Below are 65,005 nucleotides of genomic sequence, written 5' to 3'. Positions count from 1 at the left end.
CAATGTTCGTAGGCAATATTCAAATTTGTACGTTTCCCGTATTTTATCAAAACAAATTTCTGTTTAATTTACGTGAGCATAAGGTGCCAAGCACACTTTTTTCGTTCTGGAAAATATAAAAAATTTCCGAAAATATAATTTGCAATACATTTTTTCGATATCTTGTGCGTAAAATAATTTGCCATTTCCTTGGACCCCACATGCATATATTTTTTTTTTAGTTTGTAAGTTAGCTGTTTAAGTTACTGATAAACATGCACTACATAACTTTTGTTATTTGGTTGGCCTAAATATATCAGGGCAAAGCTAAGATTATAACATATTAACTATACGTTCAAGGTGGGCCAAATTTTAAAATTTAAAACACAAATGAGAATTTGTATGTCCGCATAAAAAGCCCTATTTTTAGCTTCACCATTTTTATAACCAGGTCTGTTCTATGAATCATCGAAGTGAAAAGGAAGTCATTCTACTCGAATGTTTTATACAATGACGAGAGATCAAAGAAACCACAACAACATTTTTATTTTACTGACTTAGTTTGTTGGGAATTGTAATTGAGTGTGAATATGAAATTTCTTACGTGAAACAAGTAGAACAGTTCTGAGAAAAAACAAAAATACACCTACAACAAATTTATGTATTACAATTATATATCAATTTTATAATCTTGTAAATGTCAAAGAAAAAACTCACTCTTAGGCAAAAGAGTTTTTTAGTCATGTGTTGTATTAAGGAATACATATGAAAATCTAAATTCAAATTATTGCTTTTTGGAAATGTTTTAAAAATTACTATATATTTTAAAATTATAATTGTAAAAGTAATGAATTAATTGTAGATCTTATAATAAACAAATATATAAACACAAATATACTACACATAGAGTCACACACACACACAACAGTAAATCACACGACATCAATTTTTTATTATATTAATTGGTTTTTAAAAATATGTTAGTTTTTCTTTTATTATAATTTTTGGTATGTAAAATAGTTTTTAATATTTCCATCATCGTCTAGATTGCTGTAGACATCCCAACATCAATACTTTATGCAACCTTTTGTTTGTTCTAAAACTTTTAAATTCAAAAGAAGAAAAATACAAATATTTTTTTTTTTTTTTTTTAAATAAAACATTTGTGAATATGGTGTATTAACAATTAAATACATTGCATACACATATTTATATATATACATGCAAAAATATGGCGATATAAATATACTGAAAACATTGTAAAATAATGCATAAACTAAAAACATGTGTGAAATAAATGAAAAGAAATTTTTTCTGAAATTATTATTTATTTTTTACAAAACTATTCCGAATTTAGTGATATTCACATTGACTTTACTTTGGAAGTTAAGTTCGTCTTTGTGTTTGAAGTTACTAGCGTGAGTCACGCAAATATTCTGTGGATGAATACTAGTATTAATTCACACTCATATATGTATATTAACCCTCTAATGCCCATTTAATAAGGAAGCTTTTAGTAAAACACACCTTAAGACAACAAAAATGGGCAAAATAAATATTTGAAACTATTCAAGAGTCTTTGCAGCATATGCTGAATTTTACCGTATACATTTTTCTTGCTTAGTTCTCTTGTTTTGTGTCATTAACACTGACAATTTAATCAGCTGGCAAAAAAAAATTGGGGCATTAGAGGGTTAAGAGTGTTCTGGAATACACAGTTTAAATTACATACCTGAAAATGTACACTAACATTTTTTCTGTGTACTTGGATCACACAGCAAAAATGTTAGTGTACAGCTATCGTATGCAAAGTTACAGTTCTAAAAGAGATAAATGACAGATCCTGAATCTTAAATGTGTTATTTACAATTTTTTTCAGTATTTGTTGCAAAACCCAAAATAGTTTTTTTTTATTGTTGACCACTATGTTGATCAGGCAAATCGGGTTTGCTAAAGACATACCCTTCATGTGTGAAAAATAATGCTAGGTCATAATTTTATCCAATAAACAAAAAGAAAGAAATATCTGCCCCAATTTAGGAAAATCGTTATCAAATTTCGAGATAGCAGAGGCCTTAAAGATATCAAAGGAACGTTTTGGTCATATCATTCATCAATATTTGGATATGCGGAAACTTTGAGCAAAATGGGTGCCGCGCGAGCTCACCTTTGACCAAAAACAACAACGTGTTGATGATTCTGAGCGGTGTTTGCAGCTGTTAACTCGTAATACACCCGAGTTTTTCCGTCGATATGTGACAATGAATGAAACATGGCTCCATCACTACACTCTTGAGTCCAATCGACAGTCGGCAGAGTGGACAGCGACCGGTGAACCGTCTCCGAAGCGTGGAAAGACTCAAAAGTCCGTTGGCAAAGTAATAGCCTCTGTTTTTTGGGACGCGCATGGAATAATTTTTATCGATTATCTTGAGAAGGGAAAACCCATCAATAATGACTATTATATGGCGTTATTGGAGCGTTTGAAGGTCGAAATCGCGGCAAAACGGCCCCATATGAAGAAGAAAAAAGTGTTGTTCCACCAAGACAACACACCGTGCCACAAGTCATTGACAACGATGGCAAAAATTCATGAATTGGGCTTCGAATTGCTTCCCCACCCACCGTATTCTCCAGGGGGCTAATCACGGCATTCGATACCGAGAACTTTTGATCGAAATCTAAATTTTTCGGATCACGGGAGTCGATATCGAGTTTTTTTGATCGACAATTTTTTCGATTGGTAAATTGCAATCGTAAAACATTTTTCACTTGGTTTTTACATTGTTTTCGCCATATAGGAATAGTAAATATATTAGTTTTAGTTCGAATTGTTGATAGTTTGTAGTAAATTTACATATAATGAACATATTTTTAATATTTAGGACCAATGCAACTCCAATAAAAGTTAAACCAAAATTGGTCATAGTCGAGTTCGCAGCGAGCATTCTAGCTTGGCAAAGAACCATATATAAAGCGCACATGCTAGATCGATATACAAGAGATTGTGATCGACCAAATACTGTACCATTCCGTGACAACATAACGCTTCTGGACCACCTTGTAAGAATAGTGAATTATGAAGGCTTCCACTCGCAAAAAGTTTTAAGACGGCAGACAATTGTAAAGTGATAAAATTGACGTTCACATCCCACCAAAAATTATTTTCCATTTGAACGCCTCCTTCGTCAGCCGAAATCGCCCATTGAGCCTGCAAAAGGTGACTTTCTAACAGTGCACACCATTTCAAACCCATGTACTTAGACCAATAACAATGTGCACTTTTATTCCTTATTTGTCGCCGAATTATTTTATATTCATCTCATCCTCCAATTAGGAAGGAATTCGGAGGAATGTAAAAAGAGATATGGGCCCATAAGATATAATGCAATAAAATTTACTTTTTACTTTGAAACCTCCAAAAACATGTTTTTTTCTACATTCTATTTTGCCAACTTAATTTTGTCATTTCATTTTGCTCTGCTTCGTTTTTTGCTGTTGGCAACGCTTGAGAAATTGCCTCAAATTTCGATCGAATGCCGTGATCCAAACTTTTAATCGTATCGACAATTTTTTCGATACGATTATGAATTCGATATCGAATGCCGTGATTAGCCCCCAGATCTGGCCCCAGCGACTTTTTCTTGTTCTCAGACCTCAAAAGGATGCTCGCAGGGGAAAAAATTGGCTGCAATGAAGAGGTGATCGCCGAAACTGAGGCCTATTTTGAGGCAAAACCGAAGGAGTACTACCAAAATGGTATCAAAAAATTGGAAGGTCGTTATAATCGTTGTATCGCTCTTGAAGGGAACTATGTTGAACAATAGCAAAGAACTTTGACAAAAAATGGGTTTTTCTTTGTTAGACCGGGGACTTATCAGCCAACCTCTTATATGTTTCATAAGAATTGGGCGATAAAATAGTATGTGAGCCCTCTAAAAACAAGATTAAAATATATATCAAAATTTGACCAAGATTTCCCTTTCACTTGTTGGTAAAAATTGGGAGTTGTTTAAAAAAGTTGATTTGAAGTAAGTTCGAAACGACATTGTTGTAAGATTTAAATCTTTTGTAATTAAAAAAAAATATGTTATTGCTTGTTAATTATCAACGACTTTTATGTGAATAAGATTATGCTTATATTTTAAATAAAAACAAACAAGCAGGCATTTTGTATTTTTTTTTTCCAAAAACTTTGAAAAATAGTGAGTTTGTGACACCAATGTAAACAACTTGTTTACTTTTTCTTCTGCAAACCATATGATTTCCTGATTTTCATTTTTCGGCATGCGAATACGAAAAATTTTGATTCACCGGAAACTAAGAACAACCAAAAATTTTTGGTGGGAAATCAAAGTGAAAGGTGAAATCTATTTGAAGGGGAAATCAGAACATACCCGTCTATATAAACATTACAATCGCTTCTCTCAACCTTACAAAGTTTGCGCTCTATTTTTTTAGTGAATATAATTGTAGATATAGTTTTGTTACTTATCATAATCAGGATAAACGTTAAACACTTTTAGCTCCACATTGATACTGCACAAGCATTGGAATTTAACAATTCCTAAACTGAAATGTCTTCTTAATGTTCTTCTTGCGATTCCTCCAAAAAAAATCGAAGCAGTAAAATGTTTCAAGAAATTTTCAATTTTACGAACATTCTTATTAAAAATATCAATTGTGGACTATTGAGAATTTTTGAATAACTTGAAATTTTTGATAAATACCAAGAATTTATCGTTCTCATAATGAACAAATCGTAGACTCGTAGTTAAATCAAATTTTAATTTGAACTTTTCTTTAATGAGAACTATATTAGCCCTGTTTTCTTTTAGTACTCGATGCTACTAGCTATCCAGAACATCTCGTCAATGCAAATCGCATCGGTTCTGCCAGATTGTATTTTGATAAAGTGATGTTTTATTGTGATTAATTTGTCAAATAACAATTAAAATTGGTAATGTGTCATAAATTATCACAGCAGTAAATATTTATTATTATTTTAGCACTTCGTACATTAAAAATGTAAGCTTTCACTTTTTTCTGTTATTGTTTTTAAAAAGCTTATGCCATTGTTGAACATTTTTCCATATATCCAGAGTAATGAGTACTCTGTTTCCATTTAGTGGATCACGGCAAATTTTAAATATGTGTATTAAGAAAAAATCGACATACGAAAATTTTGAGATTTGCGATTCCGAATATCGTAATATAATTAATGATTCAAAACAGAGTTGTATTTTAATACCATGTTTATTTTATGTATACATATGCATTTTGAGAAAAAAATGTACATTATCATTTTCGTATATGGTTTAGCAACAACTCTAAGATAATTTATTTACTAACGATATTTATTTTGTAATATTTTATAAGCACAGGTGAAACGTGTTGGTATTGTATGTATTCATAACCTATACCATTATCATTTAAACACTACCATTCAGCATCCCCATTTGATTTTTGAAAAACATAGTCTTTTCCACCTATATTCATGATGCCATCTTTAAGATAAAACTTCCACTTGTTCCGGGAACGTGTAATCTAAAATTAAGAAAGGAGATCCATAAAATACATTGACATGGCTTATTAATGTTTAGCTTAAAATACGTGAAAAAATATTATATTATTTTATTTTTTTTCACGATTCTTATTTATTTATTATAGGATTTAATCAAATTGTTATTTTGTTTAATATTTATTGTTTTTTGCTTTATGTATTTTTTTATTTATTTTTTTTCTTTTCATTTTTATTTATAATTTAGTTTTAAGAGCATTTTATTATTTTTTTTATTAGAGTAGTAATGCTATTGCTCTCATTGTTGTAACGTTTTTAGGGTCTTATGGACTTTGTTACATATATGTTGAAATAAAAATTAAATTAATAATTTGTATTATGACATAATGTACATTATCATAATAAAACTGTTCCACGTGGTTGATATTTTATAACATTGCACATCACTTATTTTCATAATAAAAAAAACACAATTGACTAATATTCAGTATTATAATACCGTGCTGCATATATCTACAGGTGTTTGAAATTCTTAGTAATGCTAGTGACAGAGTATTTTCTTCCATTTTTCTGTGATTGGAATATTCTTTATCATTAAGATGCAAAGAGAATTGATGTGGACTCCTTGATAGGAGAGATGATGAGCTTGTCCATCATGGAATATTTATGTGGGCAATATATATTTGTAGAATAATAATAAGTAACTAGCCGATTGGGCTGATAGTTCAACATTGGCGTTTTATGAGAATGTGCGTTTACACGATAGGAAATCAGCAGCATATTAATGAATTTGAAATAAATTTGGTTTAGTTTTATTCAGAGATCCACCGTAGTGCTTGCTAGCCTTGCATTAAAGTGTCGTGGGTTCCCAAATTCGTCCAAAAATTCAAAATCTGCGGTGGTCTGTCACCTCTAGCTTATAGGTTACAAAAAGGAGGTCCAGTGTCATTGAGCTTAACATGAAATCGGGCAGCACTCATTGAATATTTTACCACATGTGGTACGATAGTGGACTGAATAGTCTAACTGCCTGTTCATGAAACACAAAATCGACACGACACGAATCGTTCGTCTAGATTGAAACAAAAATAACTTTTGATATATTTGATCGAAAATCCTGAAATTTATCATGAACTCATTATTTATGATTTACTATTTACTGAAACAATTGCGATTCCACAGACTCTGATTTTCTAAATATCAATATGGGATTTTTGACGAATCGTTAGTCTCGAGGCGAACGAAAATTCCACAGGCAGTGAGTGAGCCAGTATATAAAGGAATGCTTGTGATTCCTATATTTTGGACTCTGCGATTCCAACTATTACACGATGGTTATAATTTTTTCCTCAATTGCACCGATTATATATAATATATTAAGTGGAATGCCATCATGCCATAAATATGCTCTACATCAAGTGACATGGACCGAATTTAAATAAAGGAATCTTAAAATTGCGTTAAATAAAATTACCTTGTCATATTGGCACACTATAACGTTATCTGTGTCAAAAAGATCAGTAGCGTCCTCATCGGTAACATCGTCTTCACTATTCAAGGGCTCTTCCTCTGCTCCACCTTCATTGTCTATATCTGATTCATCGTCTTTGTCCAGATCATCGTTGTCGTCATCGTCCATATTTCCATCACTTTCTTCACTTTCATCTTCGTCTGATGTATCCAAGGCACCATCCAGTTGTTTGGATGTATTGAAATTTTCTATTTAACAAAGTAAATTAGTAGAAATATTTATTAATCTCAACAACAACAAAATATCATTTTAATATATTGTACTTTGCATATTGGCATTAACCAGGGCTGCATTAACATGTTGCTGTAACACCGATGAAGCCAATGTTGTAGGTAACGACATAATAGACGATATTAGATGAGCTGTTAATATTTGGGTTAATTGGTTTTCTTGAAGGGCTGAAGCTGGTACGTGTATGGTTAGAACGCGTGATTCCGAATTCATAGTACCAGGTTGAGCAGGCAAAGTAATCTGCACGAAAATGAATGAAGGAATAAGGTGGACAAAATTAAGAAAATTTCTTACTGTATTCTCGGCATATCACTTACGTTTACAGGCATAATACGGTTTGGATCCAAAGCTGCCACTATGGGAATAGTAGATGATTGTGGTTGATTGCCCCCACCACCGCTATTGCCAGGTGGATGAGACTGTTGATTGTTGCCACCACCTCCACCGCTGGCTTGTTGTTGCTGTTTTTGTTGTTGCAGCAGTAATGCTGAACTTGACGAGGTAGGATGCAATGGTGGTGGATGGCTTTGAGGCTGTGGTTGTTGTGAAGATGATGTTTGATGTTGCGGTTCTTGTTTTATTGTGCCATTAATAATTGTGCTGTTCATGGTATTTGCTGATGTACCAACAGCCGTTGACGTGGGACCATTTACCGCTTGTTGCAATTGAGCTAAGTTTGGCTTAACATCTACTGAATTAGTGGAATTTGAAGCTGCGCCATTAGTGTTGCTGTTTAACTGTGAAGCCGCTGCTGCAGCTGCGGCAGCTTTTTTAGCCTTAGCCACTTGTGCCTTTTGTCGTTAAATTATGAAAATGAAAAAGTGCTGAAAATATTGTATGGCAAAAATTTAAATGTACTGAAACATACCTTAGTTGGCTGTTATTTGAGACCAAGATTCCATGCAGAGTTGGGAATATATCCATAAAGATTGTATGAAATTAGATTATAAGATTATTAGATAATTGGACATTAATTTTTTTTATACTGGGTGTAAAAATAGGTAAAGTCAAATTAAAAAAAAAAATAAAAATTAAAGATTCATACATGGTACAAGTAATTATAATATTATTACATTTGCTCCTAAAAATTGAATATAATGTCATATATAATTACTATGAAATTGATTAAATCTTGAATATGCATGTTGATTGCAAATATATACACATTTATAAAATGAATGCAATTGAATGTGATCTCGGCGTTAAATATTTTATAGGTTTGAATGATCTATTTTATATTTTATTGGAACTACACATGTGGTCAAAATAATAAGTACACGTTGGCATTTTTTCTTTTTTGTCCTAACTCTAACATATTTTTTAATTTGGTGTTGTAACTACGTCATGTAACTAAAGTTCAATATTGGCAGCACTGATTCAATAAGAAAATATCATTACTTTTGTTTCCTGTGTTATCTTTGTGATGAAGCGCTTTATTTGGTTGGGCAAAAAAATAAGTACATTATGCGTTTTTATATGAAAATTTTTAAATTTTGCAAAAAGTTTGTTATTGTGTTTTTAGTGGCGATGAATTGAATGCAAATAATAAAAAAATAATAAAAATTAGTTACTAGATAAACCGAAAAAGTCATTGTAGTAGAAAAGAAAAGACTGGTTTTAGCTCTATGAATTGAGGGAATATCTCTTTGAACGACCGTCAAATCTTTTAAGAGATCGTTACTTTGTGTTCAAAAAGCCCTACAGAAAAGAAACTCTGCGAAAACACATGGAAAACCAAGCAAGACACTTCGAAAAACAGATAATCTCTTTGTCACTCTTCCGAAAAAATACCCTTTCAAATCATCCAGACAATTTTCTGCTGAAATAGGCAATGTGATATCTGCGCGATCTATTTGGCTACGATTAGTGCATGCCAAATTACCCGGCCGAATAGTCAGAAAAGAGTCCTATACTACGGAAAAAAATTTGTAAGATGAGACTATGCCTCATCAGAAAACATTATAGGTGGTCAGGAATGGTAGGTGATAGAAAACGGCGCAAAAAAAAAAAAATATTCCGAAATGGTAGTAGTCGTAGTGTTCGTCGACCCCAAGGAAAAGAATTTCATATGCGCTTCACAAAAATGACGGTCAAGCATGGGAGCGGTAACATAGTTTGCTGTTTTTCTGGTTGGCATAGGTCGAATTGATCGCAATACTTATAAAATGACCCTGTTCGAATATAGAAATATATTGGAGAACACAATGCACAATGCCGTACGCAGAAGAAAACATACCTTTAAGGCGGGTGTTTCAACCAGACAACGATCCTAAACTCACTTCTCGCTTTATTAAAAATTGGTTCCAAGACAATGACATAACCCTTCACAATGGTCTACTTAGTAACCAGACCCTAAACCCATTTAAAACCTTTGGGGAGAGTTAAAACACAGAATTGGGAATGAAACATTTACAAATAAACAACAACTTTGGAATTTTGTGAAGATTACATGGTAATGAAAACTTAGATGAAACCAGTCGGAAGCTTGTAAGCAGTATGTCAAAGCGAGTATAAAATGTTATCAAAATAAAGTTGGATACACTGGTTATTGATAATGTAACAAAATTATGTTAAATTTAAACCAAAAAAAATCAAGTAGACCTGTATATTTCACGATTTTGGAAAATGTACTTATTATTTTGTCCATTCATTTTTGACTCTTACTTTGCTTTATTTGGATTAGCTTTTCATTTCTCTTGTCTTTCAATTTAAATGTATGTCATTAATATGAATTATAGACTTTATTTTGCTTTTCAATAAATATATTTCTTAAATTTACCATGGAACATGAAAAAAACTCTACTGTACTTATTATTTTGGCCACATGTGTATATGGTCTTAAGCTCCCAAACCATAAAGATCAGTATGGTTAGTATTAAAAATGAATATAAGCCTAACATTGACATATTATTACCTTTGGATTGTTTGCAACTATTTGTGGCGGCTGTTCAGGTGGATCGGGATTTATTTCTACAGCTTTACTAGCCATTAGTTTGGATCGCCATATCTGTTTCATTTCTTGCAGAACTTGTTCATCGACGCCATCATCAAGAAAGGCATCGCGAACACTGGATATCACATCCTCGATGACGGCATGATATACTTTAAGCTGAAACATACAAAAATAAAGAATCTGTAAATACTAATTGCACCATAAAATCTAACTATAGATTTTAATGAATGACAATTTGAACATCTGAAAAATAAATGAATTACAAAACACATTACACTAGAAATTAACATTTTTTTTAATTTGAAATCTCTTTTTAAATCGCAAATAACTGTTGAAATCTCGTTAAAGAGGATTTTGAAAGTGAAATGTGAATACTATATTAAATTATGTGAATAACTTAACCTAGTGTTTTTTAAATAAATGTCATAAAAACAAAAACAAACACATCTTGTGTACTTCTCACAATATCATCGGGCACTGACATATTCTCATTGTTTTGCTCATTGATAAGGGACCTCCCTTTTAAATCGGGTCCGAAGAGAGTGTCGCACGCTTTGTATGTTAAGGCCAGTATTAAGCGCGACTAATAATTCATTTTAAAGGAAGTAAACTTTTTTTGCTTTCGATCATTCTCCATCAAGTTAAAATAAATTTTTCCAAAAAAGTTATTGTTCTATTTTGCTTTTCAGATTTATTGTCGATTTTAGTGGCTAAACTCGAAGTTAATATCCACCTTTAGTTATATTTGTCAGTGCCATCTAGGGACCATCGTAATGCGAAACTAACTGTGCTGAAGGTAAACCACAACTGAAAAACTGTTTGGTTTTCAGTTAAAACTAAGATTGCACACACGAACCTGTTTTTTACAAGACTCATATGCTAACCGTGGGTCTCTAGGTACAAGCATTTTACCATGCGATGAGAGCTGGCTAATCCTTTCGTTAAAAAAATTGAAAATGTCTACTATCATTTTTTAAAAAATTTACTTTATTTTGACTTCTCGCGCGACTTTCAGCTTTTTAACCTACCACATAAAAGTCCATGAGTTTGGTCACTATCAGTTGTGGCCAACGTCAAAAGGAGGTATATTAGTCGATTCGCCACGATTTGAACTTCGTGTTTCCAGGTCAGAGCAGTGATTTGTCTCTATCTCTAATAACTAGATGTGTTGTCTTCAGTTATTGTAACTGATATCAATACTTCCTGAAGGATCATTCCATTTATTTTAAATTACAAATGCATTTCATATTAACCTTTTTTAACAAAATGCAAGAATATTGCCTTTACCACTAGTAAAATTTTGTTTTTACCACTCGCCACTGATAAGAGATATAGTTTGCACCTTTGGGGTGTTTTGTGTTTCTTTTTACACAAAACCATCCATAGCTACATAAAGAGCTAGGAGAAACGTAGTGCACAATCTGCAGTTTGGTTTTGCGAAAACACAACAAAATCAAGAAAAATAAACAATATAACCACAACAGTCATTATGAAAGGAACTTTCACTTAATAGTATTCCATTGAACTGCACTATAACTTTCTTGATCTTGACAAAATAGTACAAACAAGCAAATGTTGCATTTTTACTGAAACGTGACTCTTACGAGTCATTCCAAAACAACAAAAAAAATTGGTAACAATAAAGCAAGAGACCATCTCAACGGGAAAGCACCAAAAGCAAATTTTCTTCATTTATCTATTGCAACAAAAATCTTTTTTTATTTTGGTATAGTTCGTATTCTATGTCTTCTTTTTAAATACTCGTAGAAAACTTTTCTGTTATAAAAAATACAATTAATACAACAATACAAAGAAGTTTAATAGTTTTGTCTGTTTGAGCGAAACAAATCTACTTTACCACAAGATGTTAAAAAATTAGCAATAGGAGAATGTATTTTGCAGAAAATGTTAAGTAAAATGTTTGTCGAGTTATCGGCAACTAAAAATTATTATATTGTTTTTTTTTTCATTTTTTGGGAAGTATGGCAACTTTTATTATATTAGAAATAAATTAAATAAATTCATTATGAAAAAAATCATTATTTCGGGCTTAGTTTAGATATCTACCATTTTCCAAGAAGGAACAAATCTACTTTAGCGCAAGTTGTTAAAAATAAACAAAATTGTTTTGAGTGTAGGAGAAGGGATTTTAAATCGAAAATGTAGTTTTGGAGATACCGTCCCTTAAAAATTGGGTATAGGTGGCCGGCCTTGGGCGGGGTTTGAGGCTTTCTCCTATGGACAGGGTCCAAAGTGGGCTAACGCGAACCCATAGGGGATGGATAGCAGGCCTTCGGCCGTGGTTTGAGACTTTCTCCTACGGACAGAGTCCAAAGTGGGCTAACGCAAACCCAAAATAGACAGGTGGCCGGCATTCGGCCGGGGTTTGAGACTTTCTCTTATGAACCGAGTGCAAAGCCAGGGAAGCCAGGACCTCTCCGGGTCCATGTTATTCGAAATATACTTTTGGGATGATTATGTGCGATGGATACTAAATCCAAAATACGTGATAATGAAAACTTTAGGGGCCCGTAACTCCGGAAATAGGTCTTTCCGCCAAAAAGTGGTATGTAGATTTTGTGCTTAGAATCGAAAAGTCTACACGCTGGCCAAAAATTGGACCAATCGGACCACTTGTACTAAAGTAGATTTAAGCCCTTCTATTCTTTGAGAACATGTGTGGGGATATATATCACTTATTTCAAAAACTATTTAAAAGGAATACGCATGTAAACACATACTATCGAAAAGTTGATTTTCCCAAACTTTTGAACATGTCTAAGGGTCGAAATTTTCAACAAGAGGAAAGGACGATTTTTCCAACTATGCTAATGACAAACTGAATCATTATCTTCCCTCATATTTCTGGCAATTGTTATTAGTTTAGAGTTGCTAAAAAAACTAACTAAATTATTTTATACCTTGCAAATATATTTTTAATTTCAAATGTATTTTTATTTAAATAAAATTTGACGAATAATATTTTGATTAAAAAGTTAGAAGCGTTTTCATAATTATCTTAACAGAATTAAATTATTTATTTGATTCAAATTTTAATTGTATCAGTTAATTTAATTATGTTTTCAACTCCAATCAACATTTTAATGGGAAATATTTTAGTGATATTTTTTATATATAACATATTATTATATTATTATTATTGTATACACTATAATAAAAATGTGTAGACGCTACTTGAATTCAATATACATTCAAGCATTTTTGTTGTGGTATAAAAATACGATAAAAACAAATTTATGGAAAATACTTGAAATCAAAACGTATTCAACAATTATTTTAGTATTGTCATACAATTAAGTGAATACATGCTATTATCCAACTTACCACTGAAGATTGGCATAAAGCCTGCACCTTTTTTTCCGCCAGCTTGATGCTTTTCTCAGCAGGTCTTGATGAAAAAATAAGCTAATTTTACAAATTTATCGAAATTCGGCGGTATGTATTATGCTTTTTATATTTTGTCTATTCTTATTATCTTCTCAGTATTCCGTTTGAGATTTAAATTTAGCGTTGCTGGCGTCGCTGTCGATTTCGTTACCGCTGCTACCAATTTGACCGAGATTTGAGACTTCTCGGCATGCAACAAGCAAGAGACCAATAAACATATAACATATGGAAGTCAATATAGGGCGATAGTGTCACTATAGCTATAGGGACTATAAAATTGATTAAAAAAAGGAATTAAAACTAAGCTATAGCGATGTAAGCAGCAAATAATAACGATCAGAGGTATCAAGAGTGCACAGAAAATTAATAAGTTAATTATAATTATCACGCTGTCACACATTCACAAGTACCACTACCAAACATATGGGTACCCAAATAAAAAAAAAAAACAAAAACCGCGTTCACAACTCACAATTATCAAATTATCTTTTTTGTTTCATCAATTCGTAACATCGAGGAAATTCCGCAATATTTGTACAGGCAAAAACAATGATTTTTGGGTTTTTGAGTATCAGTTGCAATAGCTTTCTTGTATTTTCCTCGTTCAAAGAGAAACACAATCCGCGAAGCATCCACTCTCGTTGAATTAAAACTACGAAATGAATGCAATTTTGTTGTTGTGCTGCGACGATGGTTGTAAACGGCATAGTTGTATTTTCTAGTAGTATATTTATATCTTGTGAAATTGCAACATAGAACGATGTAACCATAGCAAGTAGACTACATTCACAGCAATTTTGCTGACATTTTCTTGGAGTATCCGCTAAAATAATAAAGATTTCTTAATATTTTAAGATATTTCCAGTACTCAATTTTACAAACATGTACAAAAAATCCTATATTTCATTCATTTCTATCTTTGTCTCTTTTTGGCAATAGCATACATTTACACATTCATTGAGTGTGTGTAGTAGTATAAGTTTAGTCACAACGACAAGAAAATAAATATTTTATTATTATTTGGTTTTCTCCCTAGTTCTGAAAAAAAAACGTAGTTCATCAAGCACATGTTATTTCCATTCTTGCAATGATCAACACAGAACCCTCGTCCTATTAAAGGCTTTCACGACATCAACGCAAAGCTAAAGTTGACAGTCAAATGAGTCTCCTTTTATACACGGCATTCATTTTTATTTGACTCACTACACACACACCAGGTTATTTTTAAAAAGGCATATGTGTGAGTGATTTTGCATACGTGTATGACGGTGCTAAATTGCGGCTTACCCCTTTATAAACCCAAACCAATTAAGTCATATAATAATACATGGTCAAAAGAATCAGTAAATATAAATTGGAAACGAATAAATATTTGTCAATTTAAAGTATTTATCGCTATGTTTATAAACAAAACGAACTTGTTTTGGATTTCATGTTGCCGTATTGAAATTATAAGATTATTTTCCACGAAATGGGTAACGCTGCAGCCAAGAAAGGCAAAGATAATTGGGAAGAAGATGCAGTCTTGTCATAGCAAAACTGAAACACCAGAGGACTCTGCCAACAAAATATCATAAAGTTTGCGTCGACGTGTCTCTCAAATGTACTGCCGTTTGCGTCGGAAAATATCATAACATTTGTGTTTTTCATAAATTTCTGAATAAAATCCCACAAAAGCAATACCAAAACGATTGTAGAAAATTAAAATAATACGTATGTGTATATTAAAGCGAATATTCATTATGGTTTTATGCGCTTTACAGACTATCAGTTATTCCGGACGGAATGTCGGTGTTTGTAAAGAATCGTACAGTGTGTCGGATAGATACGACTTGTCGGCGATGACTAAATAATCGGTAAATGTGTTATCGATCCCATAAACATGCAGCAGTATCGATTATGCCTTCGGACTTAACTTATAATGTGCATAATATATGGGATATGTTCGACACGAGCACTGTCGTCCGGAATAACTGATAATCTGTAAAGCGCATTATGTGAATATTGCCGTTTAAATTTATTCCTGGGCAGAGCTGCTTTGGAAAAAATTGACAAATAAAACAATTTTTTTCTCATAGCCCTCTACACCTTGACATTTGTTTTCTCTTTATAAGAGCACAATGCTTATAGCCTGTTTCTGTATGTCGACCGAGCTCTATCGATCGACTGAAATTGTAGCAAACAGCTGAATTTATAACCAAAAATCAGCTGTTTCTATGCATTTCAGTCGTTCGATAGAGCTCGTTCGACATATAGAAACAGCCCAATAAACACAAACGTTTGAAAAATACTAAAATTCAATAATTTTTCAAACATTTTTTCAAAGGATTAGGGTAATATTCAAGTTGAGAAATTGTTGAGAAAATCGCGTTCTCAACAAAAAACAGACATTACCCTCAACAGTAAAATTCAACACAATAGCAATAATTTCTCAATTGTAATCCTCAAATTGAAATGTATCGCTACTCAATAATTTCTCAAACAGTTTTCAATGTGAGAAAAATAAAAAATTAGCATTGTTGCGAATACTTTCAAACCACAATTTGTATGAAAGTCAATCCTAGTTCTAACTGAAAGTCAATACTAAATTTCTAGGGATTTTGTAAATTTTATTATTTTTTTTCGTTAACAAATATAATAATCTTAAAAATAACATTAATAATATATAAAAATAATAATATAATACCAATCAAAATGTAATTATCTTATTAAACGTATTAATGAATAAAACTATGAATACAATACAATGTTGGTGTCAAATAACTATTATTTAATATGCTGGCAATTTGAAATAATTACTATCGGGGAACTTGCTGGCTTGTGTGTTAGAATAGATTCCAGCAAGAGGAAATCACAAAATATCAAACTGATGACGGGATGTAAATTGATGTAAAATGCATATTTTCATCCAGAAGTTCTTGATATAGGAATTGTTGCACTTTGTTTTAATTGGTTGCACTTTTTAAGTTTTCTGAAAACTTTTCTTTGTTGTTTCCTTCATCGGGTTTTCATCGGCCAACATCTTCCAAGAATATACCATCCAATGATTTTAGTTTTCTGCAAAACAATCGAGTTTTGTGATTTCCATTATGTTTTCATTTCACTTTTTATTTTGACTTACCAATTTGTATTTCTTCCAACTGACCACGTACTTCGTGATTTCCTCAAGAACGTTGGTGTTACAAAATTGTTGTTATTAAAATACTGGCAATTTTCAGGAACTTGATGACCAGATAATTGTAATAAATTTCCAGCAATTTCAATTCACAAAATAACAAATTAAACCGATGATGCGATGTAAATTAAACTGTCGATGTGATGCGAATTATCATCCAGTAGTTGTTGATATGGAAAAGCATAAATACCAAGTTTTTTTGGTTGTACTTTGATTTTTGGAAACTTTCTCTCGATAAGTGTCCAAGAATCAGCATCCAAATATTTTAGTTGTCTGCAAAGAGATTTGAGTTTAGTGACTTCCTTAAAGTTTTCATTTCGTGTTTTAGTTTTACTTACCAATTATTATAAGCAATTTCAATTGATTATTAAAAAATTTCCACATTTTTGTATTTCTTCCACGAACTTTGTTGTCCAAAGTAGTATTGAAAACCATGTGGTTTTTTTGTTGCATTTCAGGGTAGTATTTTGTAAAAGTTTTCTCCAATTATCTTCAACACATTTTCAAAGCTTTCGTCAACATTTTGCCAAATTGGTTGTAATTCGCAAACAATTTGAAGATGTATTGAAGATGAGCTGTTTCAAGTCAAGTTGAATTTATGTTGAAAATGAAATTTACCCTCAAACTGAAAAAGTGTTGCATTTGAAAAACGCTCATCCTGTGTTTATTGGGAGGCTGTAAATCTTGTTATACTCAATTATCTTTGAGAAAGGTACTAGAAGCACACAATCACCCCGGAGGCGAATGCGATTTTGCGGTAGTGACACTATAACTATCCTAATTTGTATTTGTAAAGTATCCATAGGAGAAAGCCACAACCCTGGCCGGAGGCCATCCTCGTTCATAACTTTGGGTTCGCGTTAACCCAATCCCCTGCCAACATTTTTTGAATTTGGTGGCGCTTCTGAGAATCCCCAGTACGTTGAAAACAATCATATACGATATCAAAAACTCGTCGGAAAAGCGCCGTCACTATTGAGAAGTTGTACCACGCCAAGTTACTACAAAAAGGTTTCGCATGAGTGCAATTATTAGGTGCCTTTATAGATCAATTTAGAACGACGCCAATAAGAGACCCTCCAAACAATCAGAAAAAGCACATTTTAAGATAGTGGTAAAAGAATCATTATGGTCGAGTAAAACACGTTTGTTTAGATATTTAATAATTTGATTAATTATTTACAAATTCTTAAAAATATAACATTTATACCACTATCACATCACATTTAACATAATTTTTTGCATTAATTATGAGGTAGAGTTACAAGTAGCGAGTACATGTTGCAGCGTCTATCAGCCAGTGTTTTTATTCGATGGAAGCAGCGTGTCTGTAAAATATTTGAAAAACAATCACTTTATTCCATTTGGAAAATCAAAAATTGTTCACCAATATACCTTTCACAATTTTAAGCGTAAAATCTATGTTTTCAGAACTTTATTTTCGTTTTTATTTAAATAAAATATAACAAGCTGGTTGCGCTTGGCGTTTCACAAAAAATAAAATGGCTTTTGTAAAAGTAGTGATGGCAAAATACATGTATGAAGTACATTTTTTTTTTATTATTTATTTTCATTATGTAATTTGAAGCCACATAGCGGCCAATTTATGTAAATTACAAATTACATTTTGTACTTTATGATATGCTGCCCCCCATCACAGTAGGATGGTTGTAGTGACATTTACGAGTCTGTGGTAGCGATGAAGATGAAATGGAACTTTGAAATGCTGGCAGGGTCTTGATCCTGTCCATAGGAAAAAACCTCAAATCCCGGCCCAAAGACAACCATGTACATTGATTTGAATTCATGTTAGCACACATATAAAAGTACAAATTTTCCGGTTTCTATAACCAAAACTAGGCATTTCCTAAAAAATGTTTACTTAATATTTTCTCTATAAAAACACGGTTGGCTCCAAATACGCAAACATATCTTTAAATGTAATGAAATATGTAGCCATAAGGGGAATACTATTTTGGATTTCCGCGCCGTCTTTTCGCGAATACTTTTTGAATGGATATGAAATGTTTCGCAGTAATTGTCTTGGATATTTTTATCCATGATTTAACAAGATTCGATAAAAAAATATAATCGTCGTCATATACATTTTTGCACTTTGTAAATCATGGATAAAAAGTTCAAGTGTATTGATTTACATGTCTACATTCAATAATCCGAAAACGTAACCATGGATTTAAGATTGTTTTCGGCGTGGAAACCGAATAGTACCTACCCTAATGTTGCAAAGAATGAACCAAATAAAAACTATTTTCAGGGTTTGATATCACGAAAAATAGGCTTTCCTACATATGTTGCTTTATATGTTCTCTTCAGCGCACACTATCCTACCACCCCAAAACGTTTGGTTTTTTACAGCTTGTGTAATTTACTTTTATTTCTACTATTGTTTAGAGATTTAACATAAAACATGGCATTGAGTTAGACTTGTAATAATTTCAATTGATTCATATCCTTGTTATTATATATAAAATCTCCAAAGAATCGAACAAATAGAAGTGTAGTTGAACAACATGTATTGATGCAATATTCACCTTTCAAACTCTACTGTACGATTAATCCAATTGTGTTACCAGTATGTGGAAACGCCCAATAAATATTTTTTAGGTGAACCTTAAGTTTAGCGATAATGATTGTGTGCATTCTAAATGCGAACCATAGAGACGTCCCATTCGTAACTTGAACACCAAAGAAAAAAATACATTGTAAATATTATAATTTAATACAAGTTAAATAACAGTCTATGAAATGATAGTCTCATCGCGTTTGTTAGCGCCACAAGTTTTGAGGCAGGCATCATTCAGTAGAGTTGGTAAGTATTTTATGGAAATAAGTGATTACAAAACTGGTCAACTTATAGAGCATGCCGTTTTATATATATTTAGTTACGTTCTCAACGGCTGCGAGACCGCTGCCCAAAGAAAATGATTTGAAGGCAGGTTCAACAACGGGAAATGCTCCGAAACAATCTACTGGTTCAGCTGAATCAAGAAAGCCTATAGCTCCTGTAAGTTACCGCTTTGTTTATCCAGAATTTCTTCCCGATCCCAAAGTTGAATGGCGTAATCCAATTCGAGAGAAGTTGGAGCGCATGGACATGATCGACAGACGTACACAGATAGAAATACCCGAGTTTTACGTAGGATCGGTATTAGCAGTGACAAGTTCGGATGCGCACGCCGTGGGTAAAGTTAGTCGCTTTGTTGGTGAGTAATAGACTTCCGCAACAATATTAGAATTCTTGATGAGCTGGTAATGTTTTGTAGGAATTTGCATTCAAAGGGAGCGCTGCGGATTACGAGCCCGTTTTATTGTGCGCAACGTTATCGATGAGCAGGGAGTGGAAGTCCTTTACGACATGTACGATCCTACCATACAAAAGATTGAAGTACTCCGATTGGAAAAACGATTAGACGACCATTTATTGTATTTGCGTGATGCCTTACCAGAATACAGTACCTTTGATCCAAATATGGAAGCTGAAATAAGAGAAGATGGTACTCCTGTCCCAATTAATAATATTCAAGTACAACTTCGACCTCGACCATGGTTAGAACGTTGGGAAAGACAAAATTTGAAGGGAATTTCCAATATTGATGAATATCTCACGGATAAACGTAGACGTACAGCCAAGGAGCATGAGAAGCCTTGGGAAAAGTTTGATTTAATGAAGCAGTACCGTTCTACTATTCCCGAAGAGGAGCAAAAAGAAATCTTTGCCGAAATATATTCACAACTACATCAAATGGAGTTGCAGAGGAAAAGAAATAAGCGTAAGAGATCCTTTGTAAAACCTACTAAATTGGCATAGAAGTTTTGAATAAAGTAAATTGTTATTATGTTGTCGTAGAGATAATTTTAAAAGAAGTTATTGATGTTGTTTGGTTCTTAGGACTATTTTATTATAGATAGGAATATAAAATGCGAAGTAGTATTAGATAAATATTACTTTCTTTTATTACAAAAACTATTTAATACACGCGATACTTATAGAAATCTATGAACGCTACCGTTACATTCCAACTAATAATTAGAGTAATTAAATACAGTAGAAATATAATGGGCAGAGGAATGAGAATAAGGCGCGTATTTTTAAGATGTGGAATACCTGTAATAGATTTAAATCAAATATCAACATTTGTTTCGATTTGGTACACATATTTCAATACTTACAGTTGTACCCCAAAAAGGTTATATAAACGTAATAGCAGAGAGCCATTAACCAAAATGTGTTGCCTAAAAAATTCGATAAGAACCAAGGTTTGCTTATAAGCCAGTTGTAAAAAAAAAGCTGAATGAAGTGCAATAACATTAGAGGAGGAAAGAAAGCATTCAAATGCACGTCGAATGCGTATCCCCACTCCACATCTGGTTCTATATTGCTAGTGCGTAAATAGCGATTTATAATCAGCCAAAGAAATGTGGCCACCACAATTCCGGCAAATATACAGTCAACAAAAATTACATAAAATATAAAAGATATACTCTGCCAAACGTTTAGTCCTAGGACCCATGCAAACCCCAAAGACGTAACTGAAAAAAATGATCTTTGTAAAATCCAATTTTCTTTTCAATTATAATACGAACCGCATAAGCATATAAGAAATAATACCAGAAAAGCTGGGTCATCTCTGGCAAATTGGGACTTAGTCTCTGCAATGAAGATAGTATACCATTGAAAAGATGTAACATTTGTAAAATAACATTTGTTTCACTTACGTTTTCTATAGTTAAAATTTCTATAGACTTTTTGCGGAGCTATAAACAGATAAATCATCTGCCAAAGGGCAAACTCAAAATCCATTTGGTTGAATTTTAAAAGCCTTCTTAAATATTTATAGCTTTTGGATGTTGCTGATAGACAATTTTTTTTATAGTTCACCGGTGGCGGTAGGGGAGATTGACCCCTCGACGCTAAATAACTGGACACCACTGAAGGTGTGGGTGATGTCGATTGCTTCATTATGTCGGCCGCTTTCGAAGACGATTTATTATGTACGATATATTTACAAGGGGCTGATCCTACATTCACTTAATCTCGCATCGTTCGTAATTCGTTTATTGCTTTTTTTAATCAATTTTAATACACTTTACTTGTACTTTTTTTACTTGACACATCACTTCACCTTCATTAATCAGCTGCTTCTGCTTTCAGGGTACTATTATAAGGTAGAAACAATAAAAAAAATCAAAGCGCATTACAGAATATTAGTTATTTCGTGTCGAACATATCCTATATATTGTGCACATTATAAGTTAAGTCCGAAGGCATAATCGATACTGCTGCATGTCTACGGGATCGATAACATATTTACCGATTACTTAGTCATCGCCGACAAGTCGTATCGATCCGACACACTGTAAGATTCTTTACAAACACCGACATTCCGTTCGGAATAACTGATACTCTGTAAAGCGCATTATTGGTTCCACGAAATCTTTTCGTATCAAAATCTCTCTACGAAACTTAAGTAATTGAAAAAAACAATAACCCTGCCAACATTTTTTTTTCACTATTGAGCAGTTGTACCACGCCAAGTTACAACAAAATAGTATCGCATGAGTGCAATTATTAAGTGAGTTTTTAAATAAGTTTAGAACGCCAATAAGAGCCCCTTTAAATTATTAGAAAAGTTTATTTTAATAGTGATAAAAGAATCATTGTGGTCAAGTAAAATACGATCGTTTAGATGTTCATTCATTTGAATAAAAATCCCTGCCAACATTTTTTGAATTTGGGGGCGCTTCTGAGAATCCCCACTACGTCGAAAACAGTCGTATACGATATCCAAAGCTCCTCGGAAAAGCGCCGTCACTATTGAGAAGTTGTACCACTACAAAAAAGTATCGCATGAGTGCAATTATTAGGTGCCCTTCTGGATACATTAAGAAGGACGCCAATAAGAGCCCCTTCAAGCAATCAGACAAAGTGCATTTTAAGATAGTTGTAAAAGAATCATTGTGGTCAAGTAAAACACGATTGTAGATGTTTATTAATTTTATTAAACATTTATAAATTCTTATAAATATAACATTTATACGACTATCACATCACATTTAACATATTTTTATGCATTAATAAAAGATTGATGTTGAGTTACAAGTTGCAAGTTACATGCTGCAGTGTTTATCAGCCAGTGTTTTTATTCTCGATGGAGGCAGCGTGTCTGGAAAAATATCTGAAAAACAATCAGTTTATTCCATTTGGAAAGTCAAAAATTTTTCACCAATATACCTTTTACAATTTCAGCAATTCATTATCGATTTTATTTAAATATGTAAGTTATAAGAAGCTACTTGCGCTTGGTGTTTCACAATATATAAAATGGCTCTTGTAACAATAGTGATGGCAAAATACTTTCATGTACATTTCATACTTTTTCATACGCTTCCCCCATCACAGTTGGCGATTGTTGCAGCGATAAGGATGAAATGGAACTTTGAAATGCTGGCAGGGATATAGTCTTATATTCTGAACGCCCCGTTACCCTGCCAGCATTTCAAAGTTCCATTTCATCCTCATCGCTACCACAGACTCGTAAATGTCACCACAACCATCGCGAACTGTGATGGGGGGAGCATATCAAAAAGTACAAAATGTACATGAAAGTATTTTGCCATCACTACTGTTAGAAGAGTCATTTTATTTTTTTTGTGAAACGCCAAGCGCAACCAGCTTGTTATATTTTATTTAAATAAAAACGAAAATAAAGTTCTGAAAACATAAATATACCGCTTAAAATTGTGAAAGGTATATGGTGAACAATTTTCGACTTTCCAAATAGAATAAAGTGATCGTTTTTCAAATATTTTTCCAGGCACGCTGTCTCCATCGAAAATAAACAAACTGGCTGATAGACGCTGCAATATGTAACTTGCTACTTAAAACTCAACATCTTTCTTTTATTAATGCAAAAAATTATGTTAAATGTGATGAGATAAACCGAAAAATGTTATATTTATAAGAAATTATAAATGTTTAATCAAATCAATAAACATCTACACAATCGTGTTTTACTTGACCACAATGATTCTTCTACAATTACCTTAAAATGCACTTTTTCTGATAGTTTGCAGGGGTTCTTATTGGCGTCCTTCGAAATTGATCTAAATAGGCACCTAATAATTGCACTGATGAGAAACTTTTTCGTAGTAACTTGGCGTGGTACAACTTCTCAATAGTGACGGCACTTTTCCGACGAGTTTTTGATGTCGTATATGGTTGTTTTCGACGTAGTGGGGATTCTCAGAAGCGCCCCCAAATTCAAAAAATGTTGGCAGGGTAACAAAGGAATTATGTTGATTTATAATTCTGCTTTATTCGGCTGACAATCTTATTCTGTTTTTGCAGATTTAGTTTTGATTTTAGCGGCTAAATCGAATAAATCCATTCAAATATGGTTCTATTTCAATCTTTCCAGTTTGTGGATTTAAATCAAAGACAGGTCCTTCCTCTCTAGATAAACTAATGGTGTTCTCTTTTCTTGTAAAAATGCGCTCCTTTTTGCATTTTGCCACTAAAAATGAACTTTTTTTTAGGTTCTTTTCAAAAAAAACGGTCAAAAGTGCGTAAAGCCTTCGAATTCTATTGTGAAAATAGTGTGACGAATAGAGGCAAAATGCCGGCATTATCAGCACTGCCGGCAAACGAGAGTGACAAAATGAAGGCAAAGCACTTTCTTCATAAAAGAAAACACCATACAATGACATACAAAGTACACCCAATTTTTTATATTCGAAATAAAGACTTCGAACGAACACGGCTATGATATCAAATCTCCAAGCAGCTGTTTAAAAAAGTCCAAGAAACTTGGCATCACTCTGTGAAAGTATCTCAAAAATACCCCATGTTCGCACAAATTAGTTCTTAAAATATTTTTATTCTTAAGATCGAAGAAACCATAAACATTTTTCTCATTTATGAGGTAAGTAGCAGCAAATTTTATTTGTGTAGGAATGGTTTAAAATCATTCCATCTCAAGGTGTTAGAAAGGTGTAAATTAATTCAACAAAAGTTGATTTACAAGTTTTCATACACTTTCTAAATAATAACCATTAACATTAAAAAAATTCGATTTCCTTTTTAAGATAACACAACATAATGTCATTAATTACTTGGGAGATATCACTGTACATAGTCCTAGCAATTCTAGCGCATGTTGCTGTTTTTGTTTTTGTCAATCGGAAGCGGTCTAAGAGCATCGTCAACAAGCACATAGTCATTACTGGAGGCTCCAAGGGAATAGGTTTGTGCCTGGCGGTCGAATGTGCTCTACGTGGTGCGAATGTTACAGTCATAGCCCGGGATGAAAAAATGCTAAGTATGTTGAAATTGCGTTAAAGAAAATTTTATTAAAAACAACCACACCTAGAAACTCATACAATACAATAGCCGTGTTTCCGGAAACTTTTTATTTCTTATACGTCCTTTTTTAATCATTCGTTAATGTCATATATTTACAGTTATATACTACAAATACATTGTTTATGCTCTTTATTTAAACACCACCAATGGTTATATAGAAGTAGGAAGACAAATTTTCTTTGCATTATCTTTCCTAAATATTCTACTTTCCCAAACACGGCTATTAAAAAGTGTTAGGTGTGTTCTTTACTTACTTTGAATAAATTATGCATGTATGTATTTATTTCAGGCGGCGCCATAGCACTTATGGAAGTAATTCGGCAAAGACCTGAACAAAAATTCCAATATCGTTGCCTTGACATATCGTCTAGTTTTGAAGAAGTTGAAAAATGTTTGACTGAAGTAGAACATACGTTTGGGGACATATATATGTTGATCAATTGTGCTGGTTTGGCGGTATGTGGTGTATTCGAAGAAGTACCTTTGGAGGATGCTCGTAAACTAATGGATGTAAACTATTGGGGAACATATAATTGCACTCGATACGTCTTACCTAAAATGAAAAAAGCGAAGGAGGGCATAATTGTAATAACTGCATCACAAGCAGCACTTTTCGGTATATATGGATATGGGCCATATGCTGCTTCCAAATACGCTCTTCGTGGCATGGCTGAAACTGTAGCGATGGAATGTAAGCATTTGGGTGTTTCTGTAACACTGGCCCTGCCAGCTGATACCAACACACCAGGCTTTGAAAACGAGCAAAAAACGAAACCAAAAGAAACAAAGATTATTTCTGGAAGTGGAGGCTTAGCTAACCCTGATACAGTAGCAAAACAAATTCTTAACGATGCCTTGGTAATTATCGTAATAATAATTAAAAGTCATTTTTAATGTCAATGTTATTTACAGAATGGCAAATTTATATCTATATTAGGCTTCGAATCGTGGCTGATCACATTACTAGGCGGAGCCCTTTTCCGATGGAACGGTATTTACGAAAACATATTGCATGCTATTGCCTTAGGACCACTACGTATAGTTGGTTACATTTTACACTTACATTTTGAACGCATTGTAAGAAATTGTGCCAAAGAAAAGGCTGAATGAGAAGAAAGGAAATCTGAGAGGAAGCCTGATTGTCTTGGTATTGCCTAATTTGTTGTTGTGTATTTAAACCCACTCTTATTATATTCCTTTTACTGGACTGTATTTTTGCATTAATGCCTTATTAGTATGTTTAGCATTTTCAAGTAATTAGTGCTTTTATTTGCATTCTTCTGGAAATAATAATATTCCTTACTATTGTATTCTAAATCCAAAGAAATTATTTAAATATACGAAACTTTTTTATGTGAGTATCAAAAAGAGCATGTATTATGGATTTCTAAGTTGATAGTGGAACAATTTGATATGTAATTTAACTACATTTAAAAAGCTTATTGATTACATTTTTTAAGTACATACATACTTTTTTAACCAGAAAGAAATTCGTCGTGGATATAATTCAACTCTCACCATAATTTGTGCTTGTAAATTAATTAGACGAAAATTCCGGGTGAATGTTGATGATGAATTCTCTTATTATTGAATATGAGAACATGGGGCATTATTTGTCAATTTTTCTGTAGCACATAAACACAAATATTTCCTATGAAGTTTAAGAATGATCATAATGTATAGTTCGCAGCACAAAACTGTGATGCCAGTTATGAATATCTTAGTGGTAATTTATAAGCGAAAATATTTTGCAGTTGGTAAATTGTAATCGATTCTGGGTAGGTGGATTTTTTATCTGCATATATTTTTCCAATTGTTATGGTGTCAATGAAACTGATATCTCCATTAATTACTTATGTTATTGACAAAGATAAGAAAATGATCTGTTCCGACTTATAAACCTGCTTGTAATTAAACGATGAGGACGACTATTGCTCATTCCATTATACTTGTGGGAAATATGCAGAAGTTTAATGCGTTTTCGCTGATAATTTTATTGACGTGTGTTTCAGGGACAATAACAAAGGATTTTCGTATCGTAAATGGAAAAAATGCTTTAATTGAAGATTTTCCATTCCAAGTAAGTTGCAATAATAACATCTAGCGACTATCATATTAAATGATATAATTTTCAAGTAGCTTTCGTTGAGAGTACGAACCATACATATATGTGGAGCTTCGATTTTAAATGATGCTTGGGCAATAACTGCCGCCCATTGTGTCCACGATGTTCTTCACAAGCCTAGAGAAATAACTTTACGTATGGGCAGCAAATACAGGACAAAAGATGGTTTAATAATACGAGTTATGCAAATTTATTGTCATCCAAGCTATAATGCAGATACAATGAATTTTGACGTGGCTTTACTCAAAGTGCGTGAAAAGTCATTCCGACGAGTAGATTTACATGTTGAACCAATTAAATTACCAACATTTTCTGCCAAAATACCTATCAATAAAGCGGCTACTGTATCTGGATGGGGCCATCAAAGTTCATCCCTTCATATTTTATCGACTGAATTGAAGTATACAACGGTATATACGATTGATCAAACATCATGTAATGAAAGCTTATCAGAACATGGTGGAATAACAAATGCGTACGTTCATAATTTGATGTTAACCGAGTGCATAATAATAATGATTTATTATCGTTTTAGTATGTTTTGTGCTTCTGCAAGAAACACGGACGCATGCCAGGGAGATAGTGGAGGGCCTATTCAAGCGGATGGAGTCTTGATCGGTGTAGTTTCTTGGGGTGTTGGTTGTGCTGATCCATATTATCCCGGTGTTTATACTCGTCTATCGTACACACCTATACGTTCTTGGATAAAACTTTTAACAAAATTGTAGAAATTGGGAAAAAAGCAAATAAATGATTTATAAGTTAAATAACAAGAAGAACAGACTGGCGCAATAGAGCAGTCTGTGTCAGCTATTAGATTTATATTTTTTTCGGTCTAGCGGAAAATAAGTCGTAGATATTAGGGTTTTAATTTTTTTTAATATTTCTCATTGCACTCAAGAACAAATAATTCATTTCAAAGAAAATAAATTAAAATTGATGCTATTACCGATCTAAAATAGTAATTTTCCTTAAATAATTCATTTCAAAGAAAATTAACTAAAATTGATGCTATAACCTAATTTAAAAACCTAATAAAACTGGATTGGGTAAAAATGTTGATGATATTTTATAGGAGAAGACAATTTTTAATTTGGCTCATAAGTTTTTGGAATTTTTTAACTTGATTTATTGGTATGTTTAGCATTTTCAAGTAATTAGTGCTTTTATTTGCATTTTTCTGGAAATAATAATATTCCTTACTATTGTATTCTAAATCCAAAGAAATTACATATACGAAACTTTTTTATGTGAGTATCAAGAAGAGCATGGATTTCTAAGTTGATAGCACAAGAACTTGATGTGTACTTTAACGACATTCAAAACGCATATTCATGCTTTTTTTAACCAGAAATAAGTCCAACGTGGATAAAATTCAACTCTCACCACCATTTATGCTTGCGAACTAATTTCACGAAAATCAGGGGTAATATTGACATGATATTGAATATGCGAACATGGGCATTATTTGCCAATTTTTCGATGTGCTATAGGAAAGAGCCAAATATTTCCTATGAAATTTAAGAATGATCGTAATGTATAGTATATAGCCAGTGAATATCTTAATGGTAATTTATACCTATCAAGAACATAATAAAATATAATCGTGAAACGAGGAATGTTTTAGAATTCCATCTGACAATTCCGACAAAATCGGCATTAATAACATATTTTAGATTCTATATAGACCAATGATGTTCTTGGCTAGCTATTTCCAATACTAAAGGCCCATAAATAGTTGCAACGTTATATTCATTAAATACAAAGCACGACAAAGTTTATTTGGTTTACATTGCAATTAACGTATATACAGTTTGTCAAGAAAGTGTTTTGACAATGGGATCAAAATTATGTTTTGTTCCAAAATTAAATATAATGAAATTTTAAAATAATATTTTATTATGTATTTTGCAAAGCATACAAATAGACCAAGGAAAGTATAGACATCTCAAGTGAATTCACAGCGCTGTAGTTTGTCTGCACACCGTAGATGGCTCTTTTTCGTCTGCAATTGAGTGATTTTTTAATTTGGCTTTAATTTGTTTTCATTCCTTTGTTCTCTCGTTGAAACACCAAATATTGTGAAAGTTTATAAAATACTATTCATCCAAACTTTTTTTGTGATGCAAATTGACTAATTTATACGGTTATTCTCGTTTTCCAAAAAGAAATTGAGTCACTTGACTGCGCAATTGAGTGGAATGACTGCGCACTGCAAACAAACAAAACCATGGTGAATTATCAAGGTATGTCTCTATATTTTCTTGGTCTATGGTATACATACGTACACAGAATTAAAAATTTAATAAAATATTTAATATTTCAATTTTTTTTTTGGATTTGAAATAGTTGGCAATGTCAAAAGACTTTCTTGACAGACTGTATGTGTATACTCACAGTTATGAGTGTCAGTAAGAAGAAGCATTGTTTTAGTTGTGAATGCCGTACAAAAACTTTGTTGTGGCTTTATTTGGTTCCAAAGGAGCAGTTTCAGAAACGAGCGATATGTTTTGATATCATTTTTAATTTGGGTTTTAAAAAGTATTTAATAAACGTATATCTGTGTAGTATGAGTGGTGGTTTGGATTTTTCACTCACGCGAAAACTATTATTGTTGGTATTTATTTTAGTCATTGTGTTGTTTATTAAACAAAAAATATTAGCTGAATAAAATCTTTAAAATGACGAGTACAAGTAAAAGGCGTGTGTCTTATTTCTACAATCCGGATATGGGAAATTTCCATTATGGTCCTGGACATCCCATGAAGCCTCATCGACTCTCAGTCACTCACAGCTTGGTAATGAATTATGGATTGCACAAAAAAATGAAGATATATAGACCATATAAGTAAATATACCATCTATTAAATGCCCTCATTATAGTTTGTTTTAAAAATAATTCCCTTGCAGAGCCAGCGCCCAAGATATGCTTAGATTCCATAGTGAGGAATATATTGAATTCCTTCAGCAAGTTACACCCCAAAATATACATTGCAATTGTAAGTTAAAACTTTTACGATTTTTCAATAAAATATTATAATTTCCCTTTTCCAGCTGTGGGTTATACCAAATACTTATCACATTTCAGTGTGGGCGAAGATTGTCCAGTATTTGATGGACTCTTCGAATTTTGTGCATTGTACACAGGAGCTTCATTAGAGGGAGCCCAAAAACTTAACCATAACCATAGTGATATTTGCATTAATTGGTCTGGAGGATTACACCACGCAAAGAAATTCGAGGCATCTGGTTTTTGCTATGTAAACGATATAGTAATAGGAATTTTGGAGCTTTTGAAATACCATCCTCGCGTTTTGTACATTGATATTGATGTGCATCATGGTGATGGAGTTCAGGAAGCTTTTTATCTTACTGACCGTGTAATGACAGTTTCATTTCACAAGTACGGTAACTATTTCTTCCCTGGTACTGGAGATATGTACGAAATCGGTTCCGAGTCAGGCAGATATTATAGTGTCAATGTACCATTAAAAGAAGGCATAGACGATCAAAGTTATTTCCAAGTATTTAAACCAATTATATCCGCAGTTATGGATTTTTATCGTCCTACAGCCATAGTGCTGCAATGTGGAGCAGACTCTCTTGCTGGAGATCGTCTCGGCTGTTTCTCTTTAAGCACTAGGGGTCATGGTGCATGTGTAGAATTTGTTAAAGGATTTAACGTCCCAACATTGGTCGTGGGTGGTGGAGGGTACACACTGCGAAACGTTGCCAGATGCTGGACGCATGAGACTTCCCTGTTGGTAGATGAACCAATCAATAACGAACTTCCAATGACAGAGTATTTGGAGTTTTTTGCTCCAGATTTTACATTACATCCCGACATAAATTCACGTCAAGAGAATGCAAACTCCAAACAATACTTAGAAGCCATTGTGAAACATGTGTATGAAAATTTAAAGCTTTGCCAACATTCACCCAGTGTACAGATGGTACAAGTACCCCCAGATGTGGTCGATATGGAAGAGTTGCGTAATATCAAGGAGGAGAAGGAAGATCCCGATGTGCGCACAACACAAGCTGAGGAAGACAAACTAGTAGAACCTAAAAACGAGTTTTATGATGGAGACCAGGATCAGGATCAATCGAATGCAGATAGTTAGAAAGGAGAGAAAATTACTATTTTTTTAATGGGATATATATTTATGAATAAAGTACTATTGTAGTTTATTACTAAGAAAAATACAAACTGAAAGTTCTATACAATCCACAGTCTCGTTTTCGTTTTCTTGAGGTTTTTATTCCATCAAATATTATTTGCGGTGTTTAGTATTAAAAAGATGTATTTCTATAAAACTATCCAAGAGATTTTATATTCAATCGTTCACCAACCGGTAGTCGTATTAGCCAATCGTCGCATACGTCTAGTGTTTCTGTCTTGGTCACGGATTTTCTTCTCCATTTCGGCATCAGTTAATGTCTCTAAAAATGGAGCCCAAGCGTCCGCATCGCTAGGATTGCGGAAGGGTACGTCTATTGTGGACAATGGTGCCTCGCTGAAGGCATATGTGCGGCAATGCCAAGACAATTGACCGCGAATACTGTATGCTATGGCCGTAACAAACTCTCCACCCAACCCAAGTTCTGCGCAAAGTTTGATGGCAAACTCCTCAGGATTATTGTTTTTCTCAGACATGTCCCACTCGACTTGGTCAACCAATGATGTATTTCCCACGTGTATATTTAATTTCACTATAACTCTTTGATCACAACTTTCCTCAATGATAGGAGGCTCACTGGGAAAAGCTTCGATTTGTTGCCTTATAGCTTGAGATATTGCTGGAACGAATGGTATGGGATTCAAGTCCAAATCATCGCATAGTACTTCAGCAAATTGTTCGGGTGTAATCATACTTTCATTTTTATTCCATGTAAATGTGTCCCGTAGTTTTTGCCCTTCCAACTCCATGTCCAGACGTATGGGTACCAAGCATTCTTTTTGGGCAGCATTTTCCAAATTAGCTGTAGGATCTGTATCGTCGAAACACATTGGGAATGTACGAATTTTCTTGGTGTGAACTCGGTTTCGATTGATAGGAGTTGCCTGTGGAACTGCATCTAAATGGCTTGAATTGGGCATAGTGGGTACATATTGCGGTTGCTTTTTTGATTTACTTTCGCGAGGAAGCGGAGCATCTGATGTATTCACTGATATTGCGCGGTATCTTTAAAAGAGAATAGAAAATTAGCTGCGGTAATATTATAGTATAATTTATAAAATCTGCTCCCATGAGTATACCCACAGACATTGATCTGGGACACTCACAAACTGTACAACTTACTTTTCGTCGTTACCGGACATTATATCATCAACCTCACACGCTCTCAGCAAGGATACCGAACTTGCAAGAATATGTGGGCTTAAACCGGAATCTGCCAAACGTTTGCGTTCATCATTGGACAAAACAATCCTCGTCATTCCAGGATACTTTTTGTAAAGGATGCCGCGAAACAGCCTCAAATAATTTCCAACTTCTGATCCAACATAGTAGTATTCTCCACCTTCTTCCAACTGGAAGGCTACGGGCTTATCGCCATAGGTTTGCAGGGACATATTCTATTCACTAGAAAATACTTTGAATGCCGAAATAAGAGCGTCGTTCGTTTATGTATCTTATATGTTTGTATATATGCTGCATAAAATGAGGAGGTGATTAACAAAAATACAGGGAGATACAGAGTAAATAACAAATCTAATTATAAGGCAGGAAATATAGTCAGATATTTTATTTGTTTTTTAGTTGCATTCTGTACTGTGAATTGATATTTATTTATTGTATTCCAGATTCCTTTTTTGGCTTTTTGGAATAAAGGAAGGACTTGAGTAAAAATTTGTGAATTGTGTACAATTATTAAGTATTGCACCGTTCCTACTATAGGGTGGCTATTAAGTTTAGCTGCGATAATGCGAGTGTAATACCCGGCCTAGATTTTAATTGGACGCACGGCAACGCTGGCTGGAATCAATTGACATTATTCGGAGCCAACACAGCGTTGCCATCTTTTTTATATAAAATCGTCCAAATAAAAGTCTGATATGGAACAAATCTACTTTAGTAAAAGTGCTTAAAAAAATAGGAGAGTGTATTTTAAAGAGAAAATGGAAAGTAAAAAATTTGGCGGCAAGGCCAAAGATATCGACATCTGAAAATCGGTATTATCATATACATTTTTTTTTAATTTTGGCCGAAAATTTTCAGAAAATTTCCGTAATAATTGCGTTTTTAGTAAAAATAGTATATTTTTAAGAGGAAATATAAAGTAAAAAAAAAATTGTCGGAAAAGCCTAGTTTTCGAGATATCGACCCTTGAAAATTTTTATTTAAATTTTCAGAACATTTCCGAAATAATTGCGTTTTTAGTAAAAAAAAGTACTTTTTAAAGAGAAAATATGAAGTAAACAAATTGTCGGAAAACCCTAGTTTTCGAGATATCGACCCTTGAAATTTTTATTTTATTTTTTTCACTTTTTGTTTTGTCCATATTTAGTACAAATGATGTATTTTAAAGAGAAAATATTAAGTAAAAATCGCGCGATTTTTTGGAAAAAAATTTTTGGTTTTTCTCTTTAATGACTTTCTATATAAAAATTCGCAATGTACTCGAAATTACTTTTAATTTTATTTTTTTTCCCCGGGACCTTATGAAGTTTTTTATATGTAATCTAAATACACACTTTATTACCTATTATTTGGATATCATATATATTACTTTTAGGAAGATTATATGCGTTGGGTACTAAGTCCAATATAAATAATAGTGAAAACTTTAGGGTCCCGTAACTTCGAAATTCGGGAGTTTTATTTTCAATCAACGTATTTCTGAGGGAAGCCAAATGTAAAAATTCGATAAAAACGCCTCTATAAAATTGTTGTTAAAAAATTTAACAATGAATTTCTTATGGGTACCAGACTATCTAACTAGAACTGCACTCACAACTTTAGTGGAAAATACGTGAACACAGTTATACAATTGCTTGGTGTTGCCACCTAGTCACTTCACCCTGATAATAACAAATACAGATGGTTTTTGACAACCGCTTTTCGTTATTTAATATGTGCAGTGACCACAAGGAACTTCTGAACAAAATATTCACATAAGCTCTCGATAAAAATTGCACCATGTCCATATTGAGAAGTACTATCTCCCTAGTTTCAATTCGATGCAATTTCATACCCTTGCAGAATCTGGGTGAGTAAAAAGTGGTATAATGATTCAAAATAAAATACTTTACCCGCTGCGTTTAGTTACAAGGCGTAACATCAAAAGATGGGTGGCCCCAACACTACGGGAGTTGAATAGAAGGGCAAAAAAGCTTGGTCCTCAAAAACCAGAACCTAGGTCTGGATTTGTTGAATGGAATTACAGAGCCGAATTATTTGCCTTTGGAAAGAGACTTCAAGAAGATTTCCAATTACCTTTACTACAAACAGCTTTTACCCACCAATCGTATATTGCCAAAGAAGAGGTTAAACAGAGAGAACTTGGTATAACAGATGTCGATATACAAATGTCTCATAATAAGGATTTATCGGCGAAAGGTGATTATATTATCAAAGAATACATCGACGCCTTCTTGGCACATTCTTTTCCCAAATTACCCGCTGAAGGGCGAATGGCAATTTTAGCACATTTAATGAATACAGACACACTGTCCGACGTAGCATTACACTTGGGCATGAAAGATCTTCTTTTAGACGCAGACTATCCTCCATCCAAAGAGTCTATGGCCCAATCCCTGAAAGCGGTAATTGGTGCACTAGCTGATTCGTCGGGCATTGAAAGATCATATTTGTTCGTTCGAGACTTTATATGTACACAATTAAATCAAAAAGATATTCTCGAATTATGGAACATAGAAAATCCAGAAGATTTATTGTTAAAAGAATGTCAATCTAGAAAATTATCGGCTCCGGAACCTCGCCTTTTGGGTGATTGTGGAAAAAACACAGTATTGGCTGTATACCATGTTGGTATCTATAGCAATCAAAACTTAATTGGCAAGGGTAAGTAATTCAAGATAGTTGAAAACATTTTTCTTAAATTTCCAATTTCAGGGTTTGGAGAAGATATTCCTACTGCAATTAGAACCGCTTCGTTGGATGCATTGCAAGCAATGTTTGGAATTCACGATAACATGAAACCTATAGATTTTAAAGTACAAGTTGAAAGTAAAATTCTTAAAATTAACAACTAATAAACTCTAATTGTTGGAACTTAATAGCCATTGCGTATTTTTTTGTCAACTTGGTAAATTTCTAAACTTACATTTTTTATTCATTTACAATTTAAAAATTATCATTACCTATTTTATGTGTTTTTATAAATTATGCTACACATTTATTAAAGCATTGCTGATATCTGTGTTGAAGATACCGGTTTAACCAAAAACGTTAACTACTCGTTTCACCATAACACTAATCCTCTGGGGTTTTCGTTTGATCTGAGTTAGTCTCCTCTGGTTTACTTTCTAGAGAGAATGGTGGGATTTTACAGTCAAACATATGACCATCTTCGCGCTCTAAGCGAAAAGTTCCCCACATGTGGCCGCTAGGTGCTTGAAGACTAACATGACTGCTATACTGGAAAGCAGGTAAGCGTGGGCTTAATATAGGTTCCTGGCCAACAACACCACGTCCACGGACTGTCTCCAAAGTCCCTGATAGAGAAAATATACGCCAATGTCTTTCTCTCAATTGAACGGTGAGTTGTCCAAGGTTTTCTAAACGAATAGAGTATCGCCACTGTAATCAAAACATATTATTCGACCGAAACACGAAATAGATCCAATGAAAGTATATACCCAATAAACCGAAGACGCTGGAGTTTCACGGCATCCCATATAGAATGGTATCACAGTTACACGTATATTTTCCGTGGTCTCCTTATGAACATCGCTTAGTTCCAGCCATTGGTGATTTTTCTCCTGCCACGTTTTTAGAGTGTCTTTAGCTTCGAAAGGAGGCTCTTTGTCTGCAGTATATGTTAAGAATTTTTCAAATAATTCATGTTGTAGCGGCAATTTTTCTCCTGTAGAGTAGGGCATAATATCATCGTGGGAAACATAATCGAGTCCAGGAATTGCATATAGACTTCGGTTAGACTCTTGATTTCCCAAAAATGTAACTGCTTCTGTTTGTGCTCGCTACAAAATACAGAATAGCAAGATTGTGAAAACTGACATTTTTTTGTCCCGAGTTCATACTTACAATATAAGGACAATCTCGCGAATCTATTAAAACTTGATAAAATGTATGGACTTTTCCTTTAACGTCTTTGGTATTTGTTTCGTTTGCTTCCCCTCCACTTGAGGTGTTTACGTTGGCATTCTCTGTTGGCGTTGTTTTAGTTGTAGCGGACGTATCGTCATATGATGACTTTGCAGTAGCTGCTATATTCAACGTTTTAACAACATCATTTATGTGAGATTTTATAGAGGTTGATACGCTATTAAGCTTACTAGTTCCCTTATTTTCTGCTTGCTGAGAGTTTGAAGGTTTTCCTTTTGTTACGTTGCTGCCACTTCCAGCGGTACTGGTTGGAGAAGGTTGCGAAGACACAGATTTCGATTTATTGTTATTGTGGACATCTCGATCGTAAACTCTTGCCGTCCACGGAAATAGAACTACACCACGATACCCAAAAATGCGATGTAGGAATAATTGGCCCGTCTCATACTTGCTGTCAACTTTGGCTGGTTCTAAGCGCCCCACTTCTGACAATCTATAAAACAAAATAAAAACCTGTGTATTGTATCTGTAATCACCTATACGACTGTCTATAGTTATGCAACAAAAACAATTGCCAATATGCAGTAGACAGAGTCGAGCGCCAAATTTTTACAATATATCATATATAGTATTTTGAATTTGACATTTTTCCACAATTCTATTACGTGCTAATCAATTCCCAATACATCCACAAAATGCTCTCACCTGGTTTGAGACGCAGGCTTTTTTATTGTCCTCCTAAGTATATAAGTGGAGTTGATAAAGGCCGGTGTAGTATTCCGTACATGCAAGATTCTCTCCAATACTCCCATTTGGTCTTACTTTTATGCTTTCCGGGATGAACTAATTAATTCCTACTCGATGACAAGAAATGTTCTATACCAAGTAAGAAGTTTTCTGTAACTATGTGTCACTCAAAATTTTGTGGCTTTTATATTCCTTTCAAATGTTCTTCAAATTTATTAAAACACTTATATATGATGATTTTTTATATTGTAAATTTATAAGTTTATTTGGAAGTTTGGTCGAACTGAAGAAGTAAAGAAGCCCCGCATACAACCCCCTCCCTTAGACGATTATATACCCTCAGGACATATATTGGGAACGGCATTGTAAAAATTGACGCCGGGGTCAGACGTATATCCAAAATCATGGTACAATAATTCCCAGGTAGTTGCAGTATTACAAAAAAAAAAAAACAGAATTCATGTGCATCCAAATGTCAGTTTTGTTTTGTTAACATTTTAATGTTAAGGCCGGTACTATGTTCATTCTTGCGAAAAATTTTTATGGAAACCATTATTTCGCACATAGAAAGCGGCGTTTTTTAGGTAGCTTGGAGCGCTATTTTACAGGGAGCGATATTGGATTAAGTTGGTGGTTGTTGCTTGTTTTTACAAAATAACATTTAATTTTTCCTTGGGCAACTGATCTGCTATTCCTTTGATCCTTTGTATAGTTTCGGAACAAAAATATGGTCCGTGTTTGATTTATAAACCCGCACAAATAGTTTTTAATAAATAAATTATTTCTTAATTCACACTGCAAATGGCGCCGTGCTATAAACCTCAGTTTTTCAATACGAAAAAACAAAGTATCACAAATGCAAAAAATTTCGCAAATTTTTCGCATTTTTTGGTTTTGTATGGAGTTTCAACGCGAAAACCGAACAGAGTACCGACCTTTAGTTACCAATAGTAACCTAAGTAACCAATAAGTACATAGGTAACCAATAGTAACCAGACATGTTTTTGACAATAATAACCTGTGGCATGTAACCAATAGAATCTACGTAACCAATAGTAACCTCCCTGCCAGCATTTTAAAGTTCCATTTCACCCTCATCGCTACCACAGACTCGTAAATGTCACCACAACCATCGCGAACTGTGATGGGGGAAGCATATCAAAAAGTACAAAATGTACATGAAAGTATTTTGCCATCACTAATGTTAGAAGAGCCATTTTATTTTTTGTGAAACGCTAAGCGCAACCAGCTTGTTATATTTTATTTAAATAAAAACGAAAATTAAGTTCTGAAAACATAGATATTACGCTTAAAATTGTGAAAGGTATATGGTGAACAATTTTCGACTTTCCAAATAGAATAAAGTGATCGTTTAATTTTAATATTAGCCCTGTTAATAAACAAAAGATATTAAATATTTTCAATTTGTTTTGTTAACATTTTAATGTTAGTTACCACACTGCCAGCATTTCAAAGTTCCATTTCATCCTCATCGCTACCACAGACTCGTAATTGACACTGCAACAATCGCCAACTGCGATAGTATTTTGCCATCACTATTGTTACAAGAGCCATTTTATATTTTGTGAAACACCAAGCACAACTAGCTTCTTATAATTTATTTAAATAAAAATGATAATGAAGTGCTGAAGACATACCCCCATATTCATAAAAGTTAACATAAACTTTAAACCTACTACCCTGCCAGCATTTCAAAGTTCCATTTCAACCTCATTGTTACCACAGACTCGTAAATGTCACTTCAACCATCATGAAAAGGTACATCAAAAAGTACATGCAAGTAATTTGCCATCCCTACTGTTAAAAAAGCCATTTTTTTTGTGAAACGCCAAGCGCAACCAGCTTGTTATATTTTAATTAAATAAAAACGAAAATAAAGTTCTGAAAACATAAATTATACGCTTAAAATTGTGAAAGGTATATTGGTGAACAATTTGGTGATTTTTCCAATGGAATAAATTGATTGTTTTTCAGATATTTTACAGACACGCTGCCTCCATGGAATAAAAACACTGGTTGATAGACGCAGCAACATGTAACTCGCTACTTGTAACTCAACATCATCATTAATGCCAAAAATTATGTTAAATGTAATGTGATAGTGGTATAAATGTTATATTTTTAAGAATTTGTAATGTTTAATCAAATTAATAAATATCTAAACAAACGTGTTTTACTCGACCACAATGATTCTTTTACAACTATCTTAAAAGGCACTTTTTCTGATTGTTTGGAGGGTCCCTTATTGGCGTCGTTCTAAATTGATCTATAAAGGCACCTAATAATTGCACTCATGCGAAACATTTTTGTAGTAACTTGGCGTGGTACAACTTCTCAATAGTGACGGCGCTTTTCCGACGAGTTTTTGATGTCGTATATGATTGTTTTCGACGTAGTGGGGATTCTCAAAAGAGTCCCCAAATTCAAAAAATGTTGGCAGGGTATTACCATACAAATTCCTTCGATAAACCTACAGTAAATTATTCACCCTTATTCCTGAAGTCGCTCTCGCCGTCGCTTTTTGTCGTCTGTCGCTTTTAAGTCGTCTCGGTAATAAAAGGCCGATATCACTAGAAAACAATCAGCTGATGTGCAAAAAAAGAATTTTATTTTTTTCGGTTTAAAATATTTTTATTCTGACGAAATTCTAAGTCGGAAAATCAAGAAAAAATATTTAATTTGAACCGGAAAAATGTGGATATGTATTCTAGGACAGTTAAAGCTTCCAAAACTACAAAAATGGCGACGACGCTGAGATCAATGGCACAAGGATCATCGTGAAAGAAAACAATCAGCTGATGTGCAAAACTGTATTTTAATTATTTGCGTTTAATGCTGTGTGTAATCCAATGTTGACTTGGAAAATCAAAATAAATGATAAATTTGACTCGGAAAATGATTTAGATATCTACATTACGACAATAACAACATCCGGCATATACAATTGGAACGACGTTGACATTATGTGTCCAAGGATAATTCAAAGTTCGACACAATTGTTACCTAATTTTGGTGCTAAAATAAATGGAATTGAAAATCAACACGTTTACTTTAATTGTACAGGGTTCTTTTCTATGATTTGAATGTGATGACCATAACTGCTATATGTACTGATTTTTTCGCCATTGTTTTGTAATTGTTGAAGATTAGTCACTTTACCTCTTACCAATTTCCATTTTTACATTTATTTTTCAATTATTCGATTAATAAAGTCTAAAAAACTTCTTCAAAAATTAAACACTAAACTCGTCGCTGGTAAATTTAAAGGCGACAAAAAGCGACGATGTTGGCGACAAAAAGCGACACCAGGAATACCGATTTTCTTCGATAGCAGAATATATCGACGAACGGAATACCAATTAGTGGCGACTGACGAAAAGCGACGGCGAGGGCGACTTTAGGAATAAGGGTGATTATGAATATAGGCAATAGTTATTTCGCTTAAAATTGTGAAAGGTATATTGGTGAACAATTTTTGACTTTCCAAATGGAATAACGTGATAGTTTTTCAAATATTTTTCCAGACACGCTGCCTCCATTGGGAATAAAAGCACTGGCTGATAGACGCGTACTCCATTGTTTGTAGGATTTATCTTTTCGCGGATGACATTAATTTACTCTTCACCGGAGACAGAGTTGACTTGAGCTCTTATGTGGCTAATATTAACAACACCTTGTCTCGTGTGGCCCAGTGGGCATCCGTCAATCGCCTCCGCTTTAACTCGGATAAGACCAGAGCTCTCAATTTCGGATCCATTCCTTATCAACTTGATATTCGCTTTACTGGTGTTCTTGTACAATTTGTTGAGAGTATAAGAGCTTAGGAGTCTACCTTGACTGTGATTTAAAGTTTGAGGAACACATATCAAAGATTTCTTCAAAAATTTGCAGCACCTTGCGCTGTTTATACAACCTTGATTGTTATTTACCTACACCCGTCAAAGTACGGATTTCGCATGCTTTATTGATGTCTCACATTTTGTATTGCTTGGAGGTTTATTGTGGCACAGGTCTAGGCATTCTGAGCAAGCTGCATTTAGTTTTTAATAGGAATATTAGATATGTTTACGGCCTCAGGATGAGGGATCATGTTTCGCCATTTGCTCAGGAATTCCTACAATGTTCCTTTTAAGATCAGGATCTACTATGTTTCAATCGTATTATCGTCACTCAGTCACCACTCGATATTGCTCAATCATTTCGTTTTTACAGGTTAACACGAAATCAATTAATTATTTTGCCGACAATAAATGATCGATTGGTATATTGGACCATTCTCCTGCAAGTTTACTACCTTTAAAACTTACTACAGAGAAGCGACCGGTAAAGTAGATGTTTTTCACTTTGGATAATTTATATAGTACTCGCGAACAGCATATGCAGGGCTTAGTTTAGGCAGTAAACGGACCACTTCACCACATTAATTCCGAAAGGACATGAAATAAGTGCTATGTTCTAATTTCATAATAATACAATAACATTTATTTAACTAAAAACTGTTCAATAAAATATACAATAAGCACGGGAATATGAGAGGGCACAAACCCAACAGCTAAGCTTTCCAAGTTAACTTCTGATAGCATGTTGCCTCCAGAGGCAATATACGCCGCCAACAGGTATTCAATGCTTTGTTGAACCAGCTACTTGTTTTCTTATGTGCTTATAATCATCCACACCCATTATGGGTTTAATTACAATGGGGTAAAGAGTCGCTCCAATTCCTCCCACCAGTGCTCCAACAAATAAAATGTATCGAAATCCTTTCAGAACAGCCATTGTTTTGTATTTTTTTTATTTATTTAGACTTATACAACTGACAGCTGATGGGAGATGATGCCATACCAATATGTATCTGATAACACGTGCGATGTGGCACTTTTCTATAAAAAAGTTATATTTTGATTTTCGTTATAACGGCCTTTATGATATCGCTGGATGAATTTCACTTTATAATATAAAATAGAAATTCGTAAACGGTGACATTTGTAAGTTTATAGCTATGGATTGTTGTGTGTTAGTCCTTACATCAAAGACAATAAACTTTAGGAAAATAGGATATTGGCTTGGCTCATACCAAATGTTGCATTTACCATGTTAGTTCCATACATGTTTGTAATTTTTTTATTTTGTTATTTTTTTTTTTCGTTTTTATTTTTTAAATGAAAATCGTAATTTTCTTAATGAAGCAATGTTAAATTTTAGGCAACAACAAAAAAATTAAATTTTCCCGTTTAAGGAAATTTATTTCGTGCACTTAATTTCTTTTTATTTCCATTTTAATGCTATGTCAATAATTGTCGTATACGCGTTTGGTTCGAGTATGAAACTAACACGGTAAATGGTTTGATCTCCTCAGTAGCCAATTTCCTAGAGTTTATTGTCTTTGCCTTACATAACCCTGTCCTGAGTCATAAAAATAGCCGGTTGGTAAGATGAGACTTTGTTTTTCAAATCGCATTTCTAAGGGGATCGTTATGATTATCCCCTATCTTGCTCAATATAAAAGTTTTATATACTCCAAAATAATCGGCTATTCTTTGGCCAATTTATTTTGTTGTCATTTGTAGTCCACTTTAAAACTTCTTAAGAGTTCATATAGAGATAGATGGATATAAAAATCACACTCTATATTAACCACTGTGGATCGGTTTATACGGGGGCAATATTTAATTACGGACCGATATGTACTATTTTTTTTCTTTTGGAAAGGAAAAAGTTAGTTTACTCTTCATGGAACGATAAAAACGATTTATCGAGATGTGGACTTTTATATTCCTAGCTGAATGTAACAAATGCTTCGGCTTTGAATGTAACAAATAGTTATGTAGTTTGGGTGTAAGCAACATCAGTTTTACGATCTTGATGCTGGTGCTTACTGTTATATTTCATACTAAATTAATTGAAATATCAGCTTCCTTTTAAGACGTTTTTATTTGTTGTGCATATAAAAAATAATCAAATAGAGTATTTTTCAAGTTCGCAAAATTCTTCCCTATTTGATACAAAAAAAAAGATCGAATAAAATCAAATGAACTAATATAATAATTATCTCGCAAATGCCGGTTGTAAAGTAGCAAATGTTAAAAATCCCGTATGGCCTGGTTGAGTAGGAGGGGCAGATGAAGTCAAAACCTTTATAGTCTCCTTAGGTTGCTTTAACAATGTGTTTAGATCCTTCTCGTTATTGTCTTCTTCTGTCTTGTCCGTTTTCTAATTAAATATCAGAGATTATAATATGTTTAGACCTTGAGCAATGACGTTTAAGAGATAATTTACCTTTGTTTTGAGGAATTCCAAATTCATAACAGGGAAAGTTTTGGTTTTTACAATGTCTTCTTGTTGCAGAACTTCAAAGGATTGAATTTCTGTAAAGCCAAGATCTTGTAAGGCTACGCAACAGCGTTGGGACTGTTCAATACATGGTGAAAAAGAACAGAAACGACCACCTAAAATCAATATATTTAGAAAATTCTGTTATTACAATAGTTTTATTTTTGTTGCTCACCGCTTGCTTTGAGAGCCTTATAAGCATGTGGCACAGCTAATTGAGGAGCTGGCAAATCTAAAAATACTGCGTCAGCCTTTCCATTTAGGTCTTCGCCAAATCCATTTTCACATACATCTCTATGATACACTGAAACAAAATCACCTAGTCCATGATGTTGGAACTCATCACGAGCTTGATTTGCCCTCGCTTCATGGAAATCGAATGTATGTAGGTGACCATGTGGTTTGACGGCTCTAAGAAAGTAATGCGACAATGATCCGGATCCAGTACCTGACTCGACTACAACGGAACCCGGTCTCACCTCAAGTTGGTGCAGAATCATACTTATATCAGGTGTATAGATTATTTGTGTTCGATGAGGCAGCGTCTGCGTCCACAGCTCTGGATTCGGAAGAAGAACATAGGCGTATCCTTTAGATAATTCAACTCGATTTCCATACCTTACCCCAATGATATTCCGCACTTTAAGTGCCCCAAAGGAAGTTTGAAATATGTGCTCTATTGTTTCTCCTTTTTTATTTACAATTGTGGGAGTAGCTTCAATTACATGCATTGAGTTAACACTTATATACAAAATTACTGTATCGCCTTCATCTATAACATCTTTTGGTTTTAAGAAACTCATTTTATTCCTATTGTTTTTAAATGTTTCTCTGTTTTTTTATGTTGTCCAGTTGTTTTCCATTCACGTTTTTTGGTTTAGTTTAGTTGCCGACTCGCGTGGATGCCAGACTAAGAAATATGATATGGGAAAAATCAAGGAAATTATTGATGGCATGACTACAGTTTGTGCGCTGTTCAATTTATTTATCTTTATTAGGGCTGTCATTCGGGATTACGGGACGGTATTACCGGAATTTTTTTATTTTGAATCCCAGGATTTTTCGGGATCCCGAAAAATAATAATAAAATAATAATTGAAATTGCTTTTTCAGTTTTACACTTATCTCCTTTTGTTACTATTTTTGTTAATAACATTTGATTAATGTACTACAATTTTTTGATGCTATAGATTGTTATTACTCAAAATATTTAAAGAATCCCGAAAATTTCGGGATCTCAAGAAAAAATCCCGGGAAATCTCGGGCTTAAATATTTTGAAATCCCGGGATTTATAAAAATCGATTCCGAATGACAGCTCCGATTTATATTAATTTAACCAGTAGCTACATTATTGCACGAATCAATTCTAGTATCAATAGCATTAAACAGTAGATACTTGTGTTGCACATTTTTAGACATATCCTGACTCGGCCATCAATAACCCTACTGTTGTAAATTTTTTTGTGCGGATGCCGGAACTGAAAATAAAAGTTATAAAGGCTATGTTTACCAAATTAATACTACATTCACATTAGGCTCTTTTTCGAATTTTGACATACAAAACCGAGATTTCAAAAAAGTAGATTTCAAGCATAGTACGGGAGAATTCTGATAAAATAAATTAAATCTGCTGAATTTAGGCAGCTACCTTAACATTGACAACAAAGAATGAAAGAAATGGAGACTGGCAACACTGTACGACTTTTCAGTGCAAACGCCGGAGATGAAATTCATTTGACTTCGTTCTTCAGTGGCCAGAAGAAGAAGCACGGACTTAACCAATTAAATTTGGCATATAATAGGCCACCTCTAATGAATACATAAAAAAGTATATAATCATTGCACCCTCGTGTTTTTCGCTTAATGTTCAAAGTTCTTGCAAGGTCGTGTAACCTTTTCGCAGTCCAAAGTAAACATTCCACCCACACTTGTACAAAAAAGTTGAACAAAATTACACCGTCGTTAACTAAATTAAGAATGTCTGAAGAAAAACCAAAAATAGTTTTCGTGTTGGGTGGTCCAGGAGCTGGTAAAGGTACACAATGTTCCAAAATTGTAGAGCGATTCCAATTCGTGCATCTGTCGGCTGGAGATTTACTCAGAGAGGAAAGGGCACGAGAGGGATCTGAAGTTGGTGCGCTAATAGAGGATTATATACGTAATGGAAAGATTGTGCCGGTGGAGGTGACGTGTTCTTTGCTGGAAGCAGCAATGAAAAAGTCGGGTAAAAACAAGTTCCTTATTGATGGGTTTCCACGTAATCAAGACAATTTAGAAGGATGGAACAGGCAAATGTCGGACAAAGTTGATTTCCAATTTGTTTTGTTTTTTAATTGCTCTGAAGAGGTATGTGTCAATCGTTGCCTAAGCCGCGGACAAAGCGGTTCCGGACGTTCAGATGATAACATGGAGAGCCTGAAAAAACGTATTCAAACTTACAACAATGACTCATTGCCGATAATCAAGCATTTCGAGGAGCTTGGAAAGGTAAAACAAATCGATGCCAGTCCTAGTGCGGATGAAGTATTCTCTAAGGTCGAGGAGGTGTTTGGCCAAAGCGGATTTTAGGGTATTCTAGTTAAAATTATAGGTATAAAGTAAATTTTTCTTTCTGCATGATTATGACCTTTAATATTAAATTGCTGATTTGCTATAACTTAAATCCTGCATCCTTTAAGCTATTTATAAATTTACGGTCGTGAAGATCTTTTAAATGAAATTGTCAAGTTGATAAAGTAATAAACTAAGCTAAGCGTAAACTATTGTAATTTAAATTTTTGTTGTTTTCTTTTAATAGGGAAGGGGAGATCTGCATAGAAAATAATTGCATTAGTCGGTATGCCGTTTAAAGAAATTTTTGGTGATAATTAAAACTCTTAGAATTCGGTGTAGTTGCCTATAATAAGCATTATGTATTGGTTATAACCTGGTGATCAATATCAAAACATAGATAAAATTCTCAAAAAAAAAAAAGTATACATAAATTATTTCTTGTAACGATAAAGTAACTTAGTCTCGTCTTAGCTTGTCCAGACGAGCTTGCAAATCTGCATCAGCATCGGACATTGGAGATGATGGACCACTGCCGCCTGTGGCACCACCATTCCCACCTGAGCTATTTGTCCCTCCAGCGGCACCAGCAGCTATAGCTGTTGGAGTTGTTTTACTGCCACCAGCAATCGACAATGAACCAGAAGCAGTAGGCAAATCGCCAAGTTGTTCTCCCAATTGTAAGCCCAGCTCATCTAATACTTGAGATACAACAGCATCAGTTTCCTCTTCATCGCCCTCATCTTCCATTGCATCATCCATGGCATCATTAATCATTTCTTCTTTCATGTCCATAATTTCAGACTGCTTTTCGAAATCGTGCAAAATTTTTTGTATCTGTGGTAAATTCATTTGTCTATTCATATTCTGCATGGCTTTCGTAACACCTGTTCTTGTAAGAAATAAAGTAAATATTACTTCTATTAAATCTGTGGCTTGGTGCTAAAAGGGCCAATGTCAAAATATTCAGTTTTGAGATAATTGAACTTGAATGTTTTAACAAAAACTATTTTTAACTACAGCAGGCACTGTGTCATTCCATACGTAGCATATAGATGATTTTCTTCCCATCGTTTGGTAGATGGTAAGGTTAAATGTCCACAGTTGACGTTTATAAAAGTGTCAAAGTAGACATTGGCCCTTTTAGCATTAAGTTTTATAGATGAGTTCATAATGACATTGGCCAGCTTTACGCTTATTTAACCCCTTCTGGGTAAAATTTAAGATTGAATGTTTTATAATTATGAAAGAGAAAAAAAAAGAAATCTAATGCAATGATTAACTCAAAACAGCAAAATATTGACCCTTTTAGCACCAAGCCACAGAAATAGTGATTGTATTTGTTTGTTTTACCCTTCATAGCTTCTGCCATTGTATTTTGAGATTTTAATGTTTGTATCTTTAGTGATACTGCTTGTATGTTTGCCTTCATCAACATGAACTTTTTCACATAACGTCGTGTGCGCACCAAATCTTTGGCCATTATTTTTACCGCATCCATTTGACCCTCCTTGGCCATTTTCTTAATGTCGGCTATAATCTTCTTTTCCTGTTGTTCCATTTTCATACGCTCCCGATCCAAATCCCTCATAGCCTTGTTAAGGGCTCGTTGATTCTTTCTTAGCATCTCATCAGGAGAGATTTTCTTTCCAAAAAGCCAATCCATATCGACTTTGATTTTTCTATTTACTTTAGAGAATTAAATCTATCGGAAGGAACTAAATCCTATTATTTCGTTGTATTTTCAAGCTCAAAAAAACATCAAAAACATTACTCACTTGCTTTCTTCTTCTTATTGTTTCATTCACGGGTAACATGACATCATCATGACGTTTGATAACAGTGTTGCCAGTTCATTACATAAAATAGTTTGAGTATTTTGCATCGTTACAAATGTTTATTTTTTAGAAACATTTGCTATTTGATATTTTTTGAAGATCACATTCGTTATATATACGCACTCATACATCAATCCTTGTTTTGGTTAACTACAAGTCCGATATCTTTAATTTCTTACTGTAGCCATTTCGAAAAATCTTATTTAACTCATATTAAGCGATAAAAAATTCAACACTGGCCAAAAGTATTTTTACAGTTTCAATTTAATATTGTATTTTGAAAAATAAAACATTTCTGGGTTTTGATTAAAAAATTCTAGTACATTCCATGTATAGTCACAGATTAATAAGTATATAGCCTTTATAGACCAAATTCAAAGTCGTAATATCTAAGAAAATATTAACAAACTGATTTGTTTTTCAATAATACAATAATATAAATAGGTGAAAAAGAACAAAATAAAACAATATAACGGAAAATAGAGAGACGTAGGTAGGAAAATTGTTAATTTTATAGAGAGAATAGAATAATTTATCTAAGGAAATATTGCAAACTTTTTAGTTTTCTATTATAACCATTTTCGGTCATATTGTGATGATTGACATGCGTTACTGACATCGTTATTGTATGATACGTATACTGCATCCCCTCCAATGCTAATCAAACATTGGCCCTGAAAAATGTAAGCGAATGAAAATATATGGTTTACATGGGATATCTAATAAAAATAAATCCATACCTGGTTCTTGTGTTGATTATCATATAGGATTAACTCATTAATGTAATAAGATACCATTGCATTGCCACCCAAGGAAGCTATGTGTGCTCGAACAACAGCCAACAACTTAAGATAAAAATTGGTATATGCTCTTAAATTTTGAACGCACAGTATGCCAAGAATGACTTTATACATAACTATTTATTTAAATTTTTTAGTGCTGAGAATTTTCATACATTTTGATATCCTTTATGTGACTTTTTTACAAAACTTTTTTATATACATTTTAGCTAATTTATGTAATAATATGTAAAAGATAACCATTTTTTTTTGAAAACAAATAATGGATTCAACATAGTTTCAACGTATAAAGTGATTCTTGACATAACGTATACAAATTGTAGTTCTCCCCTTACCTCTGTTATAAATCCATGGACAAATCCACTTATACCTCCATTTTCCCTAATGGAAGTACTTTCACGAATGAAAAAGAAATTTAAATTTCCCAAATATTTTTCAATTTTTCCACCGGGAATAAAGCTCATGGGTGTTATATCAACTCCGCTACGTTCGCATATACGATTCTGCAATGTCAGATATACAAAAAAATCGATTAAATCGATAATATTACGTCTTTTTATATGCACTTACATATCTCTGCCTTATCACGCCGGGAGTTGTAGACATTTGTATTGGTGAAGATTTGCGATTTTTAAAGAGTTGAGCACCAAATAATGGCATATTGGTAGCTGGTGTTGGTGTTTCCACCATTTGATCTTCATCCAGGGGGAAAATATAGTCTTCATCGCATGTTAGCTTCCTGTGTGCGTCACTTGTTTGATGATGTGTGTCGGAGGTATTATCAACTTGTCCGTTAACGACCGTTTTACGTTTATATTTAGATTTACTAGGATCTCCCAGACCTAAGGCCATGCCAGTAACCAAAATTTGTATTTGATCCTGTAGTTAAATAGCAATATTAAAATTTTATAATTTGTTGCTCGTTAGACCCTGTAGTACAAAAATATAACATCAGATATACATCGACTGCTGTTTTTAGCAGACTTTTTTCTACACAGAAAAAAATATCACCAAAATATTTCCAATTAAAAAGTTAATTGAAGTTGAAAATTTTTTCAATTAATAAATTAATTGATACAATTAACTTTTTAATCATGATAGAAACATTAAGTTAATTAAGTCAATGATGGAAAATTTTAAAATTTTTAATTAAAAAAATAATTGATACAATTAACTTTTTAATCAAATTCGGAAGACTAATTCAGTTAAAAAAGTGCTGATTTTTTTTTAAATTTTTAATTAAAAGTGTATTTCAAACAATCATTTGTTAATCCAAATAAAAACTCTAAGCCAATTCAGAAAGTAATTAAAAATATTTACCTTTTTTAATTGATAAATTAATTGAGTTTTGCAATCAACATCAATTAAATTTTTAATTGAATCAATTAAAAAATTAATTGAAATTTGCTGAAAAAATCAATTAATTTTTTAATCAAGAATTTTTTCTATGCCCAATTAAAACTGTGATTGATACTATCATTTTCGTGATTGAAGACATTTCAATTAAAAAATTAATTGGATCAATTAATTTGGTGATTGAATCAGAAAAATTTTTTTTGTGTGTATGAGTGTAAATATAAAAATTGTGTGATAAATGGTGACTAAGGCCTATTGTTCTAAACTAACCTACTGTACCCGATTTACTTAAAAGTTTCAGTGGAGAGGAGACAGACTACAACCCCTTGCTTTCCTTTTTTATCAATTATTTTCAAATTGTATAGGATATGGAGTTTTTGGAGAGAAATTGTTTTTCATCACTAAAATAATTGATTCAATTAATTTTTAATAAAAATTTCTACAATCAAAGAAATTATAGTACTAATAAAACAACGCTAATTAAACAATTAATTGATCGAAGTTTAAATAAGAAATTATTTAACTCCAGTTTTTAAATAGAAGGTTCTCAAAATTCATTTCAAATTGAAAAATGTCAGGAACAATTCAATTTAAACTTTAAAAACACCCACGATTTTCTACACAGGGCTTTTTCACTACCCAGGAAAAAAACGTCGCCAAGAAAGCAGTGAAGATGTTCTTTTTGGATCCGGAAGTAGTGCAAAATTGCCGCAGAAGCGTTGAATTTAACGTGGGCTTGTCATAGGACAGATGTCCACCATTTCAACAGCGGTTGCACTGAATTTGCATCGCTCCTTAAGGTGTAATCCAAATTCAGTCTTTAGGATGTGGATTCAAAAATGTTGTGATTTTTTGCAAAATAAATAATTTCTATATTTTTTAATGCATTCTAACGCTTGTCTGAAACGTTTGACCTCAAATATTTTCGCAATTCTTCTGGAATGGATTTTGCATTTTTTCAACTAAATTTAAATAATTTTTATCATTTTATTAATTATTACTATGTTTTTATCCTGTTTGAAACAAAAAAAGTTAAAATTAGCAATTAAAAATATGAGAAAAAGCGAACAAATTGAATCAAAAGACCTTCATGTGTAGTAAAAAAAAGAACATCTTTTGGAGGACATTTGTGGTAGAGCTTTTTAAGTTGTGCCTTTAGAACAACTTCTATTTTTTTTGCTGGGTAGTTTACCCTTATCATAATAAAGAATCGAAATTAATACTTACACTTTCTGGAAAGTCAAGCTTAAATTTTAAATCACAAATGGCACACGGAATCATTGTACGCAACTTGAAAAATATTGTCTGCAACAGTCTATATTCAAAAGTAAATATTAAATTATTTGCCAAATGAAAACAGTTTGTTGTTAAAGTTTTTACCCTACGTACCTTTGAAAATGTTTTGGGAATCCACTAACACTTTGGCCACCATCTGCTTTTGCTCTCCATACTTGGGTAAACATTTGTAAATTCTTCACTGCATCCATGTCCATCATTCCCGGTACCTTTTCTGTACTCACAACATGAAAACCTTCCGGTGGTTGTTGTTCCATTAATAATGAAATAATTTCTAAATCTTCTATATCGTCAACTTCTAGAACACAGGTATCTTTATTGCCACAATTCAAATCTATTTCGGCCCCCTCTTCATCGGAATCATCTGTATCGGAACTTTTGTCTAACATATCATGATCCAGCGGTCTTAACTGATATATATCTTGATATCTTTCGAACGTTTCTTGTAATTTTTTTTGCAATTCGTTTAATTTCTGTTTGTCGGTCCATGAATTGCCAGCAACTATTTTAGGAACTTGGGGCACTGGTAAGGCTGTAATGAATAAAGCCGTACCCGTAGCCACCAATGCCAACATACGTTCACCAATCGAAACTTGGACCCTTAGACCAAATATTGCATTCATACCCTTTGCTTTTAGTTTATTTATCAGTACACGATGAAGTTCGTATTCCAAAAAAGGCAAACCATCTGAAATTTCTTTAGCATTCAATTCGGAGCGTAAATCTTTTTTTGCTCTTACAACTTGGGCTTGTAGAAAACAACCACGACCTATGAGTTGGATTCGAAACGACAGATATAAATCAATAGATACGGAAAACTATTACAACTAACCTGTGACTTGAACACAATCAGGTACTTCAAGCGTAGCTAATAATACATCCGGAACTCGACCTTTTCCACATATTGCACATTTACGCATTTTCACACTGAAAGGTATGGAATTTGCATTATAGGGAACGTGACATATTGTACATGATGTTTTAGGCATTATCATAAGAGAGGAAAGTCCATATTTTTTCCCCACCGAACCATTTGACACACCGCCAGCATCCTTGAAGGATGATTCATTATTACCGGCAGTTTTCTCCTCAAGTGAGACCGACATCACATTTCCAGCCGTATTCTTTGCAATATTAAAAATATCACTTTGAGATACCGAGCGGTTATAGCCCATATTAATAATGGCGGCCGTGCCAGTTGCGGAAAGGACGCAAACGTCGTCTCTGAAAAACAATTTATTCAACTATTTATTAATTAGGAAATTATGATTTAATTTTTGATATTTTTTGTTTTCTTTCAATAATACGTACGATATGGTTGTTGATTCTGAATAGCCTAGAACCACATTGCAGCCCATTGAACGTGCATGTGATCGTATTTCCATACGTAATTCTGTCCACCATGAATCTCGGATTTCTGGTTCGTCTGGATTTGGTACTCGTTCCAATAATTTCACTGATCTCGCCGCTACTGTAGCTCCAATATGAAGAATTAATCCAGCCGGATATTTGGTCATAGTTAAGAAAGGGTATTCTAACATATCCAAACCATCAGATGTTGCATTTTTACCAACTACTGTTGTTTGTCCCATCCTCATCATTGCCGTAGCTGCCATTAAACGGTCACTTGTCACACAAAATGAATTTCCTAAACAAAAGAGCAAAACTGTGAATGAGTTTCATTCCATCTTAGCATACAAAACATAGGCTGCTATTGTATCTAATGTCCGGTCTAATGTCTGTACAACAAAGAGAATATATATAAAAATAGATCAAGCATACGAGATTCCACACATTTATTCTTCTTCATTTGGAGGATATACATAGGTAAGCAGACAAAAATCAAAAAGTTTCATCCATGCGGGAATGAATACTCACAAGCATTTATAAAAGTTTTAAAAATCATAAACTTCAAATTTCTAACGTTTGCGTTTTTGTGAGATATTAAAAAAGTTCTAACTTTTGGAGATGTTATTAAAGTGTTGGAATGGAATAGGTTGTAGGAAAAAATTGAGAGAATAACACCATAAACTATATCTTCATTTTCATTTCAAATTTGTATTAGAATTTTTGTAGTTCCGTTATTTCTTTAAAAAAACTCATGATTCACGATCCCAACTGCGAAACAACTGGTGAAATATTCAAATTGATTCCCGCGTATCTTGTACCGGATTAACTAAGTAAGTCGCATCCTTGGTTGCCACTCGTGCCAAAAATAATTTACCAAAATGTTAAGAAAATTTTACCAAATTTAAAAAAATACTTTTTTGAAGTTTTTTATCAAAATTTTTGTAGTTAGTATGAAAAAATGTTTTTTCTTCGAAAGAAATTATTATTCTATTTTAGTTATTTCAGTTACAAATTCTACGAAAAGGGAGAACTTACTCTCAATGGTCTTTGAAAGTAGGACCTAACACGAAAATTAAAGCTTTTAAATATATTGAATTTATAGAAAATTTTGTTAAAATGTTATTTCTTTAGAAATTTTTATTTCTTTAGATGATTTTTTTCAAAATGTTATTTCTTTAGAATTTTTTATTTCGTTAGATTTTTTCAAAATTTTATTTCTTTAGAAAATTTTGTCAAAATTGTATTTCTTTAGAAAATGTTGCCATAATTTTATTTCGTTTTGTTTGTTATTGTTGGTTTATTCTTCAATCATTATTGTTGTTTTGATTCCAGCTTAAAACAATGCATTGACTAAACTACAAGTGTAACTTAGGTTCTTTAGGAAATTTTGTTAAAGTTTTATTTCTTTAAAAAAGTTTGTCAAAAATTTATTTCTTTAGAAAAGTTTGTCAAAATTTTACTTCTTTAAGAAATTTTGTCAAAATTCTATTTCTTTAGAAAATTTTGTAAAAATTGTATTTCTTTTAGAAATTTTTGTCAAAATTGAATTTCTAATAAATAAAATTATGACAAAATTTTGTCAACATTTTATTTCTTTAGAAAATTTTGTCAAAATTATATTTCTTTAGAAAATCTTGTCAAAATTTTATTTTTTTTTGAAAATTTTGTAAAAATTTTATTTCTTTAGGCAATCTTGTCAAAATTTTATTTTTTTTTAGAAAATTTTGTCAAAATTTTATTTGTTTAGAAAATATTGTCAATATTTTATTTTGTCAAAATTTTATTTTTTTAGATTTTTTTTTAGAAAATTTTGTCAAAATTTTATTTGTTTAGAAAATTTTGTCAACATTTTTATTCCTAAAGAAAATATGTATGTATGGGTAGTATCTCTTAGTTGAGGAGGAATATTTTGCAAAATCTACCAAAACATCAAGAATTCTACCAATCTACCAAACAGTGGAAAATGTACCATTTTTGGTTGAATTCTACCAACTGTGGAAACCGTGGTCGCATCACCAATCAGCGCATGTCGTCTCAGAGTTGTGTATTATATGTTAATATTTTTCTGTTAAAGTATGTAAATCTCGGGTTGGCTGAGAAACCCCGCACCATTCAGTTTGCCGAAAGCAAATATAAAGCCGGTCAATATCTGTGAGTTGTAACCGTCGTTAGCATTTTAAAATCAAACCAGTTCAGACCTTAGAAATTATTAGAATGGCTGGTAAGTTGCATGTTGTGATGGGGCCTATGCTCCATATATCCATAGGATATCATATACATACGATATATATGTATAAGAACATAGTATAGACTGGCGGACTTTGACATTATAACTTAAGTAGGTTCGTGAATGTAATTAGGTAATATTCATTAATTCAGTTCAAACGGGTCTATCTAGACACACGGTGATCTAGGCACACTTTTTCATAACGTTGGAACTAGTGCTTTATTTAGCCAGGATCGGCTATATTTTTACTGGGTCATTTATGGTTCAGATCCACACAAGGTTTCTGAAGATTACTGAGGTCGTGGACTCACGACCACGTGGATACGTGTTGCGCTAAGATTGATCGAGATGAGATTTGACTCTCAACCGATGCGTGCAGTACGACTTGCTTGCGTCATATACTACAGTCATAGAACGACAAGGAGGTTTTAGTGCTGGCAGAACACATTAATGTTTTCACATGTGGTACGTTGTGCATGCTACGAGACTCTACACAATTTTAAATATTCTAGATTTGTATCAATTTTGAAGAGTTTAAATCTTAGTTTACATTTTTAATATTTCTCATTTTTTAATTTTCTCATTTATATTTCTCCGTAAGATCTGAGCCGCTCCATCTTTCGCATTTATTTACATTTTTTATTAATGCAACAATTAAGGGACCTAAATGCATTTATTTATAATTTGGAATTTCTATTACATCAATGAATCGAAGGGTTTACAGTCTTTAGGCTTTTTTAACCAGATTTTTTTATTCACAACCTCTTGAAATCTATAGTATAACATATCTGATCAGAATATTAGATATTATCTACCATAATTTGTTTCTGTATAATACAAATTATTCCCTTCGGTTAGTAAAAAAACGTTCTAGATAAAGATAAAAAGCAATCCTAGTAAAATAGATTTTTGTATGAATTTTGATATATTATTAAAAAAACGAAAAAACAACAAAAACGAACAAAGACCACAAATACGGTTTACTTCCTGGATCAATGAGCCCTTGAGGAGAGCCAAGTTTGCAATAAGTCGACCCATGATATAGACACAAAAAGTACACAAAAATATAACATGAAATAGTTGTGGTAAGAGATTTATAATTTATTTGGAAAAACAGCAAAATATATGGAATATACGGAGTCACATCAGCACATTGAATCTATGTCTATGTACTTTACTTACTTTTACGTTGTACAACTTTCGTGAAGATCAGATCAACGATGTACGAGGAAAGCATGGCGAAATATTAGAACACACAATAACAAAAATAATGGTAATAATTATGTGGAGTAGAGATTTTAAAAGTTGACATTGTATCTGTGCATTGTGTTCTTAAGATAAGAATCCAGACACGGACGAAACAAAACAAAAAAAAAATATTGTACAGCCAATATATCCTACACCCTACATGGAGAAATAATTTTTCTTCCGGCATTAAAACTATGGTAGGTATATACATATATTTGAGACTTGTTTGGCTATAGTATAGTAGAAGTAATTGAAAATATTTTGTTTTTTTTTCTACCTACCTTTGGGTGTTACACTTAAATCCGAATCGGAAGAACGTCTACACATTTCTCCCACTTCTTTTGGTATAATGGTTGTAGCGGTGGTAGCTGATGATAAACTATCCGATTGTGATTGGGCTGGAGTAGCTGTTGTAACACCGGCTCGGGTAGGACTTGGAGTATGTTTTGATAAAGCGGGACCTACAGTGGCTGTAGATGTAGCTGCAGTTGATTTTACGGAAGCATCTTCCTCAGCTTGCATAGCTGTGCCCGGCGATATGTGACCCCCTTTAGTGTGTGGACTTCCATTATTCGAAAATCCACTGGCACCAGTGATTTCGCTTAAAGATCTGTGCTGACGATGATTTTGGGTGTTTGTGAATCCAGCATTAGCAATGAATGGGACAACAAGCAATGAATTTTTTGCATTACTATTAGTACTACAACGATTTGTATTAGGGATGACATCTAGGTTTGCATTAGAAATAGGAGTTGTACAACATGTATGTTTGCTTACATATCCAGATGGATATAAATTTCTAACCCCACTACGAAAACGATTACCCATCTCATTTTCTTGTCCAATTTCAAAAGATTCGGAGGGGGTGGGTGTTGAGGGACACACCATTAGTTGAGGATTTGAGAACATAGTAGTAACTAATGTAATGGAAGCTGGTCGATTACATTGACGATCGGATTTATTTTTAACACTAGCAGTTAGTTCATTTAATGAAGCATTTACATTGCATGCAGATTGTGAGTGCGTAATGGGATTATAGCGAATGTTATCTAAATCCGTTTGTGAAACTGACAAACGTATGGGGTAGGCTTCGTCGATACGTTGAACATTTATGGAGGTAGTAGGAGTTAAATGGTATTCACATTTAATCTGAAATGGAACATTTGACCGTGGTGACACATAATCAACAATCAACACAAAGATTTGAAAGATACCTCATTATTCGATGGCTCACTCAAAATATAGTTACTATCGCCTTTTGGCATATTGCTATCGATTTTGGACAAACTGTTCGCTTTACAAGTTCTATCTTCTATAGAGCATAAAGCAATTAGGGCTGATTCTGATTCAATAGTAAATGCATTTTTGTTTTCATGTTGATTACTTTTGATTGACCCTAATGATTTCTTCATGGCCGAATCATCACTAACCGAACGCACAATAGGATGCATAGTTCGTTGAAGTCCTCTGTGGTAAATATTATCATTATTTTCCCCTTCAGTAATATCATAATTTCTGGGCTTTCGTACATCCAACATAGAATTAGATTCAGAATAGTTTTTTTGATGTTTTCCTGGGAAATATATACCCGCACCACTTAACGAGCGTGAACCACTAGAAGAGGAATTCTCATCGATTTTCCGCATCAATGTGGTACACTTGTCATTGAAAATATTTCGTGATGAATTGGTTAGATTACGCATTTTGTATGTGAACTTTTTCAAAGGTCTGTCACCACGACCCTCCTCTTGCTTTATTAGATCTAGCATAATGTTAGAACCTAATTCGGACTCCGAATCTGTGACATCATCAATGCTCAGCGTATAATTTTCAAAATTTAATTTATTTAAAGATGGCGTGGAGCAAGATTGAGGTGGGCGTGTATTGAAATTCCCACCACTTAGAAATTCTAAGTACTTGCGTGTTCGTCTACAAGGGTTTAACATGAGGTTACAATAGCAAGTTATTACAACAAAACACATAGGTAGATTAAATGAAGCGCGTTGAAGCAAGAAAAGTGTATAATACAATTTGGCGATGATACAAGGATCGAAAAGACAAATTGACAAGAAAAAACATTATTTAGAATTTGTTTGGGTTGGATTTAGCTTATTTCATAAATATATTTTTTACAGTCTAAAAGGATTTAGTACAAAACAAATTATAATTCAAAGCAATCAACTCTTGAGCTTTCGAGATAGAAATATACGTGTACAATCCGCCGCTTCAGAGCCTTAATCGCAAATGCTATACTATCAATATATTTGCTCAACCCATAGTGTTAACATTTTATTATACAAGAATTGAAACATCTCCGATATAATAAATTGATTTTAATCCTCAATTAACATAAAAATGAAAAATGGCAATACTCACTCCTCAATAAGAGCGCTGTCCGCAGTATTAGGCTGGTTAGTAGTATCTTTAATAAGTGTTACAGCTGTTCCTATTCCTCGGGCTACTACGCCCACGTCCCCTTCCAAATCAAAACATTGAGTATATGCGATAACTGCATTGGCACCCATATTTATGGCCTTTAGACCCATTTTTCGCTGAACCTTTTAATTGAAAAAAGAAAATGTTAGTAGTAACCAATGCCGAGAGTACTCTTCGCAGTACAACTTTGTGCTTAGAACTTACTGATATCAAGCTAGTATTAATTTCTGATTTATGAGTACCGATCGATTTTTCTGTCTAAATAATTATATTGGAATATCCCATTTTCCTTACTTACCTGGCCGGATAATTTAAGAAATACTAATTGTCGGGCTTCATTGGAAGCTCTTGGTGTACGTATTTTATCAATCCATTGATATTCAGGGTCATCATTTACCACTAATTCCTCTACAAAACCGTGTATTATTTGAGCACGATATCCATTTGGAATACAGGGAGCTGAATAAGAAAAATATACCTACTATAAAAATACATATGAACTAATAACCGTACTTACAATGAAAAAAAGGTATCCCACAGGAACTTTGTCTAAACTTATTGACATCGGAAAACAAATCTACTTTAACAATGACATGGACTTCTCCCCTAATTCCATGCATAGTATCAAAAACAGGTATCCAACCAGAAATTTGGCCAGATGTTTCCAAGCACAATGGATTTAAACCTATATTGACTTTACCAATAGCATCATTGGCTGAGTATGTGTCGTAGTCCATAAGACGGATTTGTAGTATCTCATCTTGCAGTTCAGCATCATCGAGTTCGAATCGAAACCTATTGTGTTTATAGAGTAAATAACAATGACATATATTAACATATTATAATCGATCACTTTGGACAAGAAAGATGAGGGTTTTGATAAATTAAGGTGCGTTCACATCGTTAGTTTCCATAGCCCTTACAAAAGATCCCGCGGTTTGTTTACTTATTTCTTAGAGTAGTTTTTGAAAGAAAGTACGTTTCATAAAGTGGTGTTATTTATATATATTTTTTATACCCTTCACCACTACTGTGGTACAGGGTATAATAAGTTTGTGCATTTGTATGTAACGCCAAGAAGGAGTAATCATAGACCAACCTTTTAGTATACGGATCGACTTAGAATTAAATTCTGAGTCGATTTAGCGATGTCCGTCTGTCTGTCTGTCTGTTGATGTATTTTTGTGTGCAAAGTACAGCTCGCAGTTTTGTCCGATTGTCCTAAAATTTGGTATAGGGTCCTGCTTCGGCTCAAAGACGATCCCTATTGATTTTGGAAAAAATCGGTTCAGATTTAGATATAGCTGCCATATATATTTTTCACCGATCTGGTAATAATTGGCGTGTATATCAACCGATCTTCCTCGAAATATTTTATGAGTTGCAAAATATTAGCCAAATCGGTTCAGATTTAGATATAGCTCCCATATATAGCTTTCGCCGGATTTACACACATTTGCCCACAGAGGCCAATTTTTTGCTCCGATTTAGTTTAAATTTTGCATAGGGAGTAGAATTAGTATTGTAACTATGCGTGCCAAATTTGGTTGAAATCGGTTCAGATTTGGATATATCTACCATATATAGCTTTCGCCCGATTTACACTCATATGACCACAGAGGCCAATTTTTAACTCCGATTTAGTTGAAATTTTGCACAGGGAGTAGAATTAGCATTGTAACAATGCATGCCAAATTTGGTTGAAATCGGTTCAGATTTGGATATATCTTCCATATAAAGCTTTCGTCCGATTTACACTCATATGACCACAGAGGCAATTTTTTAACTCCAATTTAGTTGAAATTTTGCACAGGGAGCAGAATTAGCATTGTAGCTATGCGTGGCAATTTTGGTTGAAATCGGTTCAGGTTTATATATAGCTCCCACATATATGTTTTTCTGATTTCGACAAAAATGGTCAAAATACCAACATTTTCCTTGTAAAATCGCCACTGCTTAGTCGAAAAGTTGTAAAAATGACTCTAATTTTCCTAAACTTCTAATACATATATATCGAGCGATAAATCATAAATAAACTTTTGCGAAGTTTCCTTAAAATTGCTTCAGATTTAAATGTTTCCCATATTTTTTTTACTAAAATTGTGTTCCACCCTAGTGCATTAGCCAACTTAAATTTTGAGTCTATAGATTTTGTAAAAGTCTATCAAATTCTGTCCAAATCGAGTGATATTTAAATGTATGTATTTGGGACAAACCTTTATATATAGCACCCAACACATTTGACGGATGTGATATGGTATCGAAAATTTAGATCTACAAAGTGGTGCAGGGTATAATATAGTCGGCCCCGCCCGACTTTAGACTTTCCTTACTTGTTTAAAATAAGTTTTAGTTTTATTTATTTATTTTATTTTATTTTATTTTATTTATTTTTCTTTAATGTATATATTTTTGTAATTATGCTTTTTTGTTGTATAGGTTATATGTTTTGTTTTATTTGTTTATTTATATTTTTTATACTTTATGTTATATTTTGTAATATGTGTCCAAATATTTATAATTTTAATTTTATTATACATTATAATAGAGTAGTATCCTGTTGTTGTATTATTGTTAGTATATTCCCTGTAGAAATGTCTCGAACTCACTCAAAATCAAACTAACTTTTTACTAACTAATTTGAGGCGACTTTAAGCTAACTCATTATTTATGCATTCTTGAGTCAGTTGAATTTTTCCCAAACTCACTTTTTCTCGATCAGCAATGAGTTACCTTTTTACTCACTCTAAGCTGATGCATATTTAAGTGAAATAAAGTCATGGAAACAATTCAAATAAACAAACAAAAAATATGTATTGACTTCTATAACTGTCAATTTGGATTTGGCTTTTTATATTTGTTTCAATTTAGCTTGTATTTTCAGAGAACTTTTGTAATTTTTTGTCACGGTTAGCGGTAAGTAGCATAGAAATACATAATTCAAACGCAATTTAATAATTAAACTTTCCTTATTTCCACTAGAACCCATCATTATCAGTGAAGGAATAAATGGAAACTTCGAATAAAAGTGTTAAATGGCTGTTTGAGGACGAAGATATTGGGAAATACACTTCAGCTTTTTGGACTTCCCTGACGAATGCCACTTCCATTCAGTGTGCGTCATTACAAAAGTAGGTACAACTCCCTCTAAGTTAAACGAGAAAATTAACACAACACTCAAACTCAAGACAAGATGAACTCAACTAATATTATCCGAATTTTTACTTATGTTATATTTTATTTATTGTAAAATAATTTAAAATAATCTGAATCAAAATAAAAGGAATCAAAAATAATAAAACAAAATATTTTATTATCCACAAAGAGCTCACCATAAACTAATCAGTTAAGAGCTAACTTATAGTACTAGTGAGTTAGCTCTTAACTAATCAGTTAAGAGCTAACTCATAGTATGAGCTAACTTTTGGCTAGCTGAAGCTTATGCAGGTTTGAGTGAGGACTGACTCGTTCCAATGACAACACGTGTTAAAACTGAATAGGATTTTACATGGGAAATGAGTTAGGATTTGAGTCACCTGTGACTCAGTTATGACTAACAATTTATTAACTTAAAGTCACCTCAATTTCCTACAGGGTTAATGTTAGAAATAAGAGAATTGTTTTGAGTAGTATTTAAAATTACTACTTTAAGTAACTGTATAAGGCCTTTGTAAGTCTTAGTTACATATGAAAATAAAAAAATTAAATTAAAATTATATGCAATTTTCTGCAAGCAAATGCTTATGAAAATCCAAAAGCAATTACTAGTGTGCATCAGCTCTTTATATAACTACAAATAAAGTATGAATATACAAATCTTCTGATTCTATTGTCCATTCTTGACCATGCAGCAAACCAAGGACACATCTTTTCTGAGCACAATATGTAGTCGTAAGCAAATAATGTCGACCACTTTATAAAAAGACAACTATGGGTGGAATATCTGATTTGTTTATCTTCTCTAAGATTACAATTCAGAAAGATAAGTTCTTATTCTTACCAATCACTATTCCAGATTGGATTCAAACTTTTTCTACAAACGTCGGTTTTGTGCGTAACATTTCCCAATTTGATTTCAAGGTATGCATCAGTGGTATCCGAGGATTTGTCCATAATAGGCAAATTACGGCCAGCTTTGATTTTTACACCAACTTTTCCTGGCATTTTTTTCGGACCCCGTGCTCGAAAATAACATCAATTAACAAAACACAAATCAATGGTCAATGAAACTCTTTAATACGTCGGAACGACTTTTAATTATGTTATTACCCAATAAACACAGGATGAGCGTTTTTCAAATGCAACAACTTTTCAGTTTGAGGGTAAATGTAATTTTCAACATAAATTCAACTTGACTTGAAATAGCTCATCTTCAATACATCTTCAAATTGTTTGCGAATTGCTTCCAATTTGCCAAAATGTTGACGAAATCTTTGAAAAGGTGTTGAAGATAATATGAGAAAACTTTGACAAAACGCTACCCTAAAATGCAACGAAAAAACCATGTGCCCAATAAACGCAAACGTTTGAAAAATGTTAAATTTCAACAATTTTTCAAACATTTTTTCAAAGGATTAGGGTAATATTCAAGTTGAAAAATTGTTGAGAAAATCGCGTTCTCAACAAAAAACAGGCATTACCCTCAACAGTGAAATTCAACACATTAGCAATAATATCTCAAGTGTTATTCTCAAATTGAAATGCATCGCTACTCAATAATTTGTCAAACTATTTTCGATGCTAGTCAAATTCAAATTAACATCGTTGCAAATACTTTTCAACCTAAATTTGTTTGAATGATATACCCACTTCGAATTGAAAGTCAAAGCCAAAATTCTATGAATTTTGTATAATTTATTCATTTTAATCAAAATGAAACATACAATAATACACTACAATACAAATTGATAAATAATAATCTTATTAAACATATCAACAAATAAGAACAAAGAAAAAAAAAAAACAAACAAACAACAAAACTTTAAATATCTTAAACATTATTAGTAAACACTTTTGCATTGATAATTTGATTTCCTTCCTTTTGGTGTCATAAAACAGCATTAAAATTTATTAACATGCGGGCAATTTGAAATTAGGAACGTACTGGACCGGGTGTTAGAATTGATTTCCAGCAGAAGGAATTCACAAAATATCCATTTTAAACTGATAATAGCATATGAATTAAACTGACGATGTGATGCACATTTTCATCCAGAAGTTGTTGATTTCAACAATTTGTTGTTTTTAACAATTGTGATTGGTTGCACTTGTAATGTTTCTGGAAACTTTTTCTTGTCGATAAGCCACTCATTTCTCATTGGTCAGCTTCTTAATGTTTGCAAGAATGTAGCATCCAAAGATTTTAGTTTTCTGCAAAGAGATTTAAATTTAGTGACTTCTCTAAAGTGTTGATTTAATTTTTCATATTGACGTACCAATTATTATAAACTATTTGAAGCAGTTCCAGTTAATTGTCCACCATTTTTTCATCGGTCAGCTTTTTAATGTTTTCAAGAACGTAGAATCCATAATTTTAGTTTTCTGCAAAGATATATAAATTTAGTGACTTCCTTAAAGTTTTATTTCATTTTTTATTTTCACTTACCTAGTTTTATAAACTGTTTGCTTATTTGTCTAAAATTTTCCATTGTTAAAAACAAAAAATTGTTGAAATCAACAACTTCTGGATGAAAATGTGCATCACATCGTCGGTTTAATTCATATTGTTACGAATTTGATAATTATAGATATAAGTTTATTTAAATTAGTTTCCGTTAATTTAAAATTTCAAATGGTAACGATAAAATTTCGCTATCACTTGTTGGAATCATCTATTCATTTTCTAGTATTTTCCTGAATTTCTTTTATGTTCTTTTGTTTGCTTATCGAAATGTTAGTTCTTACTATCTCATAGAATAGCAACCCTTTTGCTTTGTTATTTTGCATTCTCATTTCATCTCATTGTCTATTGTCATTATTGTTGTTGTTGTAGTAATGCGAGCATATGTCTATGTGAGTGTGTATGTGTTTGGCAGCCACCAGATGAACAACTTAATGGTCGTAGATCCTTCTAGCATTGTCTAAGAATGTTCTGGCGTTGCCAGAATATTGTAGTGCTACCAGAATGTTCTCGTATTGCCACACCGTCATATATAAAAGCGCTCACATGCTGCTAACGAGTCAGTCTTAATTAAAGCATCAAACGAATAACTTCAGTGTGAACGAATTGTAAAGTGTGAAGTCATAGT

At 33.1% G+C, this 65,005-nt stretch overlaps 13 protein-coding genes and 5 long non-coding RNA genes across 23 annotated transcripts; 9 read left to right on the top strand and 9 right to left on the bottom strand.

The window, feature by feature from the left end:
• Positions 1-5,216: 5,216 nt before the first annotated feature.
• TfIIA-L (transcription factor IIA L) lies at positions 5,217-14,290 on the bottom strand. The gene is made up of 8 exons (XM_075290015.1): positions 14,096-14,290; positions 13,561-13,892; positions 10,177-10,371; positions 8,131-8,139; positions 7,580-8,053; positions 7,295-7,502; positions 6,975-7,219; positions 5,217-5,526 (listed from the first exon to the last, which is right to left on the bottom strand). Exons 3-8 carry the CDS (start codon positions 10,276-10,278, stop codon positions 5,419-5,421), a joined length of 1,146 nt encoding a protein of 381 aa, XP_075146130.1. The 5' UTR covers positions 10,279-10,371; positions 13,561-13,892; positions 14,096-14,290; the 3' UTR covers positions 5,217-5,418.
• A 1,921-nt stretch (positions 14,291-16,211) lies between these two features.
• On the bottom strand, positions 16,212-17,443 carry LOC142220739 (uncharacterized). Its single transcript, XR_012717912.1, has 3 exons — positions 17,137-17,443; positions 16,745-17,071; positions 16,212-16,680 (listed from the first exon to the last, which is right to left on the bottom strand). It is a non-coding gene; the product is annotated as an uncharacterized LOC142220739 (long non-coding RNA).
• Positions 17,444-17,944: 501 nt separating this feature from the next.
• On the bottom strand, positions 17,945-18,296 carry LOC142220734 (uncharacterized). The gene is made up of 2 exons (XR_012717911.1): positions 18,194-18,296; positions 17,945-18,126 (listed from the first exon to the last, which is right to left on the bottom strand). It is a non-coding gene; the product is annotated as an uncharacterized LOC142220734 (long non-coding RNA).
• A 1,164-nt stretch (positions 18,297-19,460) lies between these two features.
• mRpL19 (mitochondrial ribosomal protein L19) lies at positions 19,461-20,683 on the top strand. Its single transcript, XM_075290008.1, has 3 exons — positions 19,461-19,628; positions 19,702-20,022; positions 20,083-20,683. The coding sequence occupies exons 1-3, from the start codon at positions 19,565-19,567 to the stop codon at positions 20,625-20,627; spliced, it is 930 nt and encodes a 309-aa protein (XP_075146123.1). The 5' UTR covers positions 19,461-19,564; the 3' UTR covers positions 20,628-20,683.
• A 65-nt stretch (positions 20,684-20,748) lies between these two features.
• Unc50 (Unc50 RNA binding protein) lies at positions 20,749-21,923 on the bottom strand. Its single transcript, XM_075290009.1, has 4 exons — positions 21,536-21,923; positions 21,404-21,469; positions 20,990-21,349; positions 20,749-20,924 (listed from the first exon to the last, which is right to left on the bottom strand). The coding sequence occupies exons 1-4, from the start codon at positions 21,777-21,779 to the stop codon at positions 20,788-20,790; spliced, it is 807 nt and encodes a 268-aa protein (XP_075146124.1). The 5' UTR covers positions 21,780-21,923; the 3' UTR covers positions 20,749-20,787.
• Positions 21,924-24,625: 2,702 nt separating this feature from the next.
• Positions 24,626-26,549, top strand: Kdsr (3-ketodihydrosphingosine reductase). Its single transcript, XM_075289992.1, has 4 exons — positions 24,626-24,741; positions 24,905-25,137; positions 25,471-26,039; positions 26,094-26,549. Exons 2-4 carry the CDS (start codon positions 24,918-24,920, stop codon positions 26,289-26,291), a joined length of 987 nt encoding a protein of 328 aa, XP_075146107.1. The 5' UTR covers positions 24,626-24,741; positions 24,905-24,917; the 3' UTR covers positions 26,292-26,549.
• A 131-nt stretch (positions 26,550-26,680) lies between these two features.
• On the top strand, positions 26,681-28,119 carry LOC142238331 (trypsin beta-like). Its single transcript, XM_075309939.1, has 3 exons — positions 26,681-27,261; positions 27,321-27,781; positions 27,842-28,119. The coding sequence occupies exons 1-3, from the start codon at positions 27,100-27,102 to the stop codon at positions 28,032-28,034; spliced, it is 816 nt and encodes a 271-aa protein (XP_075166054.1). The 5' UTR covers positions 26,681-27,099; the 3' UTR covers positions 28,035-28,119.
• A 1,586-nt stretch (positions 28,120-29,705) lies between these two features.
• HDAC3 (histone deacetylase 3) lies at positions 29,706-31,533 on the top strand. Of its 3 annotated transcripts, none has more exons than XM_075289989.1 (4): positions 29,706-29,847; positions 29,937-30,154; positions 30,217-30,305; positions 30,361-31,533. In XM_075289989.1, the coding sequence occupies exons 2-4, from the start codon at positions 29,988-29,990 to the stop codon at positions 31,428-31,430; spliced, it is 1,326 nt and encodes a 441-aa protein (XP_075146104.1). In that variant the 5' UTR covers positions 29,706-29,847; positions 29,937-29,987; the 3' UTR covers positions 31,431-31,533. The 3 variants fall into 3 exon arrangements, with proteins under 3 accessions (XP_075146104.1, XP_075146103.1, XP_075146105.1); XM_075289990.1 differs by having other exon boundaries at positions 29,725-29,860; XM_075289988.1 differs by having other exon boundaries at positions 29,724-30,154.
• A 12-nt stretch (positions 31,534-31,545) lies between these two features.
• On the bottom strand, positions 31,546-33,103 carry Snr1 (SWI/SNF related, matrix associated, actin dependent regulator of chromatin, subfamily b, member 1). The gene is made up of 2 exons (XM_075289991.1): positions 32,610-33,103; positions 31,546-32,492 (listed from the first exon to the last, which is right to left on the bottom strand). The coding sequence occupies exons 1-2, from the start codon at positions 32,879-32,881 to the stop codon at positions 31,652-31,654; spliced, it is 1,113 nt and encodes a 370-aa protein (XP_075146106.1). The 5' UTR covers positions 32,882-33,103; the 3' UTR covers positions 31,546-31,651.
• A 1,254-nt stretch (positions 33,104-34,357) lies between these two features.
• mRpL44 (mitochondrial ribosomal protein L44) lies at positions 34,358-35,548 on the top strand. The gene is made up of 3 exons (XM_075289984.1): positions 34,358-34,518; positions 34,575-35,333; positions 35,385-35,548. Exons 1-3 carry the CDS (start codon positions 34,449-34,451, stop codon positions 35,522-35,524), a joined length of 969 nt encoding a protein of 322 aa, XP_075146099.1. The 5' UTR covers positions 34,358-34,448; the 3' UTR covers positions 35,525-35,548.
• An 11-nt stretch (positions 35,549-35,559) lies between these two features.
• Positions 35,560-37,582, bottom strand: POLDIP2 (DNA polymerase delta interacting protein 2). 3 transcript variants are annotated; one of them, XM_075289983.1, is made up of 5 exons: positions 37,263-37,577; positions 36,788-37,050; positions 36,537-36,715; positions 36,131-36,472; positions 35,560-36,071 (listed from the first exon to the last, which is right to left on the bottom strand). In XM_075289983.1, the coding sequence occupies exons 1-5, from the start codon at positions 37,367-37,369 to the stop codon at positions 35,745-35,747; spliced, it is 1,218 nt and encodes a 405-aa protein (XP_075146098.1). In that variant the 5' UTR covers positions 37,370-37,577; the 3' UTR covers positions 35,560-35,744. The 3 variants fall into 3 exon arrangements, with proteins under 3 accessions (XP_075146098.1, XP_075146097.1, XP_075146096.1); XM_075289982.1 differs by having other exon boundaries at positions 36,537-36,718; positions 37,263-37,576; XM_075289981.1 differs by having other exon boundaries at positions 36,537-37,050; positions 37,263-37,582.
• Positions 37,583-37,735: 153 nt separating this feature from the next.
• Positions 37,736-39,512, top strand: LOC142220711 (uncharacterized). The gene is made up of 2 exons (XR_012717908.1): positions 37,736-39,242; positions 39,300-39,512. It is a non-coding gene; the product is annotated as an uncharacterized LOC142220711 (long non-coding RNA).
• Positions 39,513-39,879: 367 nt separating this feature from the next.
• Positions 39,880-42,094, top strand: LOC142220712 (uncharacterized). The gene is made up of 2 exons (XR_012717909.1): positions 39,880-40,781; positions 40,850-42,094. It is a non-coding gene; the product is annotated as an uncharacterized LOC142220712 (long non-coding RNA).
• A 1,143-nt stretch (positions 42,095-43,237) lies between these two features.
• Positions 43,238-44,564, bottom strand: Trmt61 (tRNA methyltransferase 61). The gene is made up of 3 exons (XM_075289985.1): positions 43,831-44,564; positions 43,602-43,771; positions 43,238-43,535 (listed from the first exon to the last, which is right to left on the bottom strand). Exons 1-3 carry the CDS (start codon positions 44,456-44,458, stop codon positions 43,371-43,373), a joined length of 963 nt encoding a protein of 320 aa, XP_075146100.1. The 5' UTR covers positions 44,459-44,564; the 3' UTR covers positions 43,238-43,370.
• An 801-nt stretch (positions 44,565-45,365) lies between these two features.
• On the top strand, positions 45,366-46,430 carry Cmpk (cytidine/uridine monophosphate kinase Dak1). Its single transcript, XM_075289987.1, has one exon. The coding sequence runs from the start codon at positions 45,520-45,522 to the stop codon at positions 46,222-46,224; it is 705 nt and encodes a 234-aa protein (XP_075146102.1). The 5' UTR covers positions 45,366-45,519; the 3' UTR covers positions 46,225-46,430.
• A 108-nt stretch (positions 46,431-46,538) lies between these two features.
• On the bottom strand, positions 46,539-47,978 carry Vps2 (vacuolar protein sorting 2). The gene is made up of 2 exons (XM_075289986.1): positions 47,560-47,978; positions 46,539-47,093 (listed from the first exon to the last, which is right to left on the bottom strand). Exons 1-2 carry the CDS (start codon positions 47,870-47,872, stop codon positions 46,666-46,668), a joined length of 741 nt encoding a protein of 246 aa, XP_075146101.1. The 5' UTR covers positions 47,873-47,978; the 3' UTR covers positions 46,539-46,665.
• Positions 47,979-48,290: 312 nt separating this feature from the next.
• Positions 48,291-63,006, bottom strand: LOC142220705 (C2 domain-containing protein 5). 2 transcript variants are annotated; one of them, XM_075289979.1, is made up of 14 exons: positions 62,758-63,006; positions 59,275-59,552; positions 59,056-59,216; positions 58,698-58,879; positions 57,536-58,250; positions 56,603-56,936; positions 52,808-53,144; positions 52,329-52,720; positions 51,590-52,265; positions 51,428-51,515; positions 49,415-49,723; positions 49,180-49,347; positions 48,785-48,889; positions 48,291-48,718 (listed from the first exon to the last, which is right to left on the bottom strand). In XM_075289979.1, exons 1-14 carry the CDS (start codon positions 62,919-62,921, stop codon positions 48,614-48,616), a joined length of 4,014 nt encoding a protein of 1,337 aa, XP_075146094.1. In that variant the 5' UTR covers positions 62,922-63,006; the 3' UTR covers positions 48,291-48,613. The 2 variants fall into 2 exon arrangements, with proteins under 2 accessions (XP_075146094.1, XP_075146095.1); XM_075289980.1 differs by lacking the exon at positions 57,536-58,250 and having other exon boundaries at positions 56,603-56,931; positions 62,758-63,005.
• Positions 61,429-62,063, top strand: LOC142220713 (uncharacterized). The gene is made up of 2 exons (XR_012717910.1): positions 61,429-61,673; positions 61,740-62,063. It is a non-coding gene; the product is annotated as an uncharacterized LOC142220713 (long non-coding RNA).
• Positions 63,007-65,005: the final 1,999 nt, after the last annotated feature.

Source organism: Haematobia irritans, chromosome 1, assembly GCF_050003625.1.
Source record: "Haematobia irritans isolate KBUSLIRL chromosome 1, ASM5000362v1, whole genome shotgun sequence".
NCBI classification, from domain to species: Eukaryota; Metazoa; Arthropoda; class Insecta; order Diptera; family Muscidae; genus Haematobia; species Haematobia irritans.
The sequence above is the reverse complement of the archived record's forward strand: the minus strand, read 5'-3'. Positions and strand labels throughout refer to the sequence as shown.

Coding starts and splice junctions, on each gene's coding strand:
- Unc50 (XM_075290009.1), bottom strand. CDS start 21,779: ATGAAGCAATCGACATCACCCACACCTTCAGTGGTGTCCAGTTATTTA. Junction 21,470..21,535: donor AAATTTTAACTATAGAAAAC/GTAAGTGAAACA, acceptor TCTTCATTGCAG/AGACTAAGTCCCAATTTGCC. Junction 20,925..20,989: donor AACCTTTTTGGGGTACAACT/GTAAGTATTGAA, acceptor AATCTATTACAG/GTATTCCACATCTTAAAAAT.
- POLDIP2 (XM_075289981.1), bottom strand. CDS start 37,369: ATGGGAGTATTGGAGAGAATCTTGCATGTACGGAATACTACACCGGCC. Junction 37,051..37,262: donor AAGCCTGCGTCTCAAACCAG/GTGAGAGCATTT, acceptor TTTGTTTTATAG/ATTGTCAGAAGTGGGGCGCT. Junction 36,473..36,536: donor CGCGAGATTGTCCTTATATT/GTAAGTATGAAC, acceptor TGTATTTTGTAG/CGAGCACAAACAGAAGCAGT.
- TfIIA-L (XM_075290015.1), bottom strand. CDS start 10,278: ATGAAACAGATATGGCGATCCAAACTAATGGCTAGTAAAGCTGTAGAA. Junction 7,503..7,579: donor ACCGTATTATGCCTGTAAAC/GTAAGTGATATG, acceptor ATTTTCGTGCAG/ATTACTTTGCCTGCTCAACC. Junction 5,527..6,974: donor TAGTGTGCCAATATGACAAG/GTAATTTTATTT, acceptor TCTTAATTTTAG/ATTACACGTTCCCGGAACAA.
- Trmt61 (XM_075289985.1), bottom strand. CDS start 44,458: ATGAGTTTCTTAAAACCAAAAGATGTTATAGATGAAGGCGATACAGTA. Junction 43,772..43,830: donor TAAGGCTCTCAAAGCAAGCG/GTGAGCAACAAA, acceptor TATTGATTTTAG/GTGGTCGTTTCTGTTCTTTT. Junction 43,536..43,601: donor TGGAATTCCTCAAAACAAAG/GTAAATTATCTC, acceptor ATATTTAATTAG/AAAACGGACAAGACAGAAGA.
- mRpL44 (XM_075289984.1), top strand. CDS start 34,449: ATGTCCATATTGAGAAGTACTATCTCCCTAGTTTCAATTCGATGCAAT. Junction 34,519..34,574: donor CATACCCTTGCAGAATCTGG/GTGAGTAAAAAG, acceptor CGCTGCGTTTAG/TTACAAGGCGTAACATCAAA. Junction 35,334..35,384: donor TCAAAACTTAATTGGCAAGG/GTAAGTAATTCA, acceptor TTCCAATTTCAG/GGTTTGGAGAAGATATTCCT.
- Kdsr (XM_075289992.1), top strand. CDS start 24,918: ATGTCATTAATTACTTGGGAGATATCACTGTACATAGTCCTAGCAATT. Junction 25,138..25,470: donor CCGGGATGAAAAAATGCTAA/GTATGTTGAAAT, acceptor TATTTATTTCAG/GCGGCGCCATAGCACTTATG. Junction 26,040..26,093: donor AAATTCTTAACGATGCCTTG/GTAATTATCGTA, acceptor TGTTATTTACAG/AATGGCAAATTTATATCTAT.
- Vps2 (XM_075289986.1), bottom strand. CDS start 47,872: ATGGATTGGCTTTTTGGAAAGAAAATCTCTCCTGATGAGATGCTAAGA. Junction 47,094..47,559: donor AATGGCAGAAGCTATGAAGG/GTAAAACAAACA, acceptor TTACAAGAACAG/GTGTTACGAAAGCCATGCAG.
- LOC142238331 (XM_075309939.1), top strand. CDS start 27,100: ATGAGGACGACTATTGCTCATTCCATTATACTTGTGGGAAATATGCAG. Junction 27,262..27,320: donor TTGAAGATTTTCCATTCCAA/GTAAGTTGCAAT, acceptor ATTTTCAAGTAG/CTTTCGTTGAGAGTACGAAC. Junction 27,782..27,841: donor CATGGTGGAATAACAAATGC/GTACGTTCATAA, acceptor TTATCGTTTTAG/TATGTTTTGTGCTTCTGCAA.
- HDAC3 (XM_075289989.1), top strand. CDS start 29,988: ATGACGAGTACAAGTAAAAGGCGTGTGTCTTATTTCTACAATCCGGAT. Junction 30,155..30,216: donor AAGATATATAGACCATATAA/GTAAATATACCA, acceptor ATTCCCTTGCAG/AGCCAGCGCCCAAGATATGC. Junction 30,306..30,360: donor CCAAAATATACATTGCAATT/GTAAGTTAAAAC, acceptor TCCCTTTTCCAG/CTGTGGGTTATACCAAATAC.
- Snr1 (XM_075289991.1), bottom strand. CDS start 32,881: ATGTCCCTGCAAACCTATGGCGATAAGCCCGTAGCCTTCCAGTTGGAA. Junction 32,493..32,609: donor ATGTCCGGTAACGACGAAAA/GTAAGTTGTACA, acceptor TCTCTTTTAAAG/ATACCGCGCAATATCAGTGA.
- Cmpk (XM_075289987.1), top strand. CDS start 45,520: ATGTTCAAAGTTCTTGCAAGGTCGTGTAACCTTTTCGCAGTCCAAAGT.
- mRpL19 (XM_075290008.1), top strand. CDS start 19,565: ATGATAGTCTCATCGCGTTTGTTAGCGCCACAAGTTTTGAGGCAGGCA. Junction 19,629..19,701: donor GGCATCATTCAGTAGAGTTG/GTAAGTATTTTA, acceptor ATATATATTTAG/TTACGTTCTCAACGGCTGCG. Junction 20,023..20,082: donor TAAAGTTAGTCGCTTTGTTG/GTGAGTAATAGA, acceptor AATGTTTTGTAG/GAATTTGCATTCAAAGGGAG.
- LOC142220705 (XM_075289979.1), bottom strand. CDS start 62,921: ATGCCAGGAAAAGTTGGTGTAAAAATCAAAGCTGGCCGTAATTTGCCT. Junction 49,724..51,427: donor AGCTTGACTTTCCAGAAAGT/GTAAGTATTAAT, acceptor ATTTAACTACAG/GATCAAATACAAATTTTGGT. Junction 48,719..48,784: donor ATAATCAACACAAGAACCAG/GTATGGATTTAT, acceptor TACATTTTTCAG/GGCCAATGTTTGATTAGCAT.